At 42.0% G+C, this 72,089-nt stretch overlaps 2 protein-coding genes and 1 pseudogene across 4 annotated transcripts in view; 2 read left to right on the top strand and 1 right to left on the bottom strand.

Annotated features, from left to right (window-relative positions):
- LOC135556160 (pre-mRNA-splicing factor 38A-like) overlaps positions 1 to 3,297 on the top strand; it is a 3,381-nt gene extending 84 nt beyond the window's left edge. The window contains exons 1-10 of the mRNA XM_064989138.1: positions 1 to 128; positions 533 to 692; positions 861 to 982; positions 1,077 to 1,162; positions 1,251 to 1,361; positions 1,491 to 1,600; positions 2,260 to 2,286; positions 2,507 to 2,592; positions 2,769 to 2,817; positions 2,995 to 3,297. The exon at positions 1 to 128 is cut by the window's left edge and continues 84 nt beyond it. Of these exons, the coding sequence (XP_064845210.1) occupies positions 1 to 128; positions 533 to 692; positions 861 to 982; positions 1,077 to 1,162; positions 1,251 to 1,361; positions 1,491 to 1,600; positions 2,260 to 2,286; positions 2,507 to 2,592; positions 2,769 to 2,817; positions 2,995 to 3,040 (925 nt within the window). The 3' untranslated portion in view covers positions 3,041 to 3,297. The remainder of the gene's footprint in view (positions 129 to 532; positions 693 to 860; positions 983 to 1,076; positions 1,163 to 1,250; positions 1,362 to 1,490; positions 1,601 to 2,259; positions 2,287 to 2,506; positions 2,593 to 2,768; positions 2,818 to 2,994) is intronic.
- Positions 3,298 to 3,764: 467 nt separating this feature from the next.
- LOC135556842 (interferon-induced protein with tetratricopeptide repeats 2-like) lies at positions 3,765 to 6,492 on the bottom strand (annotated as a pseudogene).
- Positions 6,493 to 11,910: 5,418 nt separating this feature from the next.
- On the top strand, positions 11,911 to 41,013 carry pomgnt1 (protein O-linked mannose N-acetylglucosaminyltransferase 1 (beta 1,2-)). 3 transcript variants are annotated; one of them, XM_064989136.1, is made up of 21 exons: positions 11,911 to 12,083; positions 15,614 to 15,778; positions 15,892 to 15,994; positions 16,185 to 16,300; positions 16,583 to 16,648; positions 17,296 to 17,409; positions 17,615 to 17,732; positions 18,960 to 19,058; positions 26,447 to 26,574; positions 26,710 to 26,780; positions 26,856 to 26,931; positions 27,049 to 27,132; positions 27,365 to 27,406; positions 27,504 to 27,562; positions 31,204 to 31,276; positions 35,075 to 35,203; positions 35,308 to 35,433; positions 35,625 to 35,734; positions 35,994 to 36,129; positions 37,800 to 37,909; positions 38,113 to 41,013. In XM_064989136.1, the coding sequence occupies exons 2-21, from the start codon at positions 15,659 to 15,661 to the stop codon at positions 38,192 to 38,194; spliced, it is 1,962 nt and encodes a 653-aa protein (XP_064845208.1). In that variant the 5' UTR covers positions 11,911 to 12,083; positions 15,614 to 15,658; the 3' UTR covers positions 38,195 to 41,013. The 3 variants fall into 3 exon arrangements, with proteins under 3 accessions (XP_064845208.1, XP_064845207.1, XP_064845209.1); XM_064989135.1 differs by having other exon boundaries at positions 15,517 to 15,778; XM_064989137.1 differs by lacking the exons at positions 37,800 to 37,909; positions 38,113 to 41,013 and adding an exon at positions 36,807 to 37,737 and having other exon boundaries at positions 15,517 to 15,778.
- The last annotated feature ends 31,076 nt before the right edge of the window (positions 41,014 to 72,089 follow it).

Here is a 72,089-nt window from a genome sequence, read left to right as displayed (position 1 = left end):
GGCAAATAGGACGGTTAAAGATGCCAACAGTATACATGGAACAAATCCACAATACTTGGTAGAGAAAATTATTCGTACTCGAATCTATGAATCAAAATACTGGAAAGAAGAATGCTTTGGACTGACGGGTAAGTTGTGGCCATAGAGAATGATAGAGGCCCTGTGTGGCCAAAATGACTTTTGCATGGGCCGCGCCATTGATGGCTTCCACCATTTTAAAGTAGTCAACCGGGTGGGGATTCCTATGGGTTGTAGCCTCAATGGCACTGTCCATAGACGCAATAATAACACAGATATAAGATGAGTCCTCTAACAATCTCTCTGGTCTTAACTAGCTAATGCTAGTTAGCTTGAAATACAAATACCACAAATGTAAACAAAGTGCGCTAAGTTAGCATCTAGTCAATTTTACCCTGTTACATTTGATTTGTTACTCTCAATTGAGGTTTGTGCACATCAGAAGTAATAGCTAGCGAACTATGCCTGGTACATATTGATCATTTCTTCTCACTGGTTTCTCTCTGATCAACAGCTGAGCTTGTCGTTGACAAAGCCATGGCGCTGAAGTTTGTCGGTGGAGTTTATGGCGGAAATATCAAACCAACACCGTTCCTGTGTCTCACTCTGAAGATGCTGCAGATCCAGCCAGAGAAAGACATCATTGTAGAATTTATCAAAAACGAGGATTTCAAGTAAGTTTTGGCTTTCAGGCAGGTTGTAGTATAAGAAGCATTTCTGTATTTTACTTTTCATTTATCACTAACTCCCAGCTTGACAAATGTGATTTAAAAAAAAATCGGAACCTAAATACCTTACACACCCATTGTGGCAACCTCACTGTGATGGTTTCCACACCATAGATATGTCCGCTTGCTTGGCGCCATGTACATGAGGTTGACTGGGACATCAGTGGATTGCTACAAATACCTGGAACCACTGTACAACGACTACAGAAAAATCAAGAGTCAGAACCGAAATGGGGGTGAGTGTTTACGTGTATCGTGGAATGATTATACAATGCAAAATTGCCTACTTTTGAGTTAAATGGCACTTTCTCCTCTCACCCTCTGTTTCAGAGTTTGAGCTGCAACACGTCGATGAGTTTATTGATGAACTGCTACACTCTGAGAGAATGTGTGACATAATCCTTCCCAGGCTTCAGGTAAGTCTTCTACCTGTGTACGTGCTCACGTGCGTTGTTTCACTGACCTAGATCACTGATTTTGTGTGTGTGTGTGTGTCGACTACAGAAAAGGCAGGTTCTTGAGGAGGCGGAGCTGTTAGACACACGCATCAGTGCACTGGAAGAAGACCTGGATGAGGTGGAGACCAGTGACGAGGAAGATGAGGAAGAGGAGAAGGTAGTAGTCTAAACTTTATCCACCAATAAACTGCCTAAGCTAACTACATTTGCGTAAACTTACGTAAGTGGGTGGAGGAATTCTGTTTCACTGTCCATGTCTGTCTCTTGTCTGTTCAAATGTCTACAGACAGAGAGAGTTCAGACCCCAGAGCCCCACAGACGGAGTTACCGAGACAACGATCGGCCTCGCCGCTCGCCCTCTCCACGCTACAGACGCAGCAGTCGTTCACCCAGACGGTAACTAACCAGCCATGCATGTATCTCAGTTTATAGTAGGGATGTAATGAATGTTTAAGATGAGTGCATTGATCCGTGAGACCCCAAACCGATCCAATTCTAGCATGAGTCAGTCATAAATTCGATTCCAACGTTACAAATCACTTCCTTTTATAAAAAAAAAGCTCATTACTTTCTTAAAATAACAAATCTTTTGTGACAACTGTCATTTTTCAATATCTTGGGTAATGTTAATAACTTCATAACGGGGACCACAATCACTTTGTGAACTGCACTGCATGACCAAAAATTGAGGGAAGAGAAGCTCCGTAAAACGTCCAAATGTTTAATACCTTTTAGTTTTTTTAGACCAGGGAGAAATCCGAAGTTGTGCTATACACTGAGTGTACAAAACATTCTGAACACCTTCCTAATATTGAGTTGCATCCCCTTTTGACCTCAGAACAGTTTCAATTAGGTGAGGCATGGACTCCACAAGATGTCAAACATTCCATGTTGATGAATTAGTAGGTGGTGATTTAAGATCAAAAGTGTGGGGGCAAACATGCATGCCCCCCTTCTCTTATGGTTCAGTTTAGGTGCCAACATACACCAATAGATGTCTTGAAAGCTTCCTAGTTGGTAGTCATTTCCTATAACATCCTTTTTATTCCGTCTAGGAGGAGCAGATCACCTAAGAGGCGAAGGTATGTAGCCATGTTTTCCGCTTGGATTCTTCTCTGCTGGATTTCATATTTTCCTTTTTGAATTCCAAACGGATGGTATTGAATATAATAACACAGAATCTACTTGGAAGTGTTTTAAATTATACATGAACTGAGACTTAATTCACTAGGGTCCATGTTACTTGCAAACAGTGCCCTGTATTAATGATGCGTGCATTGCTTGTCTCTCCTTTGCACACAGCCCATCCCCCCGGCGAGAACGTCACCGCAGCAAAAGCCCCCGTCGCCACCGCTCCCGAGAGAGGCGTCACCGCTCAAAGTCCCCAGGTATCATAGCGATGGCTACCATACCGTCCTGCAACGCACAAGATTAAAAAGTCAAACCAGCGTTTATATTTGTGATGTGTGACATATTTTCAGCTGTACTCATTAGACTTTAAGATGTTTGGAACAATCGTTCCCCCTGCCCAGTTTGACCTCGAGCTGTCTCCATTTTGTCCCAGGGCATCACAGGAGCCACAGGCATCGCAGTCACTCCAAATCCCCAGAGAGGTGAGTGATGAAAGAAGAGAAAGATCCTCACCACTATTCTAGGATCTCCAATATTTTTTAAAAAGCTGCTCTGTGTTCATGGTGTAGTTGAACTGTCTGAATACCATCAAATGAGAGAGGGAGACATTTTAGTGAGTATATATCACCAACTTTTGTCTTTCTTCATCTCTTTTCAAGGAGTTCAAAAAAGAGCCACAAGAAGAGTCGAAGAGGAAACGTGTGATCCACTTTGTATTTTGTTCTCTTTGATAGTACCTTTTTCTGACTTGGACATTAATGTGGCCAAATTTGTATGGAATCCCTTGTATTTTGTTTTAGAAAGTAATTGCATTTTAAGATATTTTCAGACCATGTAGCTGAAAGAATCCATTTCAATTTTATTTCTAAAATCTGCAGCTCATATAGAACTGTCCACAACCCTATGTATCAGTGAATAAAGTTGCTTGGTGGTTTGAACATAGACTGAGAATGTCATGTCTGCACAGTCTCCTTGTATGCATTTTCTGGCCAAGCAGGTTAGGGACCATGGTAACAATGGTTGTTAATCCCAATTATATTAGTTTTACCAAAACCATTATTGTAAAAACAATTGGTGATGTGTCTCACTACAGAAGTTGGGACATAGTTTCATATTATTATGGATGTCTGTCATCAATGCATATAACGATGTCCTCGTTTGAATGTGTGATTTGTTTGTGGTATGAGTTGCACCCTGAAAGTTTTAGCCGCATTTATACAAATAACATATTTTATGTGCTTTTGGCAGAACATTTGTCACAAATTGGTTAACAGTAACCCGGCAGCGACCAAAGACGATGGGTGGGACTCTGTTCCGTTTTATCTATACAAGGACACAGGATTACACTCCCAAGACAGGATGATAATAGGACAGTTTCACCAGGTTAGTCATATGCTCCGTTATGTGGACCCACAATAAAATTGTCCCATTATTTAGCAAGAAATTCCTGGATTTCTGCACATCTTACACCCCCCCCCCCCGTCTTCTCTGATCTTCCTCAACAATTTTAGACTTTTCTGCCATATGTTAGAATTTGGTATTTCTGCTGCCTTATTATAATAATCAATTGATGCATTGTAATCCTTAATGGAGGAATACAGGTATGTAGCGTATTGGTTGTAGAGCAACTGTAACTTGGATGGTTCCTGTACGCTGGCGAGTAATTCCTCATAGATCTGATTGGCTAATTCCCTCTTGTCAATTCTTGATTTTGCGGAGGTGCTTGCAAGCTCCAGTTTGACCTTAATTGACATCTCTGGGTAGCGTAAGACCACATCCATATAGAGACTGATGGCTTTGTTGATCAAGTTCTGCCTCAGGCTGTCACCCTTAGACCATCTACCTCCTGAATTGATTTTCTGTTTGTAGGACTTTGCAAGCCGCATTTTTTCAGGTAACGCACATTTGGATGTCTTTCCAGAGCCTTGTGTGCACGGTCAATCTCATCATCATGTGAAAAATATTGCCTGTAAAAGCAAAGTAAGGGTCTAATACCATTATAGCAGCTGACAGGCTTCTTTAAAATTTGCTTCGCTGGCCATTGGGCTTCCTCTCTTCTCATTTGGCCACTCCTGCCAAGTCTTAAACAATTGCTACATACAAGTTGTCTGGAACGTTTTCCTTGGCAAGTCTCAAGTTCTCTAAACTCAAGACTCCTGCCTTTTAGAAAAGATAACTGAGTCTAGGGCCAAGACGTGGCTCGGTTGCCACCACTTTCTCCCAGGCTCCATCCTAATAGCCATTTGGAAGTACTCTATCATTTTCTGTCTTTTGTCCTGGCCACACTTCATAAGGGTCCAGGCTTTTTCAGCACATACCTCGGGGTGCAGTTCTACCTGGGACAGTGAGGGGTAATCCCGTAGCAGTGCCTCGACCTTTGTCACATACCCCTGGCTCTCTGCCAGGTTTATCCAGGTGATAGTGAACTCAGGCTAGGTTTCCATAGTGGACCAGCAGCCAAAGACCCATTGTGTCTAAAGGACTGTTTTGGTGAAAGGCCTCCCCTGCCTTATTACTGAGGCACTGCAGGGCCATGTTAGTGGAGCCCAGGGTGTGGTGTACATAAGCCCACAAGTTGTACTTCTAACCCAGCCACGGATAGCTCTCGTCGCTGCCAATGTCCTCCAGGTGATCTCTGATACTGAGCAGCTTGTACCTGCTGACCTCCAGCCCCCAGGTGAAGTGACACTCCAGCTTCTCCAGTTTAGTTCTCGGGGCTGTCTGAGTAGGGCTGGTTAAAACAAGGGTTTGAACATGGCAACATAATTACATTGAGACTCGGGATGTTTCACTTTAAAATGTATACCGAACCAAAACCATTGATTTTCAAAATGTAACAACTCATACAACTATAAACAAGGATGACTTTGAAAAAGTTCCACCTGAAAACTTTACAAAAATACATTTACAGGAAGAAATGTGCAGATAATGTTTAGCAACAGAATACATTTGAGGGAGATTTTACTGTAATTTTACAAAAAAGTGCATCAGCATAGTTTTTCCAGTAAATGTTTGTTTATTTTATTGTACAAAGTAGACATTGTGCATAGAGTTGTATGGTTTATTAAACTATAAAAATCAATGTTTTTTGTTTGGCATACATTTCAACGTGAAAACGTGTAGTTGCAGCGTAATTCCGTTTCATGGAAATGAACAACATTAAACTATGTTAACATTTTAGCAGAGACTCTTATCCAGAGTGACAGTAGTGAGTGCTTACATGTTTGTACTTTTTCATACTGGTCCCCTGTGCGAATCAAACGCACAACGCTGGCGAACTTGCAAGCGCCATGCTCTACCAACTGAGCCACACTTTTAAGCATCAAGAGTTAATGTGACACAAGTCCATCTACATTTAGTTATTTTACATTCAAAACGATTGGATCTGCTGTTTTGTGGTAGATGTTTTATTTACAGAGGACTTACTTCATTCATAGTTGGGCAGTCGAGTAATTATTGAGGATGTCCCTGAGTTTCCTGGACAAGTGAGTGTCAGTGAACAGTTATTCTGCCCTGGAATTGCGTTCCCATGCAAAACTAGACAGATCGCTAATAACTGAGTCTTCAATAAAACTCCCAATGCGTGACTTTTTAGAGTTTAAATTGAAAACGTTTGTTGTTAAACTGCAAAAATATACTCTAGTATTCAAATCACATGGACATATTGTAGCTGTACATCATACATGTCAAGTCGAAGTTGCATAAATGCAAAGCACCTGACTTGGTCCCATGTCTGGCATGACGCCAAACCAGATAGACAATTAACATATGAGTAGCAACTAGCCAACTCCTTTCATTACTCTATTAATGTGCAAACACCTCTGTACAATAACAAAGCATATTACACTAGAAACAGTAGCAATAGTATGTTTTACAATTCACATACATGAAAGACAAGTCAATTTGCGTGAGTAAATGTAACCCACTAACATCGATAAGAAAGCAATTATATCAATAACAATGTTGGCATCACTAGCAATGTGATTGAATTGAATTTACAAATAAATATTTCCGAGGCTGAAGCGTGACGTTGTTTTCAGTTGTTGTCTGCGTTCCTTCTAAGTACCAGAAAGCTCCACTAGGGGGCGAAATCATGAAACACAATGAAAATCCGTTTAAACCACTATAATAAAATAATCTTACCTTTCTCGATGCATTGCAGTCAATGGGAAAATATGAGTGTCACAGGCAATGTTCCTTCCAAACTGCGCACGTGCGCGGGCGCGCTGCTCACCCGGGACTGCAGCCAGAAGAAATATCAGCCAGCACTGAAGCATGAGATTGAACTTCACTCAACTTTCTAGTTTTCCCCTTTAGTTAACACTATCAACTTTTCCCTTGAAAAGCAAATCAGGTAAATAGTTTTTTCCCGTGTTAAAGGGGTGGTGGTGTATTTTGAGACATGTTTGAATAAATTAAGTAGCCAATAAGCAGCAGGTAGTATAATTTGTCTGAATTGCTGTAATAATGTTATGGGAATAATAATGCATTTTATTTTGTAAAATGGTTTTTGCATCAAACAACACATTTTCAGTCACCTCCTTGTCTGAAGGACAAGTGGATAAGACCTGCATGTTATTTTCCAAAAGTCTCATGGAATGAAGGCCTACATGGAACACCACACATTGCCTGCTACTGTAGCCTGAATGATAGAACAGCTATTTCCATGATAAAATGTTATGGGGTGCATTTATCCATTGTTTTTGATGGTAGGCAACTCTTATAGGCCTACATTATGATCAAATAGCCACAGTAGCCTACTTGGACACTGATATAAGGGTAACCTAAAGCGAGTACAGCCTCAGTGTTCACTGTAAAGGCTCACCAAAAGTTGCACATAATTTTCACAACGTTCAAATTTACGTGTTCAGCATACCTTAAATTTGCTCAGTGCCGGAAATAATTAGAAGGAACATTGGTCACAGGGATGACATTTTTCTCAATACATTGCAGTCAATGGGAAAGATGAGTGTCACAGGGTTGATTTTTTGTTTGTTTCTCTCATGTCTGTCTCCCACTCTCTACCTCCTCTTTTTACTCTCTCGTTCTCTTCTCTCTCTCCCCCTCCTTTCCCTTTCTTTCACCTCTTCCCACTCTCCCCATTCTCTCTCTCACCTTCTTTCCCCTCCATTCTCTCTAATCCTCCTTTCCCTCCCTCCCTCCTCATCTCTCTCTCCACTCTCTCCCTCATCCCTCCTTCACCCTCCCCTCTGTCCAACTCTCTCACTCTTTCCCTCCCCTCTCCATTCTCCCTCCCTCCATTCCATGCCTCCCCCACCTCTCTCTCTCCCTCCTCCCCATCTTCTCTCTACCTCCTCTCTCCCACAAACAGGCTCTTAGTTTCTAGAAATGCAAGACCATAGTGTCTAGTGGAGGCCGAAAGGGCTTTTGGGTCGAGTCAAGGGTGTTAATGTAAATGAGATATTTCTGTATTTCATTTCCAATATATTTGCAACATTTTCTAAAAACATGTTTTCACTTTGTCATTATGGGGTATTGTGTGTAGATGGGTGAGATAAAAATGTGTTTAATCCATTTTGAATTCAGGCTGTAACACAACACAATGTGGAATAAGTCAAGGGGTCTGGTGTCTATAATACTGTATGTGATAAGCTCACATAGTTGCTGTCACAAACTCCAAACTCCACATAGTTGTCACTGAATAGTTGGATATGGCCTAGCGTCATCTGGGTTAGGGAGGGTTTGGCCGGTAGGGATATCCTTGTCTCACTAGCGACTCATGTGGCGGGCCAGGCACAGTGCACACTAACTCCTTTGGTAGGATAGTCTTGACCGGGGCTCATCCATTTTATTCTCCAATGATTGCACATTGGTCAATTGGACGGATGGTAGAGGCGGGTTAACAACTTGCAGATTAATTCTCACAAGGCATCCAGACCCGCATCCCCTGTATCTGGCGGACTGCAATAGCATCGAATAGTCCCAGCGATATGCAACTGTTCAGGGAAGTCAGGAACCAATACAAGCAGTCAGTCAGGAAAGCAAAGGCCAGCTTTTTCAAGCAGATATTTGCATCCTATAGCTCTAACTCCAAAAAGCTCTGGGACACTGTAAAGTCCATGGAGAACAAGAGTACCTCCCAGCTGCCCACTGTACTGAGGCTAGGTAACACGGTCACCACCGATAAATCCATGATAATCGAAAACTTCAACAAGCATTACTCAAGCACTACCCCCCCCCCCCCCGCCGCCGCCGCTACTCGCCTAAGCCTCCCCAGCTTCTCCTTTACCCAAATCCAGATGGCAGATGTTCTGAAAGAGCTGCTAAACCTGGACCCGTACAAATCAGCTGGGCTTGACAATCTGGACCCTCTATTTCTGAAACTATCCACCGCCATTGTCGCAACCCCTGTTACCAGCCTGTTCAACCTCTCTTTCATATCATCTGAGATCCCCAAGGACTGGAAAGCTGCTGCGGTCATCCCCCTCTTCAAAGGGGGAGACAACCCTGGACCCAAACTGTTACAGACCTATATCCATCCTGCCCTGCCTATCTAAGGTCTTCGAAAGCCAAGTCAACAAACAGATCACTGACCATCTCGAATCCCACCGTACCTTCTCTGCTGTGCAATCTGGTTTCCGAGCCGGTCACGGGTGCACCTCAGCCACGCTAAAGGTACTAAACGATATCATAACCACCATCGATAAAAGACAGTACTGTGCAACAGTCTTCATCGACCTGGCCAAGGCTTTCGACTCTGTCAATCACCATATTCTTATCGGCAGACTCAGTAGCCTCGGTTTTTCTAATGACTGCCTTGCCTGGTTCTCCAACTACTTTCCAGACAGAGTTCAGTGTGTCTTATTGGAGGGCATGTTGTCCGGTCCTCTGGCAGTCTCTATGGGGGTGCCACAGGGTTCAATTCTCGGGCCGACTATTTTCTCTGTATGTATCAATGATGTTGCTCTTGCTGCGGGCGATTCACTGATGCACCTCTACGCAGACGACACCATTCTGTATACTTCTGGCCCTTCCTTGGACACTGTGCTATCTAACCTACAAACGAGCTTCAATGCCATACAACACTCCTTCCGTGGCCTCCAACTGCTATTAAACGCTAGTAAAACCAAATGCATGCTTTTCAACCGTTCGCTGCCTGCACGCCCGACTAGCATCACCACCCTGGATGGTTCCGACCTAGAATATGTGGACTATAAGTACCTAGGTGTCTGGCTAGACTGTAAACTCTCCTTCCAGACTCATGTCAAACATCTCCAATCCAAAATCAAATCTAGAATCGGCTTTCTATTTCACAAAAAAGCCTACTTCACTCACGCCGCCAAACTTACCCAGTAAAACTGACTATCCTACCGATCCTTGACTTCGGCGATGTCATCTACAAAATGGCTTCCAAACTCTACTCAGCAAACTGGATGCAGTTTATCACAGTGCCATCCCCTTTGTTACTAAAGCACCTTATACCACCCACCACTGCGACTTGTATGCTCTAGTCGGCTGGCCCTCGCTACATATTCGTCGCCAGACCCACTGGCTCCAGGTCATCTACAAGTTCATGCTTGGTAATGCTCTGCCTTATCTCAGTTCACTGGTCACGATGGCAACACCCACCCGTAGCACGCGCTCCAGCAGGTGCATCTCACTGATCATCCCTAAAGCCAACACCTCATTTGGCCACCTTTCCTTCCAGTTCTTTGCTGCCTGTGACTGGAACGAATTGCAAAAATCGTTGAAGTTGGAGACTTTTATCTCCCTCACCAACTTTAATCATCTGCTATCTGAGCAGCTAACCGATCACTGCAGCTGTACATAGTCCATCGGTAAATAACCCACCCAATTTACCTACCTCATCCCCATACTGTTTTTATTTATTTACTTTTCTGCTCTTTTGCACACACCAGTGTCTCTACTTGCACATGCCCATCTGATCATTTATCACTCCAGTGTTAATCTGCAAAATTGTAATTATTCGCCTACCTCCTCATGCTTTTTGCACACAATGTATATAGACTCTTTTGTCTACATTTTTTAAATTTTATTTTTCTACTGTGTTACTGACTTGTTTATTGTTTACTCCATGTGTAACTCTGTGTTGCTGTCTGTTCACACTGATGTGCTTTATCTTAGCCAGGTCGCAGTTGTAAATGAGAACTTGTTCTCAACTAGCCTACCTGGTTAAATAAATAAAAATGAAATAAATAAAAAATGTAAAAGTCTGTGTCTTCTCTTTACAGGAATTTGGGCCTGGTCGGGTATCTGGAGTAAATCCTCCGTGTCCGACTCGTTAAATACATTTTTTTGGTGCAGTTCGAGATGAGTAATCGCTGTTTTGATATCCAGAAGCTCTTTACAGTCATAAGAGTCAGTGACAGAAATATTATGTACAAAATAAGTTACAAATAACTTTAAAAAACACATTAAATATTACTATTATACATTTTATGCATACAAATGATACCCATACACCTGATGACCGTGTCAGCCTGCATGCGCCTGGCCCGCCACAGGAGTTGCAACAGCGCGATGGGACAAAGACTTCCCTGCCGGCCAAACCCTCCCCTAACTCGGACGACGCTGGGCCAATTGTGCGTCGTCTTATGGGTCTCCTGGTCATTACCGGCACGGGTATCGAACTAGCATCTGTAGTACTGCGGTGTGGTGCAGTGTCTTAGACCTCTGCTCCACTCAGGGGGCTCCATCCACAAAGTTTTTAATGCTTATCAATTGCCTTGCACAAAGTATCAAAATACTAAAATGCTACTTAAACAGGACTCTTAAAGAATTTAATTGAAATGTTAATTAACATTTTTTTTGATCACAGAAACAATGATAAAATATGGGGAAATAAATAATGAAATGTTATATAAAGCAGCCCGTGTAATCATCTGCCAGAGAGTAGCCCCAATCGGCCCGAGACCCAAGTAATACATTTGGGCCAGATAACTCACACCGGAATCACACCGTGCTCAATCCCTGCATCCTAGCCGAGATGGAACAAGAGGAGTGAGAGATACAGTACCGTTCAAATGTTTGGGGTCACTTAGAAATGTCCTTGTTTTTGAAAGAAAATAAAATGTTTTTGTCCATTTAAAATAACATAACATTTATCAGAAATACAGCGTAGACATTGCTAAGGTCCTTGTGTAATGTGATATTGTACCCTAGCCTAATTGTCCTTTGTATATTATTTATATATACACTTGTGTTCCCACATGTACTTCCAGTATTGATTTGTTGTTAAAAAATAAATACACCTTTAAAAAATTAAAAAACTCTGCCGTCACGCACGCTGGTTTGGTGCTTGTTCATTGGGCAACAATGTTACCAAAAATAATACAGCAATTACAATATACAATCTACTATTTTAACAATGTACCTGATAGAAACAGCACAAAATTGCACGGCTCACCATCCAACTCTGCACTCCTGGTTTGGTGCTTGTTCACTGGATGGGTATGGATGATTGATTGTCCACAACGCAAGAAGAGTACTGTTACACTCACACTCCAGTACAGTAGGAGGCGGTGTAAGCATCACACGATTGCGATACGCCAATACAAATTTGAGGAAGAAGAAGAAGAAGAACGAATCGTTCATGAACTTCACGTCACTAAAGCTCGCAGGATCAGGGTGCTTTGCGAGACTAGCGGCCGACAGAGCAGCGGAAGAATTTAGTGTGAGAGTCGTCAGTCTAGCAGTTGGCAGCCGATAGCCAGCTTCCATTTACACAAAAGCAACTCCAGCGATTGTCCTGCAAGCTACGGCCGGCGTAAGTGTTGAGTTATTACTTGCTAGCTAGATAGCTACTACAATTTAACTTGAGTTGTTATGCAAATAGATACATATCAGACAACCAGTCAGCAACGAGTGCTCTTGTTACCGTTAGCTAGCCAGTTAACGTTAGCTGCATTGGTTTGTTAAAACCTCATTACCGTTCTCTTTGCAGCAGGATATTGTTCTGGCAGGATGATGGCGGACATTTATTCAAAATAAGAGTCCCCATACAAAGACATGCTAAACTTTGGCAATATCGTTTTTTTTCCACTCTAGTGCAATACAACTGTTTTCACAGCGTTGCAACAAAAGCTGCAATCAGAAGTTGAAACAATAACAAAGCCTTGTCCCCAAAGTTGTTTTACTGAAACAGGGAAGGGATGGGTCTGGAGAAGTGTTCCACTCTCAACTTAATTGACCGACCTATGGATGCAAGGACTGACCATCCATGTTATCAACATTATAGTTTTAATTAATAAGCATGTTTTAAAGCTAAATTATTGGAACATATAGGCAACTTTTTTAAATTTTATTTTTTAGATTGTATTATTTATACCAGCATTTCTGTAGAAAGTGTACACCAGTACTAGTATGTTGAAAGCTATTATGTAAGGCTATATGTTGCCTAGTTAAATAAGTAATGTAAATAAATACACTTTTAATAAAATACAAATATTTCTGTAATTGGAACTACTCCAGTCTACAAAACTTTAATTGGTCTATTGTGTTCGGCAAAGGGTTTAATAGAGTGTGCTGGTGACTCCTTGTTCTCCCTCACTCCATTCACTGCAATGCAATACGCTGCATATAAATTACATATCGGCTTATAGAGAAAGAAACAACTCTGCCGATGTAAAAGTAGGTTTGGGATTACTCGGTAGGGTCTGTAGATATGGTGTTATTTCTTGGGGGATTGTGGTTTACATACCCAGCAGCACTTTCTAATCCACCCATTCCAGTGGTCCAATGAAATTAACTGTAGGCCTATAAATTACATATTGGCCTACATAAAAAATAACTGCTGTGTAAAAGAGGGGTTGGGAGTACTCTAGAATCTGTAGAAACTATATATAGTGTTATTTCATGGGGCACTGAATAATACGTAGTTTTACTGACCTTGTATGCCACCCATTACATTGGCCACAATGCAAGTCACTGTATATGCATTACATTGGGTTAAAGATATTTTTTTACAAATTATTTGTGCCAATGTAAAAGTGGAGATGGAAGTGTTTTAGTTGTCGCTGGTGGGCCATCAGGTGAGGTTTTAGGCTGGGGTCCCGACCTTGTCCCCACCACCATTATTAACCTTTCTGGCGCAGGCGTGCCGCTAGCGACCCACCTCGACAACATCCTGTGAAATTGCAGAGCGCCAAATTCAAAATACAGAAATAGTCATAATAAACATTCATAAAAAATGCAAGTGTTATACATTGGCTTAAAGATTAACTTCTTGTTAATTCAGCCACTTTGTCAGATTTCTAAAAGGCTTTACGGTGAAAGCATACCATTATCTGAGGACAGCGCCCCGCATACAAAAGCATGAAAAACATTTTCCAACCAAACAGTCAGAAATAGCGATAAAATAAATTGCTTACCTTTTGAAGATCATCTTTTTGCAATCCCAAAGGTCTGTTACACAATGAATGGTTGAAAGTCCTAAAGTCCTTCTTTATATTGATTCCGAAATACACTGGTTCCAACTCGCCCAACATGCCTACATTTCAAACAACGTTTCTAATTCAACCGCAGGTACCCTAAAATGTAAATAATCCAATACTGGAGAAAAACAACACGGCGCGCGCTCTCATTCACACGCACCAAAAGATTAGAGTCCACCTGAGTGACACTTAGAAAGAATACGACTACTTCTTCATTTAAAAAATAAAATAAAAATCGAACAATTTCTAAAGAATGTTGACATCTAGTGGAAGCCATAGGAACTGCAATCTGGGACCTTATAATTCAGCTTCCCCATAGAAAAGCATTGGAAAATCCAATGACCATAATTATTTTTTATTTTTTTCCTGGATGGATTGTGCTTGGGGTTTTGCCTGCCAAATTAGTTATGTTATACTCACAGACATTAGTTTTAACAGTTTCAGAAACGTTAGTGTTTTATATCCAATACAACCATGCATATGCATATCCAAACTTCCGAATACATAACAAAACAAACAACATTTATGGTCTGGACAGTGCCAAGAAAATCTTACACTTAAGTGTAAGATTTTCTTGGCACTGTCCAGCGTAAGTATGAGCAAGTGGGCCCATCAGGTGAGGCTTGAGGCGAGGGTACTAAGGGGGTCCACTAGAATTGGTAGTCCTGGAGATCTGGCCAGCGTTCCTTCCACTCCCAGAAGTCAAAGTTGCACCCATACACCGCAGTTCCTCGAACAAAGTGTCAAAATTGGCATAATCATCACTCAGGTGTTCTTTATCGTGGCACCAGAGGCACGGTGAGCCCTTCTGTGAGTCACACCCAGCTCCCATGCTTAGCATTCATACTCCAATGCTAGCTGCTCCTGGTACTTTAGATATTTTTGGGAAGTCAAGGACACAGACCTATAATTTCAAGTGGCATTGCAGGGTTTTAGTCATTTGCAAGACATTGTCTTGGAAATAGTTTGTCATGTTTTGACGCAACTCGTAATGACGATTTTGCATCGGCACAATGCCATCCACTAAGGCACCAAGGTGGGAACCACCAGCACAAACTGAAAGAAAAGGACGCACATTATATTTAGAGATGAATGCTAAGTTTTTGTGACACTAATTATTTTATGCAAATTAAACCACTTCTCACCTCATTATTTGAGATCTGTCTCGGCAAGACAGTCTTGTAGTGCTTGCTGGGGTTGATTGTTGATTTTCCCCCCCATCCCCTGGTGCATGTTTTGGTTTTTGCCCTAGCACTATACAGCTGATTCAAATAATCAATGCTTGATGATGTTGGTTATTTGAATCATAAATTCCTTCTTGCATTCTTCAACACTGATTAAAATGTCATATTTTCAATGAGTTGGCCATCTTGCAATATTTTGAAATAAAGGCTTTTATTTTAAAGGTTTCCTCATTACCATAGGAAAGTGACATCTTCGTTAGTTTTGCTAGCAGAAAAATTAAGACCTCCTAGCTAGCCAAATACAGTATTTATGGGTGTGATGAACCTGTGGTGGTGGTTAAAAATAAAAATTAGAATAAATATTTCATAAAATTAAAAAAAATATCCTTCATTAGTTAATTTGAATTATCTTGGTGTGTTAGCTACTAATTAGTTATACTACTAGCCATGTTATGTTTATTAACATTAATATGTTATTTATTTTGCACAATCAAACATTTGTTGTTATGCTACCGTTCGATAACTGTGCACATAAACTAGCTAGCTACTGCATTCTTCAACTTCTGCTCTCTCTGCTTTCAAGATGACGAGGTGATTGCAACTAATTAGTCACTGCAACTGGTCATCAGCTTGGACTGGATGCTGTGTAGGCATATGCGTTATTGTTGTAACGTGCTCAGCAGTAGGAGGTGGAGAGGGTTTGCAGTCTCGTGCCACAGTCAGGTATGGACACCTGGACACCGAATCCTCGAGCAAAACCGTTCATCCCTCGCCAGCAACGGAGCCTCTATCTCACCTGGAAGTACAAATTAACTAACAAGCGAGCTCTCCGCCGAGGCTGCCAGGTGAACCTAGATACATGTTGTTTTGCCAGTTCAGCTACCATTCACTATCACTTTTGGTTACCCTACATTTGAGGTATTTTTGAGAAATCAACTTGACTTTTTCCTCTGTGCAGGCTGGAGCGGTTCTATTTCTGCTGGTCACAGTCATTGTAAATATCAAATTAATCTTAGACACAAGAAGAGTAGCCAATGAGGAAGAGGCAGTGCAGGAGTATGGTGAGATCTTGTCAATTCTTCCATTTGTTTCACACTTTTCAATTTTCGATGTCAAAAGCTGTTTCTCACTAACCATAGCCTAACAAAGTTGTTGATCTATGGAATTTGTACTGCTGAGCAATGTTATGTCAACTTATGAAGCAACTTTCCACAATTCAAAATGGCTGAACTTTCCCATGCTCGTTTAAAGACGACGCCCTGCCCAACATGGAGACCCCGCGCAAGACGGCAAGCGGTAGGAAGGTCCTGGACATTGAGGTGTACTCCAGTCGCTCCAAAGTCTATGTGGCAGTGGACGGCACCACTGTGAGTACTTGTAGGCATTTCACTATAAGCCTACTCTTTTCACACTACTGAGCCAAACTCAGCTGAACTCCACTGGCCTAGGTACATATCCTCTGTAGTTTCTGGAAAAGACAATGAATTTGAATAAAAAAAGATCTGAGCCAGCTCTAGTGTGAGATCTGGCTCTAGTGTGAATCTGGCTTATTGTTCATGTGTGTCTTATAAACTGGGTTTCATAGTGTGATTTATGATTTAACTATTGATATTGAAAGGTGCTTGTGTTTTCTGTGTGTCCCTCTCCAGGTGTTGGAGGATGAAATGCGGGAGCAGGGCCGAGGCATTCACGTGATAGTCCTCAACCAGGCTACAGTAAGTAAGCACTTCTGACTCTTCACCTAGAGACACACTGAAACGGGTGTTTTTCCCTCTGCACTTGTGAGCAGTGTTTCAATTTAGCCTTTGTTTTTCAAGCATTCATGAACCACAACATGTCGACAACATAATGAGATGAAACTTCTAGTCTTGGTAGTAGGCAATTCCATGGTATCAGTGATCCTGAGACTCAGGTTTTTCACTTTAAAATGTCAAACAAAAACCAATCATTGCAAAGTTAAACAAACCACACAACTGTATGCACAAGGTCTACTTTGAACAATTCCCACGTTTTGCTGAAACGCGTTTACTTGAGGAACAGTTAAGATACAAAGTTTGTTACGAGGATGGTTTTGGCTGTTTGTGCCGTCATTCAGTTACCAAACTTTTAATTTGCATTGTTCTCCAAGTAAATATGTTTTTGTCAAATGTTCAGTGGAATTGGTTAAAAGTAGTGCTTGTGCATAGAGTTGTATGGTTTAACTTTGCAGTCATTGTTTTATAGTTGATCAGTTTAAAGTGAAAAATCTTGTCTCAGTTTGTTACTGTGGAATCGCCCTATTGCTAAACCAACCTCTCCTCTCTAGACAACGTCTATTTGTTGGTCTGCAGCATAAATGTCACTTTGTTGTGTGTGTGTGCAGGGCCATGTGATGGCCAAGAGGATATTTGACACCTACTCTCCCCATGAGGACGAGGCCATGATCCTCTTCCTCAACATGGTGACGCGTGGCAGGGTCCTCATTTTCACTATCAAGGTGAGTCACTCACTAACTCCCTTCCGGTTTTGCGTATGTATATACTATAGTATAAGCTAGTTTTTGATGCATTAGTAGTGACTTGCATCAAAGCTATTGTATTTGCATGCAATACACTTAAAGCGCTCAATGGGCTAATGTAGAGTAAGGCTAATAATTTAGTGTTTTGTGCCCGTCTGTTTGTGTTGTATTGTTTACCTTTTAGGATGAGGGGACGTTCCACCTGAAAGAGTCTGCTAAAAACCTGCTGAAGGGGCTTGGGAGCCAGGCGGGCCTCAACCTCAGCTGGAGAGACATGTGGACCTTGGTGGTGAAGAAAGGAGGTATAGGAACAGATGTACACACACACACAGAGATCCATTTTCACGCAAATTACAGTTACTGCTAGGGGTGTGAACGTTGAAATGTTAAAACGTTTAAAAAGAAATTGGGATCTTTACGTTAAGGAAAATCCCTAATCAAGGACTTGTTTTTCCCCCACAAAATGTAAATCAGTGCAGTTATCACAAAACATATTATTTTCCGAGTTATAGCCTAACTTGATTACCGGCTATAAAGGCCTGGGGAAGGTTGTAATTTAAATAAAACCAGAGAGGAAGAAGCGAACATAAGGCTACCTTTGGTGAATTTGCAAGGCATACCTTGACATTGCAAGGAATAGAGTAATTATTTCTGCCTGCCCCCTCCTCCCTCTCCCACGCGCTGGCTGGCCTGCTCTTTCTCTTCAAATAATAATGTGAGTGTGTTCAGTCTTTGGTCTGTTGCATGTGGAATATCCTAAGCTATTCATTGATGATAAGCCCTGCTTTACTGAAGTTGCGTGAAATTGCAGCATATTGCATTGCGAAATACAGCTTTTTTTAATGTGTTGAAGATGGGCCTAGTGCACGGTCCTGACTCTGCCTGGTGGCCGACCTGCCTGTACTGTGCCCCTCCCCTCTCTCTCCGTCCCTCGCTAGTTCGCTATAAAATATGCAAGCGTTTGATTAGTTGCCGTACTAATTCCTAGCGGAATCTAATATTGATATTCAGAAATGGGAGTCGACACCGGGAGTATCGACTCCACCGCTACGTCATTGTCTTTAAGTTGGAAAAATGCCAGAGAAAGGCAAGCGACCGCAGTGATTTCCTGTATGGCAATACTTTGAGAAGTAAATGCAAACTTTGTGAGGTGAAATAAAGGTACAGTAATGGTATTTAAAAAAAAAAATAATAATAATTGAACCTTTTTAACTAGGCAAGTCAGTGAAGAACAAATTATTATTTACAGTGACGTCCTACCAGGGAACAGTGTGTTAACTTGGGGTTTTGACCCAGCAACCTTTCGGTTACTGGCCCAACGTTCTAACCTCTAGGCTACCTGTACAGGTGCAATGCTTATCCATCTGAAAGGGATGTACTGTGAGACCCAAACCGCTGCTGGCAGCAGCGCAGCTGCGTTGTGAAACGTTATGAAATTTTTCTTATCGTTTTATCCTAGATTTGGTCCATTTGTGTATCATGCAGTGTGGGTGTGTTGACGATGAGCTGCTTGGGATGTTTGTTTTCAGGTCAGTTGTATGGTGAGAAACACTCCAAGTCCCCAGCCCTGTCCACCTGGGGAGATCCTGTTCTGCTGAAGACTGAGGTGCAGCTCACTGCTTCTGAAGGTACCTACCTAGCCTCCCACTATTTCATCTCCCTCCTCACCTTGCTCCACGCTCAGCAATGACCAATCATCCTTTATCTGCAGCTATTAAGAGAAATTATCTTACATTTACAGTCGCTAGGGAAAGTCTACACAACCCTTGTGCAGTCTTCATTTGCATTTGCAACCCTTGTGCAGTCTTCATTTTGCTGCCTTAAAAATATATCTTAAAAGGGATTACATTCAAATTTTGTTCTACTGATCTTCACACCCTACTCCACACTTTCAAATTGAAAGCAAAATAATATAACATTTTCCATATGAATAATCAAGATGTGTTGATTGCATATGTCTTCTCTCCCCATAGTTCATAATTGGTGGAAGCTTCTTTTAAAAACTGAATCATTTTGAATAAGAGTCTACCAACCTTGCACAGCTCTTAAGGCAATGTATATCAATTGTTTTTGTCAAAAATGGCTCAAGCTCAGTAAATATGGTTGGGAATCTTTGATGGGCAGCAATATTCAAACCTTGTCTCTAATCTTCAAGCAGATGTAAGTCAGGGCTGAGACTGGACCATTCAGGAACGTCTCACCAGCTCTTGGAAAGCCATTGTGGTCTGTCTTTGGCATTAAAATGTGTGTAATTGTCTCTCTGAAAAATACAACTGTTCTTGAGTTAGATGTTCAAATCAAATTGTATTTGTCACGCTTTGTAAACAGGTGTAGACTAACGGTGAAATACTTAGTTGTGTGCCCTTCCCAACAATGCTGAGAAAAATAATAACCCGACAAATATACAATTAGTATTGATAACTTGGCTAAATACATGGGGTACCAGTACCGAGTCGATGTACGAGGTAATTGAGGTAGAGTAGTATTCACACCCCTTGTCTTTTTCCTCATTTTGTTGTTACAAAGTGGGATTAAAATACAGCAAAGCAGACTGAACCAGGTTTTCCTCTTGGATTTTGCCTGTGCTTAGCTCCATTAGGTTTATTTTATCCTTAAAAACTCCACAGTCCTTAACAATTACAAGCATACTCATAGTATGACGCAGCCATCACCATGCTTGCAAATATGGAGAGTGCTACTCAGTAATGTTTGGTGAAAATCCAAAACAACACTTTGTATTCGGGACAAAAAGTGAATTGCTTTGCCACATATTTTGCGGTATTACTTTAGTGCCGCGTTGAAAACAGGAAGCATGTTTTGGAATATTTTTATTCTGTACAGGCTTCCTTTTATCTCTGTCAATTAGGTCAGTATTGTGGAGTAACTACAATGTTGCTGATCCATCCTCAGTTTTTTTCCTACCACAGCAATTAAACTATGCAACTGTTTCAACCCTCTAGTCTAAGCTGGGGGGGGGAATTGTTTTAAGATGCTCATACCAAGGATAATTTATCTATTTGATTTAAAATGGTAGGCATCTACACCCCCCCCCCCCCCCCATTTTTTTTCTCTACTTTCCAAAAGGTTGGGGTCACTTAGAAATGTCCTTGCTTTTGAAAGAAAAGCACTTAAAATCTTTCAATTGATCAGAAATACAGTGTAGACATTGTTAATGTTGTTAATGACTATTGTAGCTGGAAATGGCAGATATAAAATAAGACTTTTTTTTTTAATGGAATATCTACGTAGGCATACAGAGGCCATCATCAGCAACTGTAATCAATTCTCACTTCATTGTGCCCCCTGCTCCTTGCGAGACAAAGCCCAGAGAGGAGGCTCTTCGTTTGCGGCTGAACAGTTTGTTTGTGTGTTTAACTCTGCCTGTAATCACGCTGGATGATTCAGAATCCATTGAAGAGCTTGAACTGTTCATTGACGAGAGATACTTACGAACCAGCGACATGTTTCTTTGAGTTTCGAAGGATTCAAGCATTGTTAAGGACAACCAACCCAATCGACAAAACAAACCAAAACCAGTTTGGCCAATAGGTATCAACGGTGGAACCAAACCAACCCCTAGTAAGAGCGAGTGGGGAGAGGTTTACTGATATGGATGTGGACTGGTTAAAATCCATCAATGAAAGGATTGCCAAACTTGATATCTTGGATATATTACGAGAGGACATTAATGCATTATGTGCCAGTCTAGAATTCAGCCAACGTCAGATTGATGATCCAAGGAAAGAGAACACGGCGCTGAAAGGTACTATAGACTCTATTCATTGCAAGGTGGAGGTGGTGCAAAGGGAGAGCAAACAACTTAAAGAAACCTTGCTTGATGAACAATGTCGATCAATGCGGAACAATCTAATATTTTCAGGGATACCGGAGAATGACAACAGCAGAGGCTGTGAGGACACAGTCCGAGACTTTATGTCAACTAAACTAAAACTGCCCACTGATGTTGTGCGTAATGTCACTTTCTCCAGAGTGTATAGAATAGGCAAGGCCTCTGGAAATAGGCCACGGGCTATTATTGCATGTTTTGACAAATTTAAGCAAAAGGAAATGACGAAGAACATGGGCAGAGGACTCAGAAACACTGATTTTAGCATGAATGATCACTTCCCCACCGAGATCACAGGAGAAAAAAACTATATCCCATGAAGGAAAAGCGTTGCCTGAATCAACGAGTCTCCATGGTGATGGATAAACTTTATATCAACGGGACTCTAGAGTAACTCCCTGGCTATTTTAATTTAATGTTCAAATTTGAGTTTGTGTGTTGTGTATCATGACAACTTCAACTATAACAGATACATGCTCTATTGATCTCCACTTGACAAGGAAAGGGTTGCATATTGCTCAGGTTAATGTATGTAGCCTTCCTAACAAAATACATGAGGTTTTTAACTTGGTCATATTTTGGCTTTGAACAAAACACATTTAGATGCATCTGTAAATGATGGGCAAATTAACATTCATGCATATGGTCTACTGAGAAGAGACAGGAATAGGAATGGTGGGGGTGTAGCACTGTACATTCAGAATCATATACCCTTTTAAGAGCAGGGATGACCTTCATGTATGTTAAGTAGAGGCACTATGGGCTCAAGTACATCTGTCTCTCCAGGCACCCATATTGGTAGGATGTGTGTATAGGATACCTTAGAGCTAGGAGGTCTATCTGGATAACTTATGTACTGGGTTTCACCAGGCCACAGATAGCAACAGAGATGTATTTATCTTGGGTGATTTTAATATACATTTAGAACAAAATTGATGAGATATACAAAGAACTGTGGTTTGAAACAAATGGTTAATGATACTACTAGATCATCAATTAAGTTGGGTCATCGTTCAGACGCATGCATTGATCTGATTTTCTGTAATATACCATTGCAATGCTTAAAAGCCAGATCATTGCCAGTGGGCTGGACAGACCATAATATTGTGACCATAACCTTGAACACCAAGGTTCCAAAGAAACCCCCAAGGATTGTGGTCAAGAGAAATTTTAAAATATTTAATCATGAGCTATTTCTAAATGATTTGTCTGCTGATTTATCTAGAGGATGATTTAAATCACGCTACACAATGTTTTTATTGATTTGCTCACTGAGGTAATGGACCATCATGCCCCGATATGAAAGAGTACAGTTGGTGCTCGTCCATCTCCATGGATTGATGAACTGGGTGAGGCTTTTTCTCAAAGAAATATGGCAAAAGTCTTATCAGCCAAGTCAAAATTAGAAATTGATGAACAGAATTATAGAATATTATGTAATTATGCAGTTAAATTGAATCGAAAGAGAGAAAAAAGTTGTTTTACAACGCTTTTATTGATTGTAAAAATGATTCTAAAAAGGTATGGAACACAGTTAAGGGCTTACTTGGTACATCTATCTCATCATGCCCATCTAGTGTGGAGGTTGACGGGAGAATAATAACAAAACCAGTTGATATTGCCAATCATTTTGCAGATTTTTTTTACAAAGAAAATGTATTTACCGAGCAACAATGTAAACATACATTCTTCCAAACAAGCTATTGTCCAATGGATTGATGGTCATATTATGAGCAACAAGACCTGCTCTTTTAGTCTGCAAACGGTGTCGGTGGAGGAGGTGTTAAACCTTTTGAAGTCATTACCTGATGATAAATCTACAGGTTATGGTCTTATGGACAATTTTTTTGCTTCGCTGTGCTGCTCCCCAGACTGTTCCACTGTGATACATGTTTAATTGATCACTGGAAAAGGGGATGTTTGCAAATGAATGGAAGCATGCGAAACTGTGTCCTATTCCGAAAGACTGCAAAGAACCCATTACTCCTGCCAATAGTCGACTAAGTAGTCTACTCCCTACACTCATTAAAATATTGGAGGGTATTGTGAGTAGACAAATATGGGAGTACATGGAAAAGAATGATCTGATTACAGCCAATCAGCATGCTTATCGCAAAAAACATTCCACTACCACTGCATTGGTTGATATGACTGACCAGTGGCTCAATGCTATGGATAATGGCAAGTTTGTGGGTGTACTATTTTTAGATATCAGTGCAGCATTTGATTTCGTGAATCATTAAATAATTTTGACAAAATTAATGCATTATGGTTTTAAGGAGGTAGCATTGAATTGGGTACAGTCATATCTAACTGACAGGAAACAGTCCACCTATATCAATGGTTCATTTTCTTCCCCTCGTGTTAAACTGTGGAATACCGCAGGGCAGCTGCCTTGGGCCACTTCTTTATTTAATATATACCAGCGACCTTCCCTATGCCTTAGCTGAAACTCAAGCACGTTGTTTGCTAATCCAAGTTTATCATTTTAAAAGGCTAATTGATCATTAGAAAACCCTTTTGCAATTATGTTAGCACAGTTCTGATTTTAAAGAAGCAATAAAACTGTCCTTCTTTAGACTTGTTGAGTATCTGGAGCATTAGTATTTGTGGGTTCGATTACAGGCTCAAAATGGCCAGAAACAAATACTTTCTTCTGAAACTTGTCAGTCTTTTCTTGTTCTGAAAAATGAAGGGGGCTTCCACTCCCTTCACAGAACAGCATAAACTGGCTCTAACCAGAATACAAAGAGGAGTAGGAGGCCAACAACAACTGAGCAAGAATGATTTTAAATACAGCAAACGCATGGTTTCCACGTATTGATGCCATTCCATTTTTTTGCTCCATTCCATTCATTATTATGAGCCATCCTCCCATCAGCAGCCTCCACTGACCTAAACTATACCGAAACAAATTTCATACCTAAATGGTTGGCCTATAGACAAGATTAAATTGACAATCTGATGAGTGACAATATTATCAGTTGTCAAATTGTACATGAAGAGAGAGGTACGTCTTGTAATTGACAGATGCAGGGAAAGGAGCATAACCTTTTCAAGTCCCATGCAGGTAAAACATTTTGATTTCTATATAGTATCAGAAAGAAACTGCAGAATTTGCTCTGACACTTTGTCCAATATCGCAAAATTCTAGAGGTACAGCTCCATTTCCAAATGTAACTTTTTCCAAGAATATCTGTGCTGTCAATGTGTTCAGCACATGACCACTCGCGCGGCAGCATTGCTCTGACTACTAAGCAAAAACTAGAAACTTAATAAAATATGCTATTTTGTCTTCAATGGATGAATGGGTGATAGAAACCGGAACTGATAATGGTGCATGTGACTTCAATGAACTGAATGATGAGGGTGATTGAATTTGATTCTGTTAAGTTCATGTATTAAGTATCCCTATATTTCTGTTATTACGGGGCTATCACTCTGATAAGAGTGTGTCTGCGCGGGAAATTTGGTTGTTGATGTACCTAGCCTTGAGTGGAATGGCTACATTGCAGTGTGTTCATACAGTATAGTAAACTTTGTTAAACTGGAACCTTGTCGTTGTGTCATTTCGCATTAACAGATTGATCTGAATGTTGAGGGTGAAGAGGATGATTGAAATTAGAACAGTCGTGTAATGATGAAGAATTGTGGGCGGTCTAATTTATTTGATTATGAAAGCCTCGAAATGGTGTATATTTAGAACAGCGGTGGGCAAACTTTTTGGCTCGAGGGCCACATTGGGATTAAGAAATTCAATGGAGGGGCACATTTTTGGGGGGATTAATTGTTTGTTAAAATCAATTTGCGGGGGACTCCTGAGTTACGCAGCGGTCTATGGCACCGCATCACTACAGACCCGGGTTCGATCCCAGGCTGTGCCACAGCTGGCCGTGACCGGGAGACGCATGAGGCGGCACACAATTGGCCCAGCGTCGTCCGGGTTAGGGTTTGGTAGGCCGAGATTTCCTTGTCCCATCGCGCTTTAGCGACTCCTGTGGCGGGCCAGGCGCATGCATGCTGGCACGGTCGCCAGGTGTACGGTGTTTCCTCCGAACATTGGTGCGGCTGGCTTCCGGGTTAAGCAGGCATTGTCAAGAAGCAGTTTCGTGTTTCTTAGGACGCATGGCTCTCGACCTTCGCCTCTCCCGAGTCCGTACAGGAGTTGCAGCGAACGAAAAAGACTGTAACTACCAATTGGATACCACGAAATTGGATGTAAAAAGGGGTAAAAAAACATTGGGGTCGTACTTTGCCCCCCCCCCCCCCGATTTATAACCTAACTTCTTTTCACTTTATCATACATGCCAGTAATGTGGCGTGAATGCAGTGTTGTTGATACTCTGTATCTTTAAGTATTGCAGCATCATATGATGGGTATTCTTGTCACCAGCAAGGGACTGGGAGGTTTGTCAGGATCAAAATAAATATGAGGAGCAAAGCCCAGTTAGAACAGTTAGAGAAAAACCTGCTGTAGTCTTCTGGAAAAATGACACTATCCCGGGGTTAGGTTTTCAGCTGGACAATGACACAAATGTTAATACCAAAGGCACACCAGAATGGCTTTCCAAGAGGTGGTGAGTGTTCCAGAAAGGTGCATTCTCAGTCCTGGTTTAATCTGCTTGAAAATCAGTAAAAAAAAAAAATGTATTGCAGTCCATCAATGATTCCCAACCAAGTTTACTGAGCTTGAGCAATTTTGAGAAAAACAATTGATTTGTGTTTCTCTTAAGAGTTGTGCGAGGTTGGTAGTCTTATTCAAAGTGATTTACAGCTGTGATGGTTGCCAAAGGTGCTTCCACAAAGTATTAACTTGGGTGTTGAAGGCATGCAATCAATACGTCATTTTTTTTTGAAGATTCATTTTCAATATTTTGTCTTTTACTTTGAAAGTGTGGACTAGGTTGTGTAGATCGGTTAAAAAAAAGATATAATTTGAGGCAGAAAAATGGGAAGACTGCAAGGGGTGTGTATACTTTCACTATGCATTGTCAGGTGGTTTTATGCTCCTGCACCATGTCAACCACCATCTCAACTCCTTCTACTTGTCGTGTGTGTTTTTATACTGAATGCCACACTCGAAGTTCCCTTGTGGGGGAAAAAAAATAAAAAATGAAACGTGTCAGTTAAATGTAATTGGGTATCATTCTCCTCTCTCTCCCCTTGCAGATGCAGAGTGCCATTGGGCTGACACAGAGCTTAACAGGAGGAGGAAACTCTTCTGCAGTAAGGTGGAGGGCTACGGCAGCATCTGTAGCTGCAAGGACCCGGCCCCCATTGAGTTCAACCCAGACCCAGTAAGGCCCACGTCCCAAATGGCACCCTATTCCCAATTTAGTGCACTACCTTATAAAAAAAAAATATTTTTTTAAAGGGCCCGTCTGGATGATTGAACTCAAGCTGTCCCCCCCCCCTCCCCCTCCTTTCTCTAGCTCCCCAACAACAATGTGTTCAATGTTCCTGTGGCGGTCATCGCTGGGAACAGACCTAACTATCTGTACAGGTATGACTGTGATTCTGATGGGAAGGGACGGGGTCTGGAAGTAGGGTTTACGACCAGCTCTTTCTTCCATGTTAGGATGCTGAGGTCTCTGCTCTCGGCCCAGGGGGTCAACCCACAGATGGTCACAGTCTTCATCGATGGATACTATGAGGTACGGAGTTCCTTCTCTTTATCTTCACCCTCCTCCTTAACCATCTTCTCAACTGTATGGTATTTCATTTATTGCGCTTAAAGCTGTATGTGTGTGCATGTGTGTGTGTTCGTACAGGAGCCCATGGATGTGGTAGAGCTGTTTGGACTGAAGGGGGTTCAACACACTCCCATCAGCATCAAGAATGCCAGAGTATCACAGGTGAGATGTTTGTCAGCCAACTCACTCATCACACTCAGAGCAGCCTCCATCACAGACCAGCTGAAACGGAGTCAGTCACACAGTCATTAGTCAACTAGAAGTCACTTATTTTGTCAAACACCAACAAATGAGACAATCAAAGGCAATGTTGTGTTGTAATGCACACCATTGTTTTGGCATCCATCACCCACTCCTTACCACCTCTATTCATCTGTCTGCTCTCTCCTTTCAGCACTACAAAGCCAGTCTCACTGCAACCTTCAACCTACACCCAGTGAGTATTTTCACCTTTCTGTCCACCAAATCCACATAATTTATTATGGTTGTGGTTGATTTCTGCCATTGTGGGCGATTTTGTGATTGATTTGCAGGATGCCGACTTTGCCATAGTCCTGGAGGAAGACCTAGATATCTCCATAGATTTCTTCAGGTAAGATCTCTGTAGTTTTAGATATAATGGATTTGGATTTCACATGACTGGGAATACAGATATGCATCTGTTGGTCACAGATACCTTTAAAAAAAAAAAAAGGAACGAGGATCAGAAAACCATAGTTTGATCGGGCTGTTGATTGTGGAATGTTGTCCCACTCCTCTTCGACTGCTGTGCGAAGTTGCTGGATATTGTTGGGAACTTGATCACAGTGTTGTTCTTGTCGCTTCAGAGCGTCCCAAATATACTCAATGGGTGACATGTCTGGTGAGTATGCAGGTTGTGGAAGAAATTGAACATTTTCAGCTTGCAGGAATTGTGTACAGATCCTTGCGACATGGGGCCGTACATTATCATGCTGAAACATGTGGCGGTGGATGAGTGGCACGACAATGGGCCTCAGGATTTCATCACGGTATCTCTGTGCATTCAAATTTCCATCTATAAAATGCAATTGTGTTCGTTGTTTGTAGTTTATGCCTGCCCATACCATAAACCCATAGCAACCTGGGTCACTCTGTTCAAAAAGTTGACATCAGCAAACCCCTCGCCTACACGATGCCATCTGCCCTGTACAGTTGAAACCGGAATTCATCCGTGAAGAACACACTTCTCCAGTGTGCCAGTGGCCATCGGAGGTGAGTATTTACCCACTGAAGTCAGTTACAACGCCACGGTCAAGACCCTGGGTAGGACGATGAGCACGCAGATGAGCTTTCCTGAGACGGTTTCTGAGTTTGTGCAGAGGTTCTTCGGTTGTGAAAACCCACAGTTTCATCAGCTGTCCGGGTGGCTGGTCTCAGACAATCCCGCAGCTGAAGAAGCCAGATGTGGAGTTCCTGGGCTGGCTTGGTTACACATGGTCTGCGGTTGTGGGGCCAGTTGGACGTACTGCCAAATTCTCTAAAATGACATTGGAGGCAGCTTATGGTATAGAAATTAGCGTTCATGATGCAGTCAGCATGCCAATGCACGCTTCCTCAACTTGACAACTGCACAGGTGCACCTGTGTAATCGTGCTGTTAAATGAGTTTCTCGATATGCCACACCTGTCATGTGGATGGATTATCTTGGCAAAGCAGAAATGCTCACTAACAGGGATGGATGTAAGCACATTTTTGCACAGCATTTGAGAGGGCAGATTGTTGTTGTGTGTTGAACATTTCTGGGATCTTTTATAGCAGCTCATGAAACATGGGACCAACACTTTACATGTGAATATACAGTGCATTCGGAAAGTATTCAGACCCCTTCCCTACTCCACATTTTGTTATGTTACAGCATTATTCTAAAATTGATCCAAAAAAATTCCCTCATCAATCTACACACAATACCCGATAATGACAAAGTGAAAACAGGTTTTTATTTTATTTTGGCAAATTTATTTAAAAAAACTATACTTAAGTATTCAGACTTTGCTATTGAGCTCCAGTAGATCCTGTTTCCATTGATTATCCTTGATGTTTCTACAACTTGTGGTAAATTCAATTGATTGGAGATGATTTAGAAAGGCACACCTGTCTATATAAGGTCCTACAGTTGATAGTGCACGTCAGAGCAAAAACCAAGCCATGAGGTTGAAGGAATTGTCTGTTGAGCTCTGAGATGACAGGATTGTGTCGACACAGATCTGGGGAAGGGTACCAAAATATTTATGCAGCTTTGAAGGTCCCCAAGAACACAGTGGCCTCCATCATTCTTAAATAGAATAAGTTTGGAACCACCAAGACTCTTCCTAAAACCCTAACCCAGCCAAACTGAGCAATCAGGGGAGAAGGGCCATGGTCAGGGAGGTGACCAAGAACCAGATGGACACTCTGACAGAGCTCCAGAGTTTCTCTTTGGAGATGGGAGAACCTTCCAGTAGGACAACCATCTCTGCAGCACTCCACCTATCAGGCCTTTATTGTAGAGTGGCCAGACGGAAGCCACTCCTCTGTAAAAGGCACATGACCACCCAGCTTAGACTTTGCCAAAAGGCTCCTAAAGAACTCTGACCACAAGAAACAAGATTCTCCAGTCGGATGAAACCAAGATTGAACTCTTTGGCCTGAATGCCAACTGTCAGGTCTGCAGGAAACCTGTCACCATCCCTACAGTGAAGCATGGTGGTAGCAGCATCATACTGTGGGGATGTTTTTCAGCGGCAGGAACTGGGAGACGAGACGGGACCAAGGGAAAGATGAACGGGTCAAAGTACAGAGCGATCATTGACTAAAACCTGCTCCAGAGGGCTCAGTACCTCCGACTGAGGTGAAGGTTCACCTTCCAACAGGACAATGACCCTAAGCACACAGTCAAAACAACACCGGAGTGGCTTCGGGACAAGTCTCTGAATGTCCTTGAGTGGTCCAGCCAGAGCCCGGACTTGAACCTCAACGAACATCTCTGGAGAGACCTGAAAATAGCTGTGCAACCTGACAGAGATTGAGAGGATCTGCAGAGAAGAATGGGAGAAATTCCCCAAATACAGGTGTGCCAAGCTTTTAGCATCATACCCAAGATGCCTCAAGGCTGTAATCGCTGCCAAAGGTGTTTCAACAAGTACTGAGTAAAGGTTCTGAATACTTATGTATATGTGATATTTCAGTTCAAAATTTATAAATATTTTAACATTTCAACAAACCTGTTTTTGCTTTGTCATAATGGGGTATTGTGTAGAATGAGGGGGAAAACTTCATCCATTTTGTAATAAGGATGTAATGCAACAAAATGTGGAAAAACTGGAGTCTAAATACTTTTATTCAGACCCTAAGAATTTTCCCTTTTTTTAATTTTTTTTTTTACGTTACAGCCTTATATATATATATATATATATATATATATATATATATAGATTTTTTAAATACAAATTGCTCATCAAGCTACGCACAATAACCCATAATGACAAAGCAAAAACAGGTTCAGAAATGTTTGCAAATGTATAAAGAATACAAGTAAGTGATATGCCATTTACATAAGTATTCAGACCTGCTTTCGACACCTTTTAGAGTCCTTTCCCACAACGAATTGAGACTGTTCTGAGGGGTGAGGTGCAACTCAATATTTGAAAGGTGTTCTTAATGTGTAGTACACTCAGGTGAGAGGGAGCGAGAGAGAGCGAGACTTCAATCTCAGCGCAAAGATCATTGGAAGGTTGTCAGTGAGTTTCATGTAGCTGAGTATGTGCTTTAGAATGAATATGACCATTATTGACCAAAAGGGGGCAGTAGATCCACATGCTTCCTGCTTTACTCAATCTCTCTTTCCTTTGTGTGCCCCAAGCCTTAAATGTATTAACTGTTGAACATGTGGTACTTCACCAGCTCTGTCCTCCGTTAACTAATGAGAAATGGCTGACAAACATTTGGAGTATGGGGCAAACTGAATTCAATGCTCGTTTAACCTCGCAAACATGCTCTTCGAAAGAACTGGTAGAGATGGTTCAACTGTCACATACTGAAATGGAATGTATTTGTGGTAGGGAATCATAGACCTGGATCAACTTTATTCATCCCCAGCATGAAGACATCTAAGTGAAGACATCTATGCGACTCTTGTCCCTCAACCAATGTGACAGATCAGTGCAGGCGGAATCGACGTGACATCTGAAATAAGACAATGGTTGGTGACATGTTATGGTTGTTGTTCCTGTCCAGTTTCCTGAGCCAGACCGTCCATCTGCTCAACGAGGACGACAGCTTATACTGCATCTCGGCCTGGAACGACCAGGTCAGTGTCCTCCTCTCGATACTTTCCACACTTTCCAACGTTTTCCTTTCGTTGCTGTAGCTCAGTTGGTAGAGCATGGCTAGTGGGTTAGGGGGCCCCCCACCTCAACATTTGTGGCTCGTCTTGATGACGGACAGAGAAATTTACATTTTTAAAGTAAATTTCCTGCAATTCTACACATTTTCACCATACAGAGAAAATTTGTTTCAAATGCCCACGAGTAGAATTTCACTTTTTTTCAGCTGAAAGACTATGCCAATAGCTTACCAATGATGTTGCACAACAATTTAAGTCAAGTCATTGTTTTAGTATGATATACTGTATTTGCAGTTGAAATGGGGAATCCCGAAGTGGTAACTTGTGATATTTTCAGTGCCAATGCCGTGTGTTTTCCCTATATGACGTGCTAATACTTTTCAGTCTCTTTCTTTTCAGAGCTGGGTTTTATTTGAATGTTACCACCCACCAGCATGGCATTGTTTATTAATCAGAAACACCTGCAAAGTTCTTTCTCCAGTCGCGACTGAGCTGAGCAATATAATAGATCAAGTTTGGCTGAGCCAAACAGCTTTTCCCATAGCCTGCACTTGGCTGCCTGAGATAGGGAGCAAATTAAACTTATGTTTTTGCACCTCCACTTTTTTTTTACCAGGAAATTATCATAATCCATTGGATCATTTGTCAAGTTTCACTTATTTTTGAGTTAGTGTGTATAAAAAATATTAACTCAGCAAAAAAAGAAACGTCCCTTTTTCAGGACCCTGTCTTTCAAAGATAATTGGTTAAAATCCAAATAACTTCACAGATCTTCATTGTAAAGGGTTTAAACACTGTTTCCCATGCTTGTTCAATGAACCATAAGCAATTAATGAACATGCACCTGTGGAACGGTCGTTAAAGACACTAGCAGCTTAGACGTTAGGCAATTAAGGTCACAGTTATGAAAACTTAGGACACTATAGAGGCCTTTCTACGGACTGAAAAACACCAAAAGAAAGATGCCAAGTGTCCCTGCTCATCTGCGTGAACGTGCCTTAGGCATGCTGCAAGGAGGCATGAGGACTGCAGATGTGGCCAGGGCAATAAATTGCAATGTCCGTGCTGCGAGACGCCTAAGACAGAGCTATAGGGAGACGGGATGGATAGCTGATCGTCCTCGCAGTGGCAGACCACGTGTAACAACACCTGCACAGGATCGGTACATCTGAACATCACACCTGCGGGACAGGTACAGGATGGCAACAACAACAGCCCGAGTTACACCAGGGAACACACAATCCCTCCATCAGTGCTCAGACTGTCCGCAATAGTCTGAGAGAGGCTGGACTGAGGGCTTGTAGCCCTGTTGTAAGGCAGGTCCACACCAGACGTCACCGGCAACAACGTCGCCTATGGGCACAAACACACCGCCGCTGGCCCAAACAGGACTGGCAAAAGGTGCTCTTCACTGGCGAGTTTGGGTTTTGTTTCACCAGGGGTGATGGTCGGATTCGCGTTTATTGTCGACGGAATAAGCGTTTACACCAAGGCCTGTACTCTGGGGCGGTGTGTCACAGCATCATTGGGCTGAGCTTGTTGTCATTGCAGGCAATCTCAACGCTGTGCGTTACAGGGAAGACATCCTCCCTCATGTGGTACCCTTCCTGCAGGCTCATCCTGACATTACCCTCCAGCATGACAATGCCACTAGCCATACTGCTCATTTTGTGCGTGATTTCCTGCAAGACAGGAATGTCAGTGTTCTAGCATGGCCAGCGAATATCCCGGATCTCAGTCCCATTGAGCACGTCTGGGACCTGTTGGAACGGAGGGTGAAGTTCCCAGAAATGTCCGGGAACTTGCAGGTGCCTAGGTGGAAGAGTGGGGTAAACATCTCACAGCAAGAACAGGCAAATGTGGTGCAGTCCATGAGGAGATTCACTGCAGTACTTAATGCAGCTGGCGGCTACACCAGATACTGACTGTTTATTTTAATTTTTACCCCCCCACCCCTTTGTTCAGGGACACATTATTCAATTTCTGTCACATGTCTGTGGAACTTGTTCAGTTAGTCTGTTGAATCTTATGTTCTTACAAATATTTACACATGTTAAGTTTGCTGAAAATAAGCACAGGTTTCTATTTTTGCTGAGTTTATATACACTAAGTATAGAATCTTTAAAAAAAAATTATTTAAAAATCCATTTCTTTGTGTCATCGACTGACCAGGTGCGCAACTCAATATTAGGAAGGTGTTCTTAATGTTTTGTACACTTAATGTATATGACCCTTTTATAAATGGTAAACTTGCATGTAACTTGATTGCATTTTGGAACTCCGCTCCCCCCACCACCCCAAGATGAATGGTTTTGACCATGCTTCACTGCTTTTGATTGGTGCAGCTAGAAATCACAAGTGTTTATCCTATATTATAAACTGGTTGGTTTTACATATCATTTGCGGCGTGCATCATGAGCAAAGTCATTGTAGCCTATGATTTGACTTCCCCTAGCTGTGAGAACCATGACATGAGCACAGGCTGACTTATCACTGCTATAGCGCAGCTGAATAGCCTGCCAGCAGCCTACCGAAGGTGGCACCGTGTTCATTACAATGTAGAACATCGCGACACTAATCCAAATCGTTCAATAGTTAAGACTATCCACGTTACTTTTTCTATTTCTAATGTGGATTCAGAGCCACAATTTATGAAATATGCCAGGACTTTGGCTATAACAATACATGGCAAAGTCAAAGATACTGGTTTCCCCTATCCATCTGGTGAACATTTCCCTAATTGCTTATGACAAATCCAGCACCAGAACCAACTGTAGCCAGCTGGCTAATCTTATGAATAAGGTGAAGCAACAACATTAGCTGAAGAAGGTTAGCATGCTAGCTAAATACACTGACAGCTGTCAGGCCCCTACTTGTGAGTTCTCCACACCGTGTGGAAATCAACAGAACATTCCCACCCCCAATTCGTGAATATGTATTAGCAGGCTGCGTCATTCTTCGGGAGGTGAAACCTAAACGACAATTTCCTCCATAGGACAGTAATCATGTAGAAATAGGGGTGGAATTGCCCACTGGTGGGGGCTTTTTTAAAGTTACAATTCTACATATTTTGCCATGACTTGTGCCACGTTAATATGATATCTGAGTGAGAATGACTAACAAAATCAATGGGGGGCCCATGGAGGACAGGGCCCCATTCGGCTAGCGGCGAGCCTAACCGAGTGTGCTGACATACTCCCTTAATAGACCTTCGCTTGAAAAAAGAGAAAAAATATACATTTCCTCAAATTAGTCAGACTCAATCTAAAATAACTCGATTATGTCATTAATTTTTATGTTTTTGCAGAGGATCTTAGTTGCGTATTTTTACATCTGACTAAGCTGTTTAGTGCAGTATTTCTCATTTAAAAAATTTGCATGAAAATGAGTCTCAATGAATGACAACAAAGACTTTATTGAAGAATTACTACTCTTAGCCAATCACTGACGAAGGGGCGTAGACTTCGGCTTCGCACTTCGGCTTTCCTCTAGAAAAAATGTCTTGTTCCCGAACAGCCTTAAAACCCACACCAAAGTCCAAAAGGAACCAAAAACGTCACGAAATGTCATAATCTATGCACAAACTCTTCCAAACTGTTTTGGCTGGGAAGCATGCAGACACCGCTTATTTTGCTTATGCCTTGAGCTAGCCCTGCACGCATGACACTACGTTGCTTTGGATAAAAGTGTCTAGGAATTGGCATATATTACTGTAATGTGTGGAAATGGTGTTTTATGTAGTTTTTAATATTTGCTATGCAGGGTTATGAGCACACCGCAGAGGACCCAGCTCTCCTTTACAGAGTGGAGAGTATGCCAGGCCTGGGCTGGGTGCTGAAGAAGAGTCTCTACAAAGACGAACTGGAGCCCAAGTGGCCCACGCCTGAGAAGGTACTAGCACACGTGTGTGCGTGCAGTGTTTCCGAAACTGATAGTTAATATTTTCTCTGTGTGATAATGACAACGTGTGTGTGTGTGTGTGTGTGTGTGTGTAGCTGTGGGACTGGGACATGTGGATGCGTATGCCAGAACAGAGGAAAGGCAGAGAGTGTATCATCCCTGACGTGTCCCGCTCATACCACTTTGGCATCATCGGACTCAACATGAACGGCTACTTCCACGTAAGGCCCTCTTCTTCACTACTAGAATACTATGGTATAGCCTTTCATGCCATCTGCTCAGGCTGGTATCCATTTTAAAGTGAACTTGATGATGAATCAGGATACTGACATTTTCTCAGTGGGTTTTCATAAGCTGGTTATGGGTTTGACCTGTCTTGCATTTGAGTGTTTCTTCCTAATTTATCCTCTAGGAAGTGTATTTCAAGAAGCACAGGCTCAACACGGTTCCTAATGTCCAGCTGAAGAATGTTGACGGCTTGAAGAAAGATGCCTACGAGCTGGAGATTCAGAACTTACTTAAGTGAGTGAGCATGTATCAGATACAATCCACAAATTAAGCTGTGTGCGCATGTGTGGGTTTTACAAATAGATATTTCCACCGAGATTTGCTTTCAAATGGATAGTCGTTGCCTCAATAACTAAGTCTATGGGAACAGCTAGCATGTCTGCGCTGACGCAAGTAGCAAAGTACACAGCGAAGTACCCTTGTCACCACTGCTGAAAAAATCGTAGGGAAAACTTTTCGGTGACTAATGTGTGTTATTCTATGTTGTGCTCAGGGAGGCTGACGTACTGGACCACAGTAAGAACCCATGTGAGGACTTGTTCATCCCTGATACAGAGGGGAAGACCTATGTCATGTACATCAAGATGGAGCTGGAGACTGACACATCCACCTGGACTGAGCTTGCCAAGGTAGAGGGGGAGGGGGATGGGAGATATAGAGACAAGCTCTTCACATTTCAATAGACAGTGCCTTCGGAAAGTATTCAGATGAGATGTTTCTACTTGATATGAGTCCACCTGTGGTCAATTCAATTGATTAGACATCATTTGGAAAGGCACACACCTGTGTGTGTGTATATATATATATATATATATGTGTATGTATATATATATATATGTATGTGTATGTATATATATGTATGTATATATGTATGTATATATATATATGTATGTATATATATATATATGTATGTATATATATATGTATGTATATATATATATATATGTATGTATATATGTATGTATGTATATATATATATGTATGTATATATGTATGTATATATGTATGTATATATATATATATATGTATGTATGTATATATATATGTATGTATGTATATATATATGTATGTATATATATATTATATATTTATATATATGTATATATTATATATTATATATATATATATGTGTATATATATATATGTGTGTATATATATATATATATATGTATATATGTATATGTATATGTATATTATATAATATATATATTATATATATATATATAATATATATATATATTATATTATATATTATATTATATATTATATATATATAATATATATATAAATATATATGGTCCTACAGTTTGCAATCCAAGCCTCTTCCTTGAGCTGGCCACCTTGCCAAACTGAGCAATCAGGGGAGAAGGGCCTTGGTCAGGGAGGTGACCAAGAACCAGGTGGACACTCTGACAGAGCTCCAGAGTTCCTCTGTGGAGATGGGTGAAACTTCCAGAAGGACAACCATCTCTGTAGCACTTCACCAATCAGGCCTTTATGGTAGAGTGGCCAGACTGAAGCCACTCCTCAGTAAAAGGTACATGACCGCCCACTTGGAGTTTGCCAAAAGGCTCCTAAAAGACTGTCAGACCATGAGAACCAAGTTTCTCTGGTCTGATGAAACCAAGATTGAACTATTTGGCCTGAATGCCAAGCCTCACGTCTGGAGGAAACCTAGCAACATTTCTACAGTGAAGCATGGTGGTGGCAGCATCATTCTGTGGGGATGTTTCATCATTCGGCAGGGACTGGGAGACTAGTCAGGATCGAGGGAAGATGAACGGCGCAAAATAGAGAGATATCCTTGATGATAACCTGCTCCAGATTGCAACAGGACAACGACCTTAAGCACACAGCCAAAACAATGCAGCAGTGTCTTTGAGAGCCCGGATTTCAACCTGATCGAACATCTCTGGAGAGACCTGAAAATAGCTGACAGCTTGAGGATCTGCAGAGAAGAATGTGAGAAACTCCTCAAATACAGTTGTGCCAAGCTTGTAGCGTACTACCCAGGAACACTTGAGGCTCTAATCTCTGCCAAAGGTGCTTCAACAAAGTACTGAGTAAAGGGTCTGAAAATGTATGTGAATGTGATATTTCAGTTTGTCTACAAACCTGTTTTTGCTTTGTCATTATATATTGATGACGAAAATAAATTTCAGAATGAGGCTGTAACGTAACAAAAAAAAGTAAAGGTTTTTCACCTTAAACTGAATCTATATCAAACTGTTGCTGATTTGTTGCCTTGTCTTTCTCTGAAGAGAGTTTTGTGGACTAACGTGTGTACTGTCCTTCTTAGTGTCTCCATGTGTGGGATCTGGATGTGAGAGGGTACCACAATGGCATGTGGAGGCTCTTCAGGAAGAGGAACCATGTCCTGGTTGTGGCCGTTCCTATCTCGCCATACTCGTAAGTTATTATAGTGCGTCACTGTGGTTATGATTAATGCCCCTCGGCACATTTTATTTAACTCGACAAGTCAGTTAAGAACAAATTGCAGTACTTCATAATAGAATGACAATGTATACTCGACTAAACTTTTTTTTTGAACCAGAACAGAATCCCAATCCAACTTATCTATATTTTTTTCCTCTTGTCTTCACTTTGGTCAGTGTGAAGAAGCCAGTGAACATTACACCCATCCACCTAGAGCCTCCGCCCAAAGAAGAGGGAGCCCCCATGGAGCAGCGTTAGCCCAACACCACCACACACCCTTTCACAATGCGCTCGACTGGTATTATGGTCTTTCTTGCAGAGGCTTGGGGCGACAGAGAGCCATTTTCTTTACACTACAACACTCAGAGGGGGGTATGTGGTGTAGAAGTGATCCACACTGCCTACTGAGGTAGCTTGAGAATCTTGATTCCTGAGGTCAGATTTGGCGCCAGATCCGTTTCTTTACACTAAAAATAGTCTCTTTTGAAACCGGTTTCAAAATAGTGTAAAAGGTGGAGTAGCCCAACACCACCCCACACACACTCTCTCTAGCCTGGCCTTAACGCCTGCACCCTTACCCTACTACCAACACCACCCTCCTGGCCTTACCACAGACAGCAAGGCTTCTTGGAAGTGGTGTTTTTATGGTGGTGGTCAGACACTGACTGGACTGCACCACTGATCATCATTGGTCTTTCACTGTGTGGAGGTTCACTAGAAGAAGGTTTTTGACGAAGTGGGAGATTGACCGTATTAGGCTGTGCCACAGGATTCCGTCCAAATGGTTACGTATATGTAGCTATGCCCCTTACTGACACTCCACCTGTGATTTCTCGGAGAAGAGGAGTGGGGACAGAGGCTGGACCAGGAACGGAGTATAAAAGGGATCCGTTAACATTTACTGCATCTTTGATGCGTCTCCTTTACGACGGTTGGATGATGTATGGAAGAAACAAACTGGATGAAAAGGAGAGGAAGGATAATTGACACTCAAATCTCACCCCCAGCTTTGTGGGGACACACCCGCATAAATAAGTGGCTTCCGATGAAACTTGCCCAACCAGAAAATATTGTATTTTTATTTCTAAGTGCTTTGTCAATCCTGTATACATTTTAACTTATGTTTATTTATTTCACTTGCCAGTATATCAACCAACAAGTGGTTGAAATGTTTTATTTTTAATCTGATTTTTATTAATATCAAATTTTTACTTTTTTAAATGTTTTAATTTTTAGGCCTAACGTTTACAGATCTGATATACTAATGTACAGTTGAAGTCAGAAGTTTACATACACCTTAGCCAAATACATTTAAACTCAGTTTTTCACAATTCTTGACATTTAATCAGAGTAAAAATTCCCTGTCGTTTCAGGTATAAGAGCGTCTGCCAAATGACTTAAATGTAAATGTAGGTAGCCTTCCACAAGCTTCCCACAATAAGTTGGGTGAATTTTGGCCCATTCCTCCTGACAGAGCTGGTGTAACTGAGTCAGGTTTGTTGGCCTCCTTGCTCACACATGCTTTTTTTAGTTCTGCCCACAAATCTTCTATGGGATAGAGGTCAGGGCTTTATGATGTCCACTCCAATACATTGACTTTGATGTTCTTAAGCCATTTCGCCATTACTTTGGAAGTATGCTTGGGGTCATTGTCCATTTGGAAGACCCATTTTCGACCAAGCTTTAACTTCCTGACTGATGTCTTGAGATGTTGCTTCAATATATCCACAATTTTCCTACCTCATGATGCCATCTATTTTGTGAAGTGCACCAGTCCCTCCTGCAGCAAAGCACCCACACAACATGATGATGCCACCACTGTGCTTCACGGTTGGGATGGTGTTCTTCGGCTTGCAAGCCTCCCTCTTTGTCCTCCAAACATAACGATGGTCATTATGGCCAAGCAGTTCTATTTTTTTTCATCAGACCAGAGGATATTTCTCCAAAAAGTACTTGTGGAGGTCTACATTTTTTTCCTGAGGTCTTTGCTGATATCTTTTGATTTTCCCATGTTGTCAAGCAAAGAGGCACTGAGTTTGAAGGTATGCCTTGAAATACATCCACAGGTACACCTCCACTTGACTCCAATGATATCAATTAGCCTATTAGAAGCTTCTAAAGCTGGAATTCTGGAATTTTCCAAGCTGTTTAAAGGCACAGTCAACTTAGTGTTTGTAAACTTCTGATCCACTGGAATTGTGATATAATCTGTCTGTAAACAATTGTTGAAAAAATGACTTGTCATGCACAAAGTAGATGTCCTAACCGACTTGCCAAAACTATAGTTAACAATACATTTGTGAAGTGGTTAAAAAAGAGTTTTCATGACTCCAATCTAAGTGTATGTAAACTTCTGACTTCAACTGTACATATATAGATACATCTATCTGAATAAAAAGGCTCCGCTTATTATTATTATTATTATTATTTTTTTCATTAACCTGTGTTTTAAAGTGCTAGTCGTTGCAGATTAGGCACATAAGAGATATGGCACCCTATTTCCCCATATACTGCACTACTTTTGACCAGAGCCCTGTGGGCCCCGGACAAAAGTCGTACATTCTTTAGGGTGCCATTTGCCACGTAAAGAACAGTGGTTAACATCAGCCCGTGAACACTAAAGTCTGTTGTCTGTCTGGTTCTGCACATATGATGGTCTCTGCACAGTGTGGTTGAGAGACATTTCAAGGTACTACTGGTGGAGGCTTTCTGAAATACTATCACTTTTTTGGAATGTTGGATATGTTATCAATATCTACTGTAGGGTTGAATGATGATGAAATTGTTTGTAAAAGTAGGTATATTGTATCAGGTTTTTTGCAGAGGTTTTTTTGTGTGTGTGTGGCTGCAGTGCATTTCATCAGTACCATGCTGATATCCTGCAGCTAAAACAATGGTTTTCATTTCAGTCACAATAACCACTTGTTATTTTTGCTGTGTGTGTGTGTGTTGTCTAGCTCTACAGTCCTCTAATTTCAAAGAGAAATCTATTATAATGGAGGTTTGTCTGTTTGATAAGTTTGACTTACATGTGAAGTATTAGTCTCTCAATGAAATGAATAAATGTGTTTTTTAAATTCTGGTGTCAGTTTTTCTTGCAGTGTTTGTATTATTGATTTGGGGGAGTTGCAATGAAAGAATGCTTAGGTGTGTGAGCATGTGCATGTGAATTTATAGCAGGCATAACATTGATTTATTACTTTGGAATATTTGTAATTTTCTCATTCTTGGTGAGGTTGTTTTCTCTTCTGTCTCCATTACGGTGTGGAAAGTAATACAAGACTAAAAGAGAACTGAGCACACACTTTTTGTAACAACTTTCTCAATCTATAAATCAGTATATCTTGTTTTGCACTGATTTAATACCCGAGTGTGTATTATCTTTCATTCATATGTAGGAACATACTGTTAAAAAAAAATCAACATCAAGGCAACCTATCAGACATGGCATTACAATTACAACCTATTGTATGTTCAACAAACCATCTCAGCAGATGTTTTTGGCCAGGTAACAACACGTGTACATGGACCCCACCATGGCTGTCACCAAGGAAAGGGGAAAAGTGTTCGGGAGATGAGATTACAGCATTAATGACATGGCTTTAATTACATGTAACAGCCTCTGTTTCCAACACCAGCTGTCATTCTGGCCACAATGTTTTCCTGACAACATGACCAGACCCACGTATAACTGAACCATAACAGGACAAAGTCCTTAGTCCTCCCCTAGTCAAAATATCCTATAGGATTAGTTATTTTCCAATAGGATATTATGTCACTTCTATCAGAATCCTATTGGACTACTTATTTCCCTATTGTAAATCAAAAGGCATACATCTTGTAGGGTTTTTGTCACCCCATTCAGAATCCTATTAGTCATTTTTTTTCTTAATTGAACCCAATACATTATAGTTTGTCATAAGTTCCAGCACAATACAACTTCATTAATTACAATTTTCTTTGATCGGAAAACAGTTTAATATGACTTATTCACCTTTAAGACTGATGTCACTGCTAACGTATTTATTTAACAGTTAGGAACAAATTCTTATTCACAATGACAGCCTACTGGGGAACGGTTGGTTAATTGCCTTGTTCAGGAGCAGAACGACTGATATTTACCTTGTCAGCTGGGGATTTGATCCTGCAATCTTTCGGTTACTGGCCCAACGCTCTAACCAGTAGGCTGCTACCAGCCGCTCCCGTGTTAATTAACTATCAACAGCTCGCCACCTATTACCAGAAATCATGAAAAGCGAATCAAAATAAACAATCACCTGTTTGAACTCAATTAGCAGTTTTCACCTCATTAAGTAGAATACCATTGAAAATAATTGTTGAAAGTTCCATTTACATTCCTAAAAAATGTGTTTAAAACGATGCTGTCGCTGCTTCCCGTTGACAATAACTTTTGATAAAAAGCCGAATGTCAAAACATTGTTTTGAAGTGGCCAAATCAATAAACAGTTTGTGATATATTGAAAACCTAAACAAATGTGCCGCACTAGTAATCATATTACTTGTATTTTTATTAAACAAGCACCTTATAAACTGCATGTGCACCAAAAACCCTGTTTTGACAAGTGGCAATTAATCAATCATATTGATTATGGGCAGAAATCAGGTTGTATGCGCTGTTGAAACAAACACAACTCAAAACTCACATGTAAACTGGAAATATTGTTTGCATCACTCTTTAGAGGAAAACCCGCTGAAGAAAACCAACTGCATTTTGGAGTGATGGATTTTCACTTAGGTCACCAAAACAGAAAGAGAAATGCAACACTTATTTGTTAATCACTCATTGATATCACACTCAATAGAATGAGAGGGGGGAGTCATGTTCAAACTAACCTGACTTAAAAAATCCACATACAATCTGGGAATAATATGTGCAGTACCAGTCAAAAGTTTGGACACATCTACTCATTCAAGGGTTTTTCTTTATTTTTACTATTTTCTACATTGTAGAATAATAGTGAAGACATCAAAACTATGGAATCATGTAGTAACCAAAAAAAGTTTTAAACAAATCAGAATATATTTGAGATTCTTCAAAGTAGCCACCCTTTGCCTTGATGACAGCTTTGCACATTTTTGGCATTCTCTCAACCAGCTTAATGAGGTAGTCACCTGGAATGCTTTTCCAACAATCTTGAAGGAGTTCCCACATATGCTGAGCACTTGTTGGCTGCTTTTCCTGCTTTTCCACTCTGCGGTCAAACTCATCCCAAGCCATCTCAATTGGGTTGAGGTCGAGTGATTGTGGAAGCCAGGTCATCTGATACAGCACTCCATCGCTCTCCTTCTTGGTCAAATAGCCCTTACATAGCCTGAAGGTGTGCTGGGTCATTATCCTGTTGAAAAACAAAATGATAGTCCCAGTAAGCCTAAATCAGATGGGATGGTGTATCGCTTCAGAATGCTGTGGTAGCCATGCTGGTAAAGTGTGCCTTTAATTTTTTTTAAATCACAGACTGTCACCAGCGAAGCACCCCCACACCACCTCCTCCGTGCTTCACGGTGGGAACCACACATGCAGAGATAATCCGTTCACTTACTCTGCATCTCACAAAGACATGGCTTGATGTTTTTTTGCGACTGCACTTGAAGAAATGTTCAAAGTTCTTGAAATTTTCCGGATTGACTGTCCTTCATGTCTTAAAGTACTGATGGACTGTAATTTCTCTTTGCTTATTTGAGCTGTTCTTGCCATAATATGAACTTGAACTTTTACCAAATAGGGCTATGTTCTGTATACCACCCCTACCTTGTCACAGTACAACTGACTAGCTCAAACACATTAAGAAGGAAAGAAATTCTACAAATGAACTTTTAACAACGCACAACTGTTAATTGAAATGCATTCCAGGTGACTACCTGTCTTAGGTCAGTTAGGATCACCACTTTATTTTAAGAATGTGAAATTGTCCATTTGGAAGACCCATTTGCGATCAAGCTTTAACTTCCTGACTGATGTCTTGAGATGTTGCTTTAATATATCCACATAATTTCCCTAGCTCATGATGCCATCTATTTTGTGAAGTGCACCAGTCTCTCCTGCAGCAAAGCACCCCACAAAATGATGCTGCCACCCCGTGCTTCACGATTGGGATGGTGTTGTTTGGCTTGCAAGCCTCCCACTTTCTCCTCCAAACAAAACAATGGTCATTACGGCCAAACAGTTCTATATTTGTTTCATCAGACCAGAGGACATTTCTCCTAAAAGTATGATCTTTGTCCCCATGTGCAGTTGCAAACCATAGTCTGACTTTTTTATGGTGGTTTTGGAGCAGTGGCTCCTTCCTTGCTGAGCGGCCTTTCAGGTTATGTCGATATAGGACTGGTTTTACTGTGGACATAGATACTTTTGTACCTGTTTCCTCCACCATCTTCACAAGGTCCTTTGCTGTTGTTCTGGGATTGATTTGCACTTTTCACACCAAAGTACGTTCATCTCTAGGATTCAAAGCTTTATTACAGTCCCATGGTGTTTATACTTGCGTACTATTGTTTGTACAAATGAACGTGGTACCTTCAGGCATTTGGAAATTGCTCCCAAAGACAAACCAGACTTATAGAGGTCTACAATTTTGTTTCTGAGGTCTTAGCTGATTTCTTTTGATTTTCCCATGATGTCAAGCAAAGAGGCACTGAGTTTGAAGGTATGCCTTGAAATATGTCCACAGGTGCACCTCCAATTGACTCAAATGATGTCAATTAGCCTATCAGAAGCTTCTAAAGCCATGACATAATTTTCTGGAATTTTCCAAGCTGTTTAAAAGCACAGTCAACTTAGTGTATGTAAACTTATGACCCACTGGAATTGCGATACAGTGAATTATAAGTGAAATAATCTGTCTGTAAACAATTGTTGGAAAAATTACTTGTGTCATGCACAAAGTAGATGTCCAACCAAGTTGCCAAAATGATAGTTTGTTAGCAAGCAATTTGTGGAGTGATTGAAAAACGAGTTTTAATGACTCCAACCTAAGTGTATGTAAACTTCCGACTTCAACTGTATTTGCATTTTCCTTTAGATAAATGTAAGGTTTTTGAGCACGTGAGTGAAGAAGGTGTAACAAAGATAGGTTTTTGCTTTGTCTTTTCTATCCCTTTTATTCATGGGGAAAACAATGGCACAAAAAACAGGTACATCTGGACTATTGTTTGGTATCCCTCTGTGGGTGTCTCACCCTATTACGTTTATGGGATGCATCCCAAATGGCACCCTATTCCCTATATAGTCCACTACTTTTGACCAGAACTTTATGAGCCCTTTTCAAAAGTAGTGCACTATATAGGGGATATTGAACTATTGACAGCCATAGTCTCACCTGAACAGCACTGAGCCGTGCCTGATCCTGGCTACAGGGGCAGTGTCTAGTCGGCAGCAGTTGGGTGGGTAGCTGCCTTACTCTATTCGGAGTAGTACGAGTCAGTAACGTCTGTTTAGTTGGTCAAGCAACAGCAGTTCATCTTCAAGGACAGGGAGAGAAAGAGAGAAAATCAGAGATACCCTGTAATGTTGTAGCATTTTCTCAGCAATCCCTTGAGTGACATGCTAACAACAATGACTGGGGAATTGAAAAGTGTATTAGATGGATGGGTATACTAGCTAGTGTTCACCACAATGACGGCATTCTTACGTGAGTAGTTATTGATTTAGCGGTCAATAAAAAGCAACATGACATTGACGGTTATGTAACAAACAGCTTTTCTTTGGCACTCTGTGTAGGGCAGAGGTATCAAACTTATCCGGCCCGCGGGTGGTTTGTACTTTAAAATGACGGAAACTGTGTAGAAATAATGTACCTACCGTGCCCTCAAAGTATTCACATCGCTTTACTTTTTACACATTAGGTTATGTTACAAAGTGGGATTCAAATGTATTTAATTGTCAATTTTTTGTCACCGATACACACACAATACTCTGTAATGTCAAAGTGGAAGAAAAATTATATATTATATGTATGAAAAATAAAACACTAATATATAGTGTATATATACACAAGTATGTGGACACCCCTTCAAATGAGTGGATTCGGCTATTTCAGCCACAGCCATTGCTGTGTATAAGGTGTATAAGGTGTATAAAATCGAGCACACAGCCATGCAATCTCCATAGACAAGCATTGGCAGAAGAATGGCCTTACAGAAGAGCTTAGTGACTTTCATAGGATGCCACCTTTCCAACAAGTCAGTTCATCCAATTTCTGCCCTGCTGGAGCTGCCCCGGTCCACAGTAAGTGCCTTTGTGAAGTGGAAACGTCTAGGAGCAACAACTGCTCAGCCACAAAGTAGTAAGCCACACAAGCTCACAGAACAGGACCGGCGAGTGCTGAATCGTGTAGCGTGTAAAAAAAATCATCTTTCCTCATTTGCAACACTTTCTACCGAGCTCCAAACTGCCTCTGGAAGCAACATCAGCACAAGAACTGTTCGTCTGGAGCATCATGAAATGGGTTTCCATGGCCGGACAGCCACACACAAGCCTAAGATCACCATGAGCAATGCCAAGCATTGGCTAGAGTGGTGTAAAGCTTGCTGCCATTGGACTCTGGAGCAGTGGAAATGTGTTCTCTGGAGTGTTGACTCCCGCTTCACCACCTGGCAGTCTGATGGACTAATCTGGGTTGGGGGATTCCAGGAGAACGCTACCTGCACGAATGCATAGTGCCAACTGTAAAGTTTGATGGAGGAGGAATAATGGTATGGGGCTGTTTTTCATGGTTCTGGCTAGGCCCCTTAGTTTCAGTGAAGGGAAATCTTAACGCTACAGCATATATTGACATTCTAGACGATTCTGTGCTTCCAAAAATTTGAGGGAGGCTCTTTCCTCTTTCAGCATGACAATGCCACCGCGCAGAAAGCGAGGTCCATATAGAAATGGTTTGTCGAGATCGGTGTTGAAGAACTTGACAGGCCTGCACAGAGCCCTGACCTCAACCCCATCAAACACCTTTGGGATGAATTGGAACACCGACTGTGAGCCAGGCCTAATCGCCCAACATCAGTGCCCGACCTCACTAATGCTCTTGTCGCTGAATGGAAACAAGTCCCGCAGGAATGTCTAGTGGAAAGCCTTCTCAGAAGAGTAAAGGCTGTTATAGCAGCAAAGGGGGGACCAACTCCATATTAATGCCATGATTTTGGAATGAGATGTTCGACGAGCAGGTGTCCACATACTTTTGGTGTATCTTGATTAGATAAGTGTTCAACCCTCTGAGTCAATACATGTTAGAATCACATTTGGCAGCGATTACAGCTGTGAGTCTAGGAGCTTTGCATACCTGGATTGTACAATATTTGATTTTTAAAATCCTCTGTCAAGTTGGTTGTTGATCATTGCTAGACAGCCAAGAACATTTTCAGGCCTTGCCATAGATTGTCAAGCCAATTTAAGTCAAAACTGTAGCTAGGTCACTTAGGAATATTACATGTTGTCTTGGTAAGCAACTCCAGTGTATTTGGCCTTGTGTTTTAGGTTATTGTTCTGCTGAAAGGTGAATTTGTCTCCCAGTGTCTGTTGGGAGCAGACTGAACCAGGTTTTCCTATAGGATTTTGCCTGGGGTTAGCTCTATTACATTTATTTTTTTATCCTAAATAACTCCTTAGTCCTCCTTGCCTAGATGACAAGCATACCCATAACATGATGCAGCCAACACTATGCTTGAAAATTTGAATAGTGGTACTCAGGGATGTGTTGTGTTGGATTGGACCCAAACATAACGCTTTGTACTTCAGGACAAAAATATAATTTATTTGCCACATTTTTTTCCATTATTACTTTAGTGCCTTATTGCAAACAGGATGCACGTTTGTTTTCTGTACAAGCTTCCTTCTTTTCCCTCTGTCATTTAGGTTGGTATTGTGGAGTAACGACAATGTTGTTGATACTTCCTCAGTTTTCTCCTATCACAGTCATTAAACTCTGTAACTGTTTTAAAGTCACCATTGGCCTCATGGTGAAATCTCTGAGCAGTTTCCATCCTTTCCGGAAACTGAGTTAGGAAGGACACCTGTATCTTTGTATTGACTGGGTGTATTGATACACCATCCAAAGTGTGATTTTTAACTTGACCATGGTCACAGGCATATTCAGTGTCTGCTATTTTCATTGTCACCCATCTTCCAATAAGTGCCCTTTTTTGCAAAGCATTGGAAAACCTCCTTGGTCTTTGTGGGTTGAATCTGTGCTTGAAGTTTACTTCTTGACTGATGGATCTATGTGTGTATGGTACAGTCAACAATCATCTTAACCATTATTATTGCACACAGAGTGAGTCCATGCAACTTATTATTGAATACTTATTGACTCAAGACATTTCAGCTTCTTATTTTCGATTAATTTGTTAAAAACAATTTAAAACAACATTCCACTTTGGCATTATGGGGAATCAATGTTAAATTCCTTAGGAGGGGGCACACGGGGAGTGTGGCAAAGCCAGGTATGAGACCTGCGCCAACTTCCTGTGCTTACCGGAGAGAGAGAGGAACCGGGCAGGCACCGTGTTATGCGGTGAAGCGCACTGTGTCCCCGGTGCATGTGCATAGCCCGGTGTGGTACATTCCAGCTCCTCGTATCAGCCGGGCTAGAGTGGGCATCGAGCCAGGTGCCATGAAGCCGGCTTTACGCATCTGGTCTCCAGTGCGTCTCCTCGGGCCGGCATACATGGCACCAGCCTTACGCATGGTGTCCCCGGTTCGCCAGCACAGCCCAGTGTGGGCTATTCCACCTCGCCGCACTGGCCTGGCTACAGGGAGCATTCAACCAAGTAAGGTTGGGCAGGCTCGGTGCTCAAGATCTCCAGTGCGCCTTCACGGTCCGGTCTATCCGGTGCCACCTCCACGCACCAGCCCTCCGGTGGCAGCCCCCCGCACCAGGCTGTCTCTCCATCTCATCCCTACAGGTGCTCCCGCCTGTCCAGCGCTGCCAGAGCCTTCTTCCTGCCCAGCGCCACCAGAGTCTCCAGTCTGTCCTGAGCCGCCAGAGTCTCCCGTCTGTCCTGAGCCGCCAGTCTCCCGTCTGTCCTGAGCCGCCAGAGTTTCCCGTCTGTCCTGAGCCGCCAGGGTCACCCGTCTGTCCTGAGCCGCCAGGGTCTCCCGTCTGTCCTGAGCCGCCAGGGTCTCCCGTCTGTCCTGAGCCGCCAGGGTCTCCCGTCTGTCCTGAGCCGCCAGGGTCTCCCGTCTGTCCTGAGCCGCTAGGGTCACCCGTCTGTCCTGAGCCGCCAGGGTCTCCCGTCTGTCCTGAGCCGCCAGAGTCTCCCGTCTGTCCTGAGCCGCCAGAGTCTCCCGTCTGTCCTGAGCCGCCCTGGTTTAGGCTATACATTTTCCTCTGTGCTTTCTTGCCATTTGGCTGCTTATAGATGCTTGTCATGGTTGTTGAAAATTACATACTATTCTGAACAAAAATATAAATGCAATATGTAACAATTTCAACGATTTTACTGAGTTACAGTTCATATAAGGAAATCAGTCAATTGAAATACATTCATTAGGCCCTAATCTATGGATTTCACATGATTGGGCAGGGGCGCAGCCTGGAACGGCATAGGCCCACCCACTTGGCAGCAAGGCCCAACTACTGGGGAACCAGGCCCAGCCAATCAGAATTGTTTTTCTCCACAAAAGGGCTTTATTACAGACAGAAATACTCCAGTTTCATCTGCAAACTTGAGAGGATCTGCGCGAAGAATGGGAGAAACTCCCCAAATACAGGTGTGCCAAGCTTGTAGTGTCATACCCATGTGGACTCGAGGCTGTAATCACTGCCAAAGGTGCTTCAACAAAGTACTGAGTAAAGGGACTGAATACTTATGTAGATGTGATACAGTATATATATATATTTTGCTTTGTCATTATGGGGTATTGTGTGTAGATTGAGGGGGATAAAATGATTTAATCCATTTTAGAATAATGCTCACGAAACAAAATGTGAAAAAAGTAAAGGGGTCTGAATACTTTCCGAATGCACTTTTTAACAGACCAAAAATATTTTGTCTGTTAAAAAATGTGAGTGGCTGGTTGATTTTTTTCATCTAACTGCCGCAGTGGCTGGAGGACCAAAACATTTATTTTAGGCCCTGGCGGTGAGGGTAGGCAACAATATATCTACCACACTGGCCATCAACACGGGGTCCCCTCAGGGGTGTGTGCTTAGTCCCCTCCAGTACTTCCTGTTCACACAACTCCAACACCATCATCGAGTTTGCTGACGACACGCTGGTGGTAGGACTGATCACTGACAATGATGATGCAGTCAATAAGAGGTCAGAGACCTGGCAGTGTGGTGCCAGGACAACAACCTCTCCCTCAACGTCAGCAAGACAAAGGGGATGATCGTAGACTACAGGAAATGGAGGGGCGAGCACGCTCCCATCCACATGGATGGTACTGTAGTGAAGCGGGTTGAGAGCTTCAAGTTCCTCGGTACCCACATCAAGAGCCTACCAGATGAGCTAAATGCCTTTCATGCTCGCTTCGAGGCAAGCAACACTGAAGCATGCATGAGAGCACCAGCTGTTCCTGACGGATTACCAGGACGTGTTCTCAGAGCATGCGAGGACCAACTGGCAAGTGTCTTCACTGACATTTTCAGCTTCTCCCTGACCGAGTCTATAATACCTACATATTTCAAGCAGACCACCATAGTCCCTGTGCCAAGAAAGCGAAGGTAACCTGCCTAAATGACAACCACCATGTATCACTCATGTCGGTAGTCATGAAGTGCTTTGAAAGGCTGGTCATGGCTCACATCAACACCATCATCTCGGAAACCCTAGACCCACTCCATACCGCCCCAACAGATCCACAGATGATGCAATCTCAATTGCACTCCACACGGCCCTTTCCCACCTGGACAAAAGGAACACCTACGTGAGAATGCTTTTCATTAACTACAGCTCAGCATTCAATACCATAGTCCCCTCCAAGCTCATCACCAAGCTCAGGATCCTGAAACTGAACAACTCTCTCTGCAACTGGATCCTGGACTTCCCGGAACAGCTGGTGCTCCTCCCACAGGCGGTGAGAAAGGCATAAAATGAACACTCACCACCTGCCAAATGCAGGTAAATGTAGGTATTTGCAGATAAGAATGTCTATTTCACCAGCCACGTTGTTGGGTGGTCGATTTGCAGGGTTCTATATTGCGAGCATAACATTCGTGAATAAAAATGGTCAAAAGTCAAATAGAAGCACATTTTAGAAGTACGATTTATAGTAGAACAATTCTGCAGTCGCTGTTTTCAAAGTATTTGTGCTGTTTTGTTTCATAGCTGCTAATCGCGCAAAGAATTGCAAATACAAACACAAATCTGCCTGGCAGGAGAGCTGTGCACTCTGAATGAAGTGCTGAAAGATACATTTTTGAAAGAGCTGCACACAGGCATAAAAGTTGGTCTAATTCCTCGTTCTTGACTATTTACATTTTGTTCACAAGCTCAGTTGTTTTTCAACAGTAGTTTGAATCTGCTGCTCGAAATAATGGTAAAGAGATGCCCTAGTCAGATCCCAAATCTCACACAGACACAGGTGACATGACTCGAGTTGCCCCATTACCACTGTCACCTCGTGCCCTTAAAGGGGCAGCTGAACATTTGGTCTCGTCTGATATGTTTGGCTCAAATGAAATGAAATGTCCCACCTAGCTATCTTAACGTGTATGTCTGCTAAATGACTAAAATGTCAAATGTAAAGCATCTGTTTTTGTGTGTATTTGTATGAACAGTGCTTTTTCCACATTTTGCTATGTTTCAACCTTGTTCTAAAATGTATTAAATACATGTTTCCACATCAATCTACACACAAAACCCAATAGCAAAGAAAAAAAACAGTTTTTTAGAAGTCTTAGCAAATTTATTGCAAGTAAAAAAAACAGATACCTTATTTACATAAGTATTCAGACCCTTTGCTATGAGACTTGAAATTGAGCTCAGGTGCATCCTGCTCCCCATTCAACCTGACAGAGCTTGAGAGGATCTGCGCGAAGAATGGGAGAAACTCCCCAAATACAGGTGTGCCAAGCTTGTAGTATCATACCCATGTGGACTCGAGGCTGTAATCACTGCCAAAGGTGCTTCAACAAAGTACTGAGTAAAGGGACTGAATACTTATGTAGATGTGATACAGTATATATATTTTTTTTGCTTTGTCATTATGGGGTATTGTGTGTAGATTGAGGGGGATAAAATGATTTAATCCATTTTAGAATAATGCTCACGAAACAAAATGTGAAAAAAGTAAAGGGGTCTGAATACTTTCCGAATGCACTTTTTAACAGACCAAAAATATTTTGTCTGTTAAAAAATGTGAGTGGCTGGTTGATCTAACTGCCGCAGTGGCTGGAGACCATTTATTTTAGGCCCTGGCGGTGAGGGTAGGCAACAATATATCTGCCACACTGGCCATCAACACGGGGTCCCCTCAGGGGTGTGTGCTTAGTCCCCTCCAGTACTTCCTGTTCACACAACTCCAACACCATCATCGAGTTTGCTGACGACACGCTGGTGGTAGGACTGATCACTGACAATGATGATGCAGTCAATAAGAGGTCAGAGACCTGGCAGTGTGGTGCCAGGACAACAACCTCTCCCTCAACGTCAGCAAGACAAAGGGGATGATCGTAGACTACAGGAAATGGAGGGGCGAGCACGCTCCCATCCACATGGATGGTACTGTAGTGAAGCGGGTTGAGAGCTTCAAGTTCCTCGGTACCCACATCATTAACGAACTAACATGGTCAAAACACACCCACACCTCTTCCTCCTCAGAAGGCTGGAAAGATTTGGCATGGGCCCTCAGATCTTCAAAAAGTTCTACAGCTGCACCATTGAGTGCTGCATCAACGCTTGAACCAGCAGGACCCTGAACAGCTTTTCTCACAGGCCATGACTGCTGAACAAGAGTGCTAAATAGCTCATCAAATGGTTACATTTGACATAAATATATTGTTATACAAGTCATCCATTACCTCATCAAATTCATTCTGAACCTTGTTGACTTCATATCTGCACAAACCCTAGTCTCCATGATGAATCAGCGATACACAAATTGGCTTAATTATTTATTTACTAACTAACTAAAGAATCACACAGAATTACATAAACACACACACAGGATAGATACACATTGGTTACTAACATGATGCAATGAAAAGTCCCTAGTGGACTAACCCGATATGATGGCTTGTTACACAATGAAAGGGAGGAGGGAAGAGCGGGAGGAGGAGAGACAAAGGAATTCAACTATCGTACATACAGTTGAATAATACACTCATCATAAATATGGATATTTAGTATGCCAACAACCACTCATTCGGATTTAGAAATGCAAGGTACATATTTACGCTTATAAGTCTTTGTCGTCTCGCTCTGTTGAAAACGCCCAATCAGTCGGTGGAGTCAGTCGACAGAAAGTCTCTGGTTGTATAAGTCTCTGGTCGTCGTAGCTTCTTGGTCCCGGAGAGTCTGGTAGAACGGTTCTTCCAGAGGTGTATCATGCAGTGTTCAATGGGCCTTATTCTTCACTCTGTTTGTTTAGAATAGATACCCTAGAGATACCGATAGTGGTGAAAGGAAATTGTTCTATGTCTCCTGTCTTCAGTCGAGTTTCCTAGGCTAACAGTGCATAAGCAGCTGGAGAGGGTCTTTGTGTTGGGGATATTGTCTCAATGTCCAATCTTTTGATGTTACAGTGCTGCAAAGTCTCTCTCTGTTGTAACAAAGGTATTTTTTACTTCCATTTCTGCAGAGAGGGAGAGAGAGTTCCTGCAAGGTATTTACGACCATCATAAAACTGGCCAACTCCCCCCACCCCCTCCTCTTTGGTGGGAGGGAGGGGGGTTCTCTTTGATCCTCACCCAGGAGGGAAAGTGATGACACCTGTTGTTTATGAAGCATGTGACAAATACAATTTGATGGACTTTAATTGTGTGCAAGTGAAAACACTATTGATGGTAAGGCGCAATACAGGAGCCCTATAATAAAATGAGTCAAAGCCATGTCATTGTTACAGGTTAGAATGCATTGACTAGTATATGGCAAATTCAGCAGGTATGGGTCAAAGTATCAGTCCTGAGGACTCCTCAAGGACTTGGATGGTTCAGGCTCACCATTCTCTAAGAACGATGGTACCTGTCTGTCTTGCTTTTGGATATACTGTGGGTAGCTGTGAGTTCACTTTGGTCAGAGCAGTTAGATTTAGGTAAACATACCTCTGTCATGGCATTGTTCCAGATCTCGGTGACATATTGCCATACTGATTCTTCAAGGCAGGGGTGGCCCATGCTTTCAGGATTCCCTCGGCCTGGAGACAAGACACACACACACACACACAAATACCTGTAGTGCACATACACACACTGCAGCACATAGGGCCACTAAACTCCTACTGTCAAGGACCGCAACACACACAATCCACGCCACCGAACAAACCCACAATATATAGGCTGCTTTTATTGGCTTGGAGGGAAGATCTCAGGCAGTCACCTATGCATCAATAATGAAATACATTTATATCTGAACCCAACAAAGCACCTGGGAAATAAACAGCCATAGCCTGAACCTCAGAAAATTAAATGGGCCATTTTTTCCATTTTCTCTTTTGTGCTTGTAAGTGGGCACATTTACATATATATTGATGCTTCTGGTCGTTCAGTCAGGACATGTTTCCCCCCACTGTGTTTTATACCATATCTATTTCATGCAGAGAGAGCACATCTATAAAATACAAAGGAATAGGTTCATGCCAGGGCTATTATTGTAGAGAGAGTGGATTCCTGCTTGTCATCAGCAAGGACTAGGGATTTTTTTTAAACTCAGGGTTGTGAATACTTAAGAAAATTATATTTTATATTTTTCATTTCTAAAAACATGTTTTCACTTTGTCATTATGGTGTATTGTGTGTCGATGGGTGAAAAACATATTTAATCCATTTTGAATTCAGGTTGTAACAACAAAATGTGGAATTAGTCCAGGAAATTGAATATGTTCTGAAGTCAGAGGGTTTTCTTTAACCTCTTGAAACTCCCCATCCCGGATCCGGGATCGTGACTAAAGCCTCAGGCTCATTAGCATAACGCAACGTTAACGATTTCTGAAAATCGCAAATAAAATGAAAATAACGCGCCTACTCTCAAGCGTAGCCTTTTCTTAACAACACTGTCATCTCAGATTTTCAAAATATGCTTTTGAACCATAGCAATTCACTAATTTGTGTAAGAGTATGCTAAGCTAGCTTAGCATTTTGAGTAGCATTTAGCACACAACATTTTCACAAAAACCAGATAACCAAATAAATAAAATCATTTACCTTTGAAGAGCTTTGGATGTTTTCAATGAGGAGACTCTCAGTTACATAGCAAATGTGCAGTTTTTCCTGAAAGTGTCTTTGTGTAGGAGAAATCGCTCCGTTTTGTACATCACATTTGGCTACCGAAACGAACCGAAAATTCAGTCACCTCCAACGTCAAACTTTTTCCGAATTAACTCCATAATATCGGCCGAAACATGGCAAACGTTGTTTGGAATCAATCCTCAAGGTGTTTTTTCACATATCTCTTCATTGATATATCGTTCGTGGAAGCCTGCATTCTTCTCTAAATTCCATGGAAAAATACTTGCAGCTGACTTTTTGCGCACCAATTTCGGCCCAGGACACTGGTAAATGTGGTCTCTTATGGTCAATCTTCCAATGATATGCCTACAAATACGTCACAATGCTGCAGACACCTTGGGGAAACGACAGAAAGGGCTGACTCACTCCTCTCGCATTCACAGCCATATAAGGAGACAATGGAAAACTGAGCCTCAAAAATCCTGCTCATTTCCTGGATGCCGTTTCATCTTGGTTTTGCCTGTAGCTCACGTTCTAGGGCACGCACAGAAAATATCTTTGCAGTTCTGGAAACGTCAGAGTGTTTTCTTTCCAAAGCTACCAATTATATGCATAGTCGAGCATCTTTTTGTGACAAAATATTGCGCTTAAAACGGGCACGTCTTTCTATCCAAAAATAATATAGCGCCCCCAGAGTTTCAACAGGTTAATGGAAACCAGTTAGTGTGGTGTTCCTCAAGGCAGCTGTCTTGGTCCTCTGCAGTTCTCTATTTTTACGAATGACCTACCACTAGCATTGAATAAAGCCTGTGTGTCTATGGGCTCTGATGACTCAACACTATACATGTAAGCTACCATAGCAAGTTAAATAACTGCAACCCTTAACAAAGTGCTGCAGTCAGTTTTAGAATGGGTGGCTAGTAATAAGCTAGTCCTAAATATATTAAAAAACTTAGCATTGTATTTGGGACAAATTATTAGTTAACCTCTCTAGGATAATAACTGCAATCTCAACAGTGTTACCCAGTTCCTAGATGGCCGTACTACTTCATTGCACAAAGGAATAACCTCAACCAAATTCCAAAGACTGGTGACATCCAGTGGAAGCGGTAGGAACTAAAAACAAGTGCCTAAGAAATATTGCTTGCCAATGACAACTCACTGAACAGAGACTTCAAAAAGAAAATCTGAACGGTTAGTCCTTGGGGATTTGCCTGCTACATATGAGTAGCAGGAAGTTGCAAGCAGGAATGAGTAGCAGGAAGTTGAAATTGGGCACGCTATTTATCCAAAAGTGAAAATGCTGCCCCCTATACCTTAAGAAGTTAAACACTAAACCTCCTCTAAATCTAGGAATCTAGTAATTAATAGTGTAGTTGAGGAGAAGACTAAACTGCTTGGTGTAACACTAGTGTAAGTGCTACAAAGAGGGACATAGGCTAATTTCAGTTGGCCCAGAACAGGGCAGAACGTCTGCCCTTAAATGTACATGGAGAGCTAATATCAACACCATGCATATCAATCTCCCCTGGTTCAATATAGAGGAAAGATTGACTGCATCACTACTGGTCTTTGTGAAAGGTATTGATCTGTTAAAAGTACGAACTGTCAGTTCAATCAGTTAATGCACAGCTCAGAAATTCATACATACCCAACAAGACGTGCCTCCAGAGGGCTCTTCACAGTCCTAAAGTCCAGAACAGAGGTTAGGAAACATACAGTACTATACAGTATGTAGCCATGAGTACATGTAACTCTCTTCCACCTCAGGTAACTCAAGCTAGCAGTAAAAAGGGATTTAAAAACAGATAAAAACAACACCTCACAACGCAAACTTTGGAGACACACTCTAAAACACCCACACTACACACCCACACACCATTCTTAGTAATATAATATAGTATTGTAATGCAATAATGTAAATTGGGATAATGCACAATGATTTGTATGATATAATGTTTTATCTCTTTTTGGACTCCAGGAAGAGTAGCTGCTGCCTTGGTCAGTAAAGAATTGTGGTCAGTAGAGAACTTTAAGCTCTTCTCTCAATTTAAAAAATGTGTCAATACTTTGCCCCTTGATAAAAACATTACATGGTTGCTTCCCTTATCATTGCATAGTGCAGAACATACAAGAGTTCAGGGGCCTTGCTTTGTGATTGGATGTTAATTATTTGACTAGGTTACCTGTATTTGACATTGTGCTGTTATTTTGCTGAACACTAGATGGTTTCATATTATTTTTGGCAGCGAAACGAGGCTACTCAGGCGTGAATGTATAGCCTCGTTGGACAATATAAATGGACTGTTTTAAAAATATATTTTTTATGTGAATCACATTTTTATTTGGCGTATGTTACGTTCAGTTCCCCAGTTTCTGTGTTGTGGTTTGTTATGTGTGTGTTTCAGGATGGCTTCCTGAAATCCCCCAAGCAGCTGATTGGTCGACTCCATGGCTAATTGGAGCTGACCCCGCCCCTCGTCAAGTTACAGCTGTATCCCATTAGACTCCTTCTGAAGCTATATAAAAGCCAGTGTTCTGTTGTTCAGGAGATAGATGATTGCTGAGAGGAGGCTGATGGCTGTGGGTTATATACTGTGTTGGTTGTTCTCAGAGGGAGAGAATGCCACGACTTTGTTTTCCAGGTTACATTTTTGGATGACCATCAGGACCTCAGCTGCAATTTCCTCTGCTGTTTCTCCTTTCAATTCAACAAAATCAAGCAGTTTTGTTTCCACAGATGTGCTGCCATCATATATCTTATAATATCTGACTAGTATTGGCAGCAGCTTTACATGTCCATGATTGGACGCATCAATGGACAGGGACACAAATTCAACCTGGTCTGTTACCTAAGTAGTTGCCCATGGTGCTAACACGTTACTCACATTTTGTCCTAGCACATGTACACTTTGGCTCATAAAGCTTCCGTGTGAGTTGTGCTGTGCAGTCCATAGATCTGTAACTATGATTGTGTCGCAGAGTGTGGTATGCAAAGACACCCTCCTGCACAGCTAAATCATATTCTTCTTGGGAAGGTTCTACCTTCTTGAAGAATGTGGTGACAGAGGGCATACCAACACGGACTATCAGACAGGCTTTATGCTTTTCGTCTGTTGATGTTCTACCACTGCCGTTCTTCCCCGCTGCCAATTGAAAAAGAGGAATTACAAAGGGTGCAGTTTACCATTCTATCGTCTTGACCTGAGCGTATAAATGGAAATTCTCTCATCATATTGTCATTAAAATGGCATTTCCATTTCTTGGAAAGAGCCATTGTACCTCCTCTCTCTGCTCTTCTTCACTCTTCTTACCTTCAACTTTTTCTTCACATCCAATCTTTCTCCTCCTCTTTTCATCACTTGTCTTCCTGCTCTTTCTTCCTTTCCTTCTCTTTACCTTTCCACCTCACTCTTCCACACTCTCCTTGCTTCACTCTTTACTCCCTTAATTTTTCCTTCATCTCCAATCTTTAATAAGAAATAGTACACTATTAGATAAAATACTTTGGTTAACAGATTCTCATTTTTTATCTCAAAAACATTGTTTGGAATAATAAATTGGCAGGCTCTGCAATCATATCTTTACCTTTCCTTTATCTCTTTCACTCTTCTTCCTATCCAGTCTTCCTCCTCTCCACTCTAACAGAAAACATTATGCTAATGTTATCCATGAAAATGTCTAAATATATTTTCACACTACTTATAATGCCAAACCATTAAAATTGTACAAATAAATATTCTCAGAATGATGCATTAATTTAATATAATCATATTTTCAAAATAGCCCGTCCACTGCATGTTTACATGTGAACGTTTTCTAACCTAGCAACCATGAAAGTAGCTAGTTAACCTAACTAGATAACGTTAACTTAGTCAACATAGCTAATGGTAGCTAGCATAACCTATTTAAAACCTTATAAAGCAGATCATCTATCTATATAATAAATTGTGACATAACATCATTAGCTAGTATCTCAAACAATTGTAACTTACCTGGCTTGAAAAGACGTTTGTGGTGATATGGATTAACTTGACACTTGATAGCTTCTGGCTGAGTTTTCCACAGCAGTTTTCTCTAAAACTAGCGCGATAAAGTAGTCAGTAGAAGAGATAATGAAGCTGCTATAGTGAGCAGACCCCTCTGCTGGACAAAACAAGCACAACTTGATTGAGACGTCAACCAGTAGGCTTTGCTGCCCAGTCTTTCTTGCCACGTAAAATATTATTTCACTTTGCAGTCTGTTTTTAACGCACAGTTAAAAACAGGGACATTTCCGGGAACAGCTCCAGCATGATGGGACAGGCCACCAAAAACAGGGACTGTCCCCGGAAAACTGGGACGTCTGGTCAACCCTATGTTAGGGGCCATGCCAAATCAAACCTACCACTGTCATGTCGTCCGCAAACTTTAATCGGTGCGTCAGGAAGCCTAGAACCCAGTTGCACGGGGAGATATTCAGACCCAGTGCCTTGAGCTTAGTGACAAGCTTGGATGGCACTATGGTGTTGAAAGCAGAGCTGTAGTTAATGAACAGCATTCTCATATAGGCTTTCCTCTTGTCCCGGCGGGATAGGGCGGTGTGCTGTGCAACGGCGATTGCATCGTCCATGGATCTGTCTAGGGTGTCTGAGTTTGAATATGTCCATGAACACTCTGCGCATGCACTGAGGACGTGGTTTGGGATGCCGTCTGGGCTGACAGCCTTGCAACGGTTAGCACGCTTGAAAGTTTTTTATCTTTTACAACCAAATCTCTATTGTTGACATAAATTACATGTTATAGACGGAACCAAACACATTTTATGTGATTTCACTTTTGATAAACTAACCCCAAACAGCAAATCACTTCCTCATTGTCGTGGTGCAGTATGGGGCCCTTGAAAAACATTAACAAAGGCTCCAATAACATATATATCATTTTAGAAACAGCAAAGCTCTCAGTATAGTGATACAGGTCTTTAGATGTTGTACACATTAAATTGTCATCCCCAAATTTATCCGCACCGATAATTTAATGAGTCGGCATACTTGTACTTTCTCGTTCCCAATTCCTAGGGGAGAGTGCTACAGGCACAGGTATAGCTAGCCAACGTTACGTTGTCAGTCACTCACAAGATCAGGAAACACTCAGGCCACAACAAGTGTAGAAATATTGATGTTACTCATATTGATGTTACACAGGAAACAGAAACCAGTTGCTACTTACTTTATTCATGTGCTGGTTGACAACATGCTTAGTAAAGTTTGCTTAACTATATATCTCTGTCTGTCGTGACTACAACACAAAGCATATTGAAACAACAAGGATACACTGAAACAGTAGCCTGAAGTAGTTTATAGTTGTTAGGTCATTCGCTGAATATGAATGAAAATCCCAACATGCGGCAATGCAATGAGAAAACATAGTCCGATAACATTTCACAGACTTCCTTTGGATGACCCAGATCTACTTAGGCTTTGGCTAGTTGTTCTGCATAGACGTCGAATCTATGAGCATTTTTGCAGAGAGCATTTTTCTCACGATGACTTCTGTAAACCACGACGAAGAGGAAAAGTAATTGGCACAAGAACACATTTGAAGAAAACAGCATTACCAACCATAGTAGGATGTCGCCGGACCGGTCTATGACCTGCAGGAAGTGAAATCGAGGTAAGAGATTGGCTATCATGTTAGCTAGCTAGCTAGTTAATAAAATAACATCATAGATGAAAGAGAAAACACGGAGTCTGTCATTAGCTAGCTGACGTTATCTAAAAGTTTGCTTACGTCATGTAGAATGTGCATCTCGCAAATCACATCCTGAAATGGTTATGTTCAGGTCTTGTGAAAGCAAAAACTATTTTGTGTAATTGTCACACAAGCTCCATGGAACTTTATTTCAAATGTGAAAATGCCCCTAAATTGAACAACATGAGCCAGAGGTAGGCTGACAGTGGAATAAGTATAGCCACTGTATTGTATAGTGACTCGATGGTTCTATTATTGGGTAGGCTACTGTGTGGAGTGCATGATAGTGTGGGACCCTGGCTAGGGTGGATCCAGTTGTTTTTCATGTAGATTTTTATCTATGTTGTGCAGGCTGATGTTGGTGGCAGCACAGAAATGAGTGGATATGGCTGCTCTCCAATTCACAGCAGGAAAACCCACGCACAACACGTTCAACCTCAGGCATCTACCTTGCTTTACACTTTACCACCTGGGCAATGGTAATCCAGTCCTTTCTTACTGGTTATCAGAAATAATCATATGAACACAGCTAATCAAAACTGTTATCTCTGTTTTCTATTCTATATAAGACTAACTTGGCATTGTTGTCTTGTTGCTTATATTTTTCTGTCACAAGACACCTCAAGTTAATTAACCACTACTCCAAGTCAGCCAGAACCAATCCATGAAGTTGCATCACATGTAGTGTTGCAAAGGGTCGGAAATGGGAATTTTTCAGAAAACTTTCAATGAGAATTTAAGCCTGGGAATTTTGGGAATTTTTCTTAAATTCATCAAAAAAAGTTAGCTTATAACAGTGAACCTTTTATGTGGGATACACATTAAGCAAATCTAGGTCTTGTTGCAACCCTCTGCATGCACAATGAATTCTTCCATCACATGTACAGCTGTTTCTCAAGATCTTGCACACTAATGAGATGCTATTGAGCCCACACTATTACACTGTCTGAGCCAAGGACTACATATTTCTGGTAAGTTTTGATTACAATACTGGGTGGGGTGAATATATTATATATGACATACATGATGTTTTGTTAACTAGTCAATAATAGCCTACAGCAAAGTGTGTTTAAATCCTTTCTAACTTGTTAACAATTTCTGCTTGTTAGTTTTTGCTACCATGTGGGTTTTTAGCTTGCTTGAGCCTGCTAACTGAGGAGTGTTAATTCACCTGTTTCCATACATGTTTAATTTTAAAACATTTGTCTTACAAAGGAGTTGTTTATTCTAACTGCTTACCTATTTATCTCTACATGGAATTGTATTTGTTTGTTTTTTTACAAAAACAATTCTAATCTTTACAGGAAAATGCCACAGACACTATCTAATGTGTGGAGACATTTCACTGCAGCTAATGTAGAAGGAAAAGCTGTGTACGTTTGCAAATACTGTGCCAAATCATATGTGAAGAATGCAGCAAAGATGCAGAATCATCTGGCCAAGTGCATAAAGTTCCCTCAGAGCTCACAACAAGCAACCTCTGACAAAATTCCCTCTACTTCTATTCGAGGTGAAAATTATGAATCAGACACTTTATCGATAGCAACATCTCATGGTCCTCCTGGAATCAGAAGTTTTTTTGACTCAATGGAAGAACATAGTCAGAGAAATGCTGATGAATGTCTTGCTCGAGCTGTGTATGCAACTGGTTCACCTCTGATGCTCACAGGCAATGTGTATTGGAAGAGATTTCCGAATGTTCTTCACCCAGCATACACCCCAAGTATGCTGGCAAGAGCATCCTGTCTGGTTTAGAGATCAATAAGGCCTATGGCGTCATCAATACTGTGTCTTGCCACCTTGGCCTGGATGAGGGCAAGGTTCTTGGCAGTCTGGCGAAGTACACTTCCAAGCAAGGGCTTTGGGATGGAGATGCAATATGGAAGTCACAGCGACAGCCCCGAAACCTGAAGGATCTGGAGAAGGTCTGTTTGGAGGAGTCAGCCAAAATCCCTGCTGCAGTGTGTGCAAACCTGGTCAAGAACTACAGGAAACTTATGATCTCTGTAATTTCAAAAATAGGTTTCTGTACCAAATATTAAGATCTGCTTTTCTGATGTATCAAATACTTATGTCATGCAATAAAATGCAAATAAATTACTTAAAAATCATACAATGTGATTTTCTGGATTTTTGTTTTAGATTCCGCCTCTCACAGTTGAAGTGTACCTATGATAAAAAATTACAGACCTCTACATGCTTTGTAAGTAGGAAAACCTGCAAAATCGACAGTGTAACAAATACTCGTTCTCCCCACTGTATGTATGTTGAAAATGTTTTTGGGAGATGCGATTGATCATTGGTGATCATTCAACATTCCCTTTCTTTTGTTGTTCAGTGAAATCATCCCATGTGAAGAGTCAACTCATTTAATTAAAGTTAAATTTGTAACTAAATAGTTTTTATTTCTATGTGAAATTTCTATGTGACCACGACTCCATTTTGCTGATACCTGCCTACAGACAAAAGTTTAAAAAAGAAGCTCCCACGCTGAGGTCTGTCCAACGCTGGTCCGACCAAGCTGACTCCACACTCCAAGACTGCTTCCACCACGTGGACTGGGACATGTTTCGTATTGCGTCAAATAACAACATTGACGAATACGCTGATTCGGTGTGCGAGTTCATTAGAACGTGCGTTGAAGATGTCGTTCCCATAGCAACGATTAAAACATTCCCTAACCAGAAACCTTGGATTGATGGCAGCATTCGCGTGAAACTGAAAGCGCGAACCACTGCTTTCAATCAGGGCAAGGTGTCTGGTAACATGACTGAATACAAACAATGCAGCTATTCCCCCCGTAAGGCTATCAAACAAGCTAAGCGTCAGTACAGAGACAAAGTAGAATCCCAATTCAACGGCTCAGACACAAGAGGCATGTGGCAGGGTCTACAGTCAATCACGGACTACAGGAAGAAATCCAGCCCAGTCACGGACCAGGATGTCTTGCTCCCAGGCAGACTAAATCACTTTTTTTGCCCGCTTTGAGGACAATACAGTGCCACTGACACTGCCTGCAACGGAAAAATGCGGTCTCTCCTTCACTGCAGCCGAGGTGAGTAAAACATTTAAACGTGTTAACCCTCGCAAGGCTGCAGGCCCAGACGGCATCCCCAGCCGCGCCCTCAGAGCATGCGCAGACCAGCTGGCTGGTGTGTTTACGGACATATTCAATCAATACCTATACCAGTCTGCTGTTCCCACATGCTTCAAGAGGGCCACCATTGTTCCTGTTCCCAAGAAAGCTAAGGTAACTGAGCTAAATGACTACCGCCCCGTAGCACTCACTTCCGTCATCATGAAGTGCTTTGAGAGACTAGTCAAGGACCATATCACCTCCACCCTACCTGACACCCTAGACCCACTCCAATTTGCTTACCGCTCAAATAGGTCCACAGACGATGCAATCTCAACCACCCTGCACACTGCCCTAACCCATCTGGACAAGAGGAATACCTATGTGAGAATGCTGTTCATCGACTACAGCTCGGCATTCAACACCATAGTACCCTCCAAGCTCGTCATCAAGCTCGAGACCCTGGGTCTCGACCCCGCCCTGTGCAACTGGGTACTGGACTTCCTGACGGGCCGCCCCCAGGTGGTGAGGGTAGGTAACAACATCTCCTCCCCGCTGATCCTCAACACTGGGGCCCCACAAGGGTGCGTTCTGAGCCCTCTCCTGTACTCCCTGTTCACCCACGACTGCGTGGCCACGCACGCCTCCAACTCAATCATCAAGTTTGCGGACGACACAACAGTGGTAGGCTTGATTACCAACAACGACGAGACGGCCTACAGGGAGGAGGTGAGGGCCCTCGGAGTGTGGTGTCAGGAAAATAACCTCACACTCAACGTCAACAAAACTAAGGAGATGATTGTGGACTTCAGGAAACCAGAGGGTAGTGAGGTCTGCACAACGCATCACCGGGGGCAAACTACCTGCCCTCCAGGACACCTACACCACCCAATGTTACAGGAAGGCCATAAAGATCATCAAGGACATCAACCACCCGAGCCACTGCCTGTTCACCCTGCTATCATCCAGAAGGCGAGGTCAGTACAGGTGCATCAAAGCTGGGACCGAGAGACTGAAAAACAGCTTCTATCTCAAGGCCATCAGACTGTTAAACAGCCACCACTAACATTGAGTGGCTGCTGCCAACACACTGACACTAACTCAACTCCAGCCACTTTAATAATGGGAATTGATGGGAAATGATGTAAATATATCACTAGCCACTTTAAACAATGCTACCTTATATAATGTTACTTACCCTACATTATTCATCTCATATGCATACGTATATACTGTACTCTATATCATCGACTGCATCCTTATGTAATACATGTATCACTAGCCACTTTAACTATGCCACTTTGTTTACATACTCATCTCATATGTATATACTGTACTCGATACCATCTACTGTATCTTGCCTATGCTGCTCTGTACCATCACTCATTCATATATCCTTATGTACATATTCTTTATCCCCTTACACTGTGTATAAGACAGTAGTTTAGGAATTGTTAGTTAGATTACTTGTTGGTTATTACTGCATTGTCGGAACTAGAAGCACAAGCATTTCGCTACACTCGCATTAACATCTGCTAACCATGTGTATGTGACAAATAAATTTGATTTGATTTGATTTGGTGTTCGCAACGTGGCTGGTTTTTCCTTTATAATCCGTGATTGTCCCTTCCACATTCGTCTCGCATCTGAGCCATTGAATTGAGACTCCACTTAATCCCTGCAATGTATTTTAGCCTCTTTGGCTTACAGAGGTCATAGCTGGTCTGTTTGTACTCGTCCATGTTCCCAGTCACCTTAGTAGTTAATTGGGGGTGGTTTGCACTTTCAGTATGGCTGCCATCTATCCACAGTTTGGATAAGGGTTTTGGTATAACATACAGGTTTCCTTTCTCTCACCTCCCTCTCATGCCCTCACTCTCATTCACTCTCTCTAAGTCCCTCCCTTCCACTCACTCTGTCCCTGTTTTTCCCATTTCGATTAATAAGCCGTTGGCGTACAGTCACAAAATACTAATTTGAAGGGGAGGAAGGGTGTGTGAGTGTGTGCATGTGCATGTGTATGTGTGTTCAAGGAGCGAGTAGCCCGAGGGGACGTGGAGACATGGTACAATTAAAAGTGCCCCAAGAAGCAGGAAGAGGAACTCAGATCAGAGGGGTTATTACCAGCTAGATAATTCCTCACTGTCACACTGCCTGCCCATGCCTCGCTACACTGCATTCCCTCGCACACACATACTGTACACATGCAAGCGCACACACTCAAACACACACACGTGTACACACACACACGCAGCGCAGGGGCGCAACTTTGGTTTTAGAAGTGGGGGGGACGGGGGACATAACTTGGCAGAGGGTCTAGGGTCCATCCCAGTTTTGGGAGCATCTAAAGCTCATTTCCTGAATTTCTACACAATCTAATGTGACACACGGCCCTTCTAGCTGTCTCTATTTAGAACAATAAAAAGTAAGCAAAAATACCTACACTCATCAAGCTACAGTGGCTTGCGAAAGTATTCACCCCCCTTGTTATTTGACCTATTTTGCTGCCTTACAACCTGGAATTAAAATTGATTTGTATCATTTGATTTACACAACATGCTTACCATTTTGAAGATGCAATTTTTTTTGTTTGTTGGTGAAACCAACAAGAAATAAGACAAAAAAAACAGAAAACATGAGCGCGCATAAGTATTCACCCCCCAAAGTAAAAACTTTGTAGAGCCACCTTTTGCAGCAATTACAGCTGCAAGTCTCTTGGGGGTATGTCTCTATAAGCTTGGCACATCTCGCCACTGGGATTTCTGCCCATTCTTCAAGGCAAAACTGCTCCAGCTCCTTCAAGTTTGGCTGGTGTACAGCAATCTTTAAGCCATACCACAGATTCTCAATTGGATTGACTTCTGGACTTTGACTAGGCCTTTCCAAGACATTTAAATGTTTCCCTTTAAACCACTCGAGTGTTGCTTTAGCAGTATTCTTAGGGTCATTGTCCTGCTGGACGGTGAACCTCCGTCCCTAGTCTCAAATCTCTGGAAGACTGAAACAGGTTTCCCTCAAGAATTTCCCTGTATTTAGCGCCATCCATCATTCCTTCAATTCTGACCGGTTTCCCAGTATCTGTTGATGAAAAACATCCCCACAGCATGATGCTGCTACCACCATGCTTCACTGTGGGGATCGTGTTCTCAGGATGATGGTGTTGAGTTTGCACCAGGCATAACGTTTTCCTTGATGGCCGCAAAGCTCAATTTTAGTCTCATCTGACCAGAATACGTTCTTCCAAATGTTTGGGGAGTCTCCCACATGCCTTTGGTGAATACCAAATGTGTTTGCTTATTTCTTTCTTTAAGCAATGTTTTTCTGGCCACTCTCCCGTAAAGCCCAGCTCTGTGGAGTGTACAGCTTAAAGTGGTCCCATGGATAGATACTCCAATCTCCGCTGTGGAGCTTTGCAGCTCCTTCTGGGATATCTTTCATCCCTTTGTTGCCTCTCTGATTAATGCCCTCCTTGCCTGGTCCATGGGTTTTGGTGAGCGGCCCTCTCTTCGCAGGTTTGTGGTGCCATATTCTTTCCATTTTTTAATAATGGATTTAATGGTGCTCCATGGGATGTTAAAAGTTTCAGATTTTTTTTAACCCAACCCTGATCTGTACTTCTCCACAACTTTGTCCCTGACCTGTTAAGTGAGCTCCTTGGTCTCCATGGTGCCACTTGCTTGGTGGTGCCCCTTGCTTAGTGGTATTGCAGACTCTGGGGCCTTTCAGTACAGGTGTATATATACTGAGATCATGTGACACTTAGATTACACACAGGTGGACTTTATTTAACTAATTATGTGACTTCTGAAGGTAATTGGTTGCACCAGATCTTATTTAGGGGCTTCATAGCAAAGGGGGTGAATACATATGCACACACCAATTTTCTATTTGTTATTTTATATATATTTTTTAAACAAGCTATTTTTTAAATTTCACTTCACCAATTTGCACTATTTTGTGTATGTCCATTACATGAAATCAAAATATAAATCAATTTAACCTCTAGCGTCGAGCAATCCCGTATCCGGGAGCGTAATTATAGCCTCAAGCTCATTAGCATAACGCAACGTTAACTATTCATGAAAATCGCAAATGAAATGAAATAAATATATTGCATCACAAGCTTAGCCTTTTGTTAACAACACTGTCATCTCAGATTTTCAAAATATGCTTTTCAACCATAGCTACACAAACATTTGTGTAAGAGTATTGATAGCTAGCATAGCATTAAGCCTAGCATTCAGCAGGCAACATTTTCACAAAAACAAGAAAAGCATTCAAATAAAATCATTTACCTTTGAAGAACTTCGGATGTGTTCAATGAGGAGACTCAGTTAGATAATATATGTCTACGTGATTGATTAGACTGAACTAGATCTATGATAATTCAATAATCAATATTGTGTTGCACCTTTAACCAATAGTCTAACAAATGAACAACTCCTACAAATAAAGTACAAACACAACTTTTGTTTGTCTTTAATAATGTCACGCTCTGGCCATAGAGAGTCTTTTATTTCTATATTTTGGCTAGGCCAGGGTGCGACTAGGGTGGGCATTCTAGTTTCTTTATTTCTATGTTTTGTATTTCTACGTTTTGATGGATATGGTTCTCAATCAGGGACAGCTGTCTATCGTTGTCTCTGATTGGGAATCATACTTTGGCAGCCTTCTTTCCCTGTTGTATTTTTGGGTAGTTGTCTTTGTTAGGGGCACTAGAGCCTTTGTAAGGCCGTTTTTGGTCGTTTTTGTTATTTCTTGTTTTGTTGGCGACATCCAAATAAAAAGGAAAATGTACACTCACAACGCTGCACTTTGGTCCACTTCTTACGACGCCTGTGACAGAACTACCCACCACAAAAGGACCAAGCAGTGTGGTAAAAAGGAGGACTGGACATGGGATGACATCCTGGACGGCAAAGGATCCTGGACATGGGAGGAGATACTGGCCGGAAGGGTTCGCCTTCCATGGCAACAAGTGGAAGCAGCCAGGAAGGCACCGGCAGCTGGTAAAGGGGCCCATTGTTACGAGGGAACACGGCTAGCAAAGAAGCCCAAGAGGCAGTCCCAAACATTATTTTTGTGGGGGGCACACGGGGAGATTGGAGATCGGTGTCTCCAGTGCGTGTTCACAGCCCGGTGCGCCACATCCCAGCTCCCCGCATCTGCTGGGCTAGGGTGAGAATCCAGCCAGGAAGGATGGTGCCGGATCAGCGCGGCTGGTCTTCAGTGCGTCTCTTCGGCCCAGGATATTCTGCGCCGACTCTGCGCACTGTGTCTCCGGTACGTCTGCACAGCCCAGTGCGTCCTGTGCCAGCACCCCGCATTTGCAGAGAGAAGATAACCATCCAGCCAGGACGGGTTGTGCAGGCTCTACTCTCGAGAACTCCAGTGCGCCTCCACGGCCCAGTGTATCCGGTGCCTCCACCAAGAAAGAAGCCGAGGGTGCCCAGTCCAGGGCCCGCAATGAGGGTGCCTAGTCCGGGGCTGCAACGAGGGAGCGCAGTCAGGGGCCCACAATGAGGGTGCCCAGTCCGGGACCTGCAACGAGGGTGCACAGTCCGGGGCCCGCAACGAGGGTGCCCAGTCCAGGGCCCGCAACGAGGGTGCACATTTCAGGGCCCGCAACGTGGGTCTCCATTCAGGGGTCAACGGCAAGGTGCCCCGCACCAGAGGCGCCATCAACGTGGGGGAGCCAGAGGCGGAGGGGGGTCTACGTCCTGCACCAGAGCCGGTGTCGTAAAGGAAGCCCACCCGGACCCTCCCCTTTAGAGTCAGTTTTTGCGGCCGGAGTCCTCACCTTTGGGGGGACAGGGGTACTCTCACTCCCTGTTTTGTATTTCTATGTTTTGGCCGGGTATGTTCTCAATCATGGACAGCTGTCTATCATTGTCTCTGATAATACTTAGGCAGCTTTCTTTCCCTGTTGTATTTGTGGGTAGTTGTCTTTGTTAGGGGCACTAGAGCTTTTGTAAGCGTCATAGTTGCTTTAGTTATTTCTTGTTTTGTTGGTGACAGCCAAATTAAAAGGAAAATGTACGCTCACCACGCTGCACTTTGGTCCACATCTAACGGCGCCCGTGACAACTAAGACATAATCTATATCAAATTTCAGCCAGACCGCCCAGCCAGCCCGAGTCGACTGTATGTCGGACCCCCACCAGTCTAGTCAATAACTTTCTCCCCAACACAACTTCCTTCCCATCTTTTCTTTATGTCTCAAGGGAATGTTTTGGAAAACAAAAGTTTAATAAAAATATACAGACACATTAACACACAGAAACAGTACATCCTCCATATAAATCATATCATAGGCCTAATAGTACAGTACGCACCATAGGACCACGCAGCCGCCATACCGCTCAGAAAGGAGACGTGTTCTGTTGAACGTACTTTGGTACGAAAAGTGCAAATCAATTCCAGAACAACAGCAAATGACCTTGTGAAGATGCTGGAGGAAACAGGTACAAAAGTATCTATATCCACAGTAAAACAAGCCCTATATCGACATAACCTGAAAAGCCGCTCAGCAATGAAAAAGCCACTGCTCCAAAACCACCATAAAAAAGCCAGACAACGGATTGCAACTGCACATGGGGAAATATATTGTACTTTTAGGAGAAATGTCCTCTGGTCTGATGAAACAAAAATAGGACTGTTTGGCCATAACGACCACTGTTATGTTTGGAGGAACAAGGGGAATGCTTGCAAGCCGAAGAACACCACCTCAACTGTGAAACACGGGGTGGCAGCATTATGTTGTGGGGTTGCTTTGCTGCAGGAGGGACTGGTAGACTTTAGAAATAGATGGCATCATGAGGAAGGATATATTGAAGCAACATCTCAAGACATCAGTCAGGAAGTTAAAGCTTGGTTGCAAATGGGTCTTCCAAATGGACAATGACCCCAAGCATACTTCCAAAGTTGTGGCAAAATGGCTTAAGGATAACAAAGTCAATGCATTGGGGTTACCATCACAAAGTCCTGACCTCAATCCTATAGAAGATTTATGGGCAGAACTGAACATGCGTGTGCGAGCAAGGTGACCTACAACCCTGACTCAGTTACACCAGCTCTGTCAGGAGGAATGGGCCAAAATTCACCCAACTTATTGTGAGAAGCTTGTGGAAGGTTACCCACAACGTTTGACCCAAGTTAAACAATTTAAAGGCATTTCTACCAAATACTACTTTAGTGTATGTAAACCTCTGACCCACTAGGAATGTGATGAACAAAATAAAAGCTGAAATAAATAATTCTCCATACTATTATCCTGACATTTCACATTCTTAAAATAAAGTGGTGATCCTAACTGACCTAAGACAGGAAATTCTTACCCGGATTAAATGTCAGTTTAAATGTATTTGGCTAAGGTGTATGGAAACTTCCGACTTCAACTGTACATACACACACGTACACACACGTTTGCGCACACAAGGACACACGCCCACTCAGTGAACCAGGCAACGCCCTGACCAACTCAGGTTAGGAGGGGATAAATTACCGTGTACCTATCAACATAACACTGCAGGAGACATGCACTGTGCACAGAGGAGAGTTGTGGAGGAGAGTTTTGGAATGATAGTATTTGCCAATGCTTTTTATTGATCTAAAGATACTTGTAAGGGTTGTGAACTGGTGGCAGTGAAGTAAGATGCAGGAGAGCATAGGTAATAGCCGGAGCAGTTTAATTTCAAAACCAATGGCAATAAAAAAAGAACCTACATGGGTACAAAACTGGACGCGCACCAGTAACATGGTGCACAAGCACTTACAAACAAACAATTCCACACAAGGACATGGGGGGAACAGAGGGTTAAATACACAACACCTGACGAGGGAAATGGAAACCAGGTGTGTAGGAAAACAAGACAAACAAATGGAAATTGAAAAGTGGATCGATGATGGCTAGAAGACCGGCAGACCGCCGAGCGCCGCCCGAACAAGGAGAGGAACCGACTTCGGTGGAAGTCGTGACAATACTGATAGATATACAGTGGGATCCGAA

This window comes from Oncorhynchus masou, chromosome 15 (genome assembly GCF_036934945.1).
Source record: "Oncorhynchus masou masou isolate Uvic2021 chromosome 15, UVic_Omas_1.1, whole genome shotgun sequence".
NCBI classification, from domain to species: Eukaryota; Metazoa; Chordata; class Actinopteri; order Salmoniformes; family Salmonidae; genus Oncorhynchus; species Oncorhynchus masou.
Note: the sequence above shows the minus strand (reverse complement) of the source record. Positions and strands in the feature narration are given on the sequence as shown.

Excerpts from the sequence above, each read along its gene's own strand:
- pomgnt1 (XM_064989136.1), top strand. The coding sequence starts at position 15,659 with ATGGACACCTGGACACCGAATCCTCGAGCAAAACCGTTCATCCCTCGC. Across the intron at positions 19,059-26,446 it reads GCAGCTCACTGCTTCTGAAG|ATGCAGAGTGCCATTGGGCT; the intron begins GTACCTACCTAG and ends CTCCCCTTGCAG. Across the intron at positions 31,277-35,074 it reads TCTCGGCCTGGAACGACCAG|GGTTATGAGCACACCGCAGA; the intron begins GTCAGTGTCCTC and ends TTTGCTATGCAG.